The sequence below is a fragment of the Ahaetulla prasina genome, chromosome 4 (genome assembly GCF_028640845.1).
Source record: "Ahaetulla prasina isolate Xishuangbanna chromosome 4, ASM2864084v1, whole genome shotgun sequence".
NCBI classification, from domain to species: Eukaryota; Metazoa; Chordata; class Lepidosauria; order Squamata; family Colubridae; genus Ahaetulla; species Ahaetulla prasina.
The window spans coordinates 126,290,582-126,362,670 of record NC_080542.1 but is presented as its reverse complement, the minus strand read 5'-3'; the positions used below and the strand labels follow the sequence as shown (position 1 = coordinate 126,362,670).

The following is a 72,089-nucleotide window of genomic DNA, read 5'->3' as shown; positions in this document are numbered from 1 at the left end:
GTTACAAGAACCCCAGCAGCTGAGCTATTTTCTATTTAGAACCATTATTTTTTCTGTTTAGCTGCCATTTTGCAATCAGTCAATGAAGTGGGTCTCTTAAGCAATAATGTGAAGTCTGCACCTTGCATGTTTTCATATTGATCTTTAGAATTGCTATCAATCTGAAAGTTAATTTTTAAATTTTACCTCAGTTCTTTGTGGAGAAATCCTGCACGAAACGGAACACCCCCTCACCTTCATAGCGTGCAACAGCATGGCCAATCTGCACAAGGTTAAGAGTTACCTCTGTTCCGAGAAAATATTCATGCATATGCCCGAATGAAATCAAGATGATGGTTTTAATTAGTTGGGATCCCATTGCAAACATCTGAGGGATAATGGAAAAGGCAAAAGAGTTCCAAAAAGACATTTATTTTTACTTTATTGATTATACTAAGCCTTTTGACTGCATAGACCACAACAAATTATGAACAGCTCTTAAAAACATGGATGTACTGGACCACCTCAACTGAAGAATTTGTAAGCTGACCAGGAAACCACAATATGAACAGAGTATGAAACAACTAATTGGTTCAAAATTGAGAAAGAAGTATGCCAAGATTGTTACATATTGTCTCCTTATCTATTTAATTTATAAGCAGAAATGAGAAGTGCTGCATTAGGAAAAACAGAAATTGCAATTAACATTGCTGGAAGAAATATTAACAACCTCAGTTATGTTAATGGTATTGTTTTCCTGGTAAAATCTGAGAAGACTTAAGTGACTGCTTATTGAAGGTGAAGGAAAGGAGAGCAAAAGCAGATTCGCCACTAATATTAAACAAACTAACTAAAATTTATCAATTGCTAGTGCCAATTAATGTAAACAAGTGAAGAAGAAATGGAAGTAGACTTTATTATCCTGGGCTCAGAAAAAGTTATAGTGATTATGAAATAAAAAATAAGCTTTTTGCAATCATTTTTTATCTGCTAAAATATTAAAACAGACAAACACACTGCCAGGAAAGGTAGATATTATAAAGGTATACCTTATTGTGGTGTATAAGTATGAAAGCTGTATTATCAGAAAGGCTATGTATCTTGAAAAACAAGTCAGATTCCTCAGCAAGAACAAGAAATGTATACTAGATAAAAAAAAAAATGCTTCAATTTATTCATTACTCATTTTACATATAATTTGGAACAGTCTCTTGACAAAATCCTAATACTTGGGGGGAAAAATCAAATCCAATATGAAAAGAGGCTAACAAAAGACTACCGTATATACTCGAATATAAGCCGATCCGAGTATAAGCCGAGGTCCCCAATTTTACCCCAAAAAACTGGGGTAAACTGGGGACTCGAGTATAAGCCGAGGGAGGGAAATGAGGCAGCTACCGGTCAGGGAAAGCCTCCCTCCCTCAGCCGAGAAGGCTGGCGGCTCCCCGCCCGCCTCTCCCTGCCCCGGCAGGGCTCCCCCGCGCTAATGCAAAAGCCCCCCAAGTTTGCACCATCCGGTATAATGTGAAAAAAAGAAAAAAAAAAACTCGAGTATAAGCCGTATATACTCGAGTATAAGCCGAGGGGACGTTTTTCAGCACAAAAAACATGCTGAAAAACTCGGCTTATACTCGAGTATATACGGTATTTCTTATCATGAGCATGAGCTTACAAAAATGTCCATCATATCATTAAAAAGTTACAAGCAACCGAACAAGTGATCAACAAAAATCTGTCCCATTGTTTCCAAGATAAACCGGATCTGAGTTGCAGAATTCTGAACAAGTGTGAGATGGAAGGATAGAAACCCTAACTTTTTGCTTCCGTTTATTGTTTTATCTAGATTTTTGCAAGCTAGATTTAGTTGTTCTATTTGTTTTTTGAATAGCAAAATTAAAATATAATTATATTTAGAAATGCACAATTTATGAGAAAGTACAAAGTATTCTCAAGTATATACTTTGTGTTTGCATATTAAACAATGAATTTATTTATTTATTTTTAAAAAATGAAGATTGTAGGAAGAAGACAGAATTGACTAATGGAAACACTCGTGTAAAATTGACACTAAAATCCATTCACTGAGTCAGCAATGTTTTCATTTTGTCACACTATCAGCCAGATGTTCAGACTAGATTTGGGATTTTTGTTTGCCTATCAAATCTTTTTCAAGGATCTAGGTTAGGCAGATGTGGATGTTTGATGGTGTTACAGATATATATTATTATCATCATTATCATTGTATCATTCAGAAATTGAATGTAGTTGTCCTTGGAATATGTAACTCTATTTCCTTTGACTGCTATCATTGCTGGAAATAATAAATATTAAAATAAATGGGTTCCAAAAATGTTTATTATTCTATAATAATACTGTGAATAAAATCTCATTTAAAAACAAAAACTAACCTGAAGAAAATCAGAGAGCATGGTGGGGTGTTGCGTGTCTTCTTTTTCAAAATAAATGTTTGCGATTATTATTCTCCAGTCTGAAAATCTGGTATGCCTAGAAACTAACTTTTTGGATATGCATCCAGCTATGTGGTTAGTAGCTAATGACACATTTAGAGCACACCCTTCCTAATAAACATTCAAACCATGTCAACAAAATAACATAAATCATAACCGCAATTAGCCAATGCAAAAAATATTTGTGTAAATAAAAACAGATTTGAAAAGAAAAGCACCATTTCTGCTGTTCGTCTGAAACAAGCATTTATCCCTTTAACATTTATAGGCTGACAGAATGGGAAATGACTTGTTAATTAATGGGTTGTTGAATTGCATTCAAAAGTTTGGAATTTGTCTCTTTCTAAAGAGCTTTCTGAAGAGGACTGTTGTGAAAAAGTTGCCTAAGAATTCCTGGAAGGATGTTTGTGTTCCTGACGCTAAAGGTTGAGTTAGTGAAATTTGTCAGCTTTCAGCCTGTGAACTGGTTTTAGAGCCAGAAAGAGACAAGATCGTACATAACAATTCTGTTAACAGTTTCTATAAATAGAATATCATTTTTTGATCTTCAGAGAAGCAATGAAATTCTGAAATGGTCATTGTATGTACATATAGTTTTTTCCCTTCCTTTATTTAATGTTTTTCTGTCACCACGTATTACATGGTGAAAGAATTCTTGGAGTTTTTCCCCCCCAATCATCATAATTTTAAATGACACAAATTTTCTAAGTTCTGAATTCTATCACTTGCGTTGTTTAAAAAAAAAACTCAACTAAAATAATCACTTTTTAAAATGTGAAACAACATAGCATAAATGCAGTTGCAACATCTGACAGTGGATAATTGGGTGATGATCCAGACTCTCTAGAGCAATTTTTTTCCAAATTAGAAATTTCTTGTGTTTGAACTATACTTCTGAGGGCATATTCACATGGTACATTAAGCCAGATCTGGGGTTAATCACAGTATAAGCCCTGTACTTTAGGTAATATGCTAAATCATGGCTAGCCTCAATAGAACAAGAACTGGGACAAAATTGACCAGTAGTGCCATGAGTTGCCATGTCCTCCTTCATTGTATACCGAGGTTTGGTTTGGAATATCTCAGCTCTGAACCATTTACCTGCTATTAAGCAAGCAAATTGGACTGGGGTGTGGGTTTGTTTTTGTTTTTTTTCTTTCTTTCTTTTATTTTCTTTCTTTTTTTGGTATTGTAAGTTTGCACCATCCCAGTGGAATGTCCTCAGCCAAACTACAGGAAGTGCAGCTAGCCTGCGTGATAAATGGCACATTTGTCCAGGAACTGACCTGGGAGTTGTCTGTTATTTTAAGTCAATGTCAGGATATAATTTGTTGGATTTGTTGAATGTATCCATCCATTATATTCCTTGAGTAGTTGCATCACGTACTCAAATTTTCTTTTTAGGAAATTAAAAAGGTTATATCGGTTAGGTTTCTTGAATATTTATTGCAGTGATGTTTGGTTAAATGCAAATAGAAGTATGATTGGCCAACTAGCCCAGTTCGTATTAGTCCAGAGAAAGCTATTAAAGCTACCATCCCAATGAAATAAGATGTAATTAATATACCATGTTTCTCCAAAAAGAAGGCCAGGTCTTATTTTCTTGTGACCCCTGAAAAAACAAGTAGGCCTTCTTTTTGGAGCAGTGGCACCGAAGCCCCGCCCAGCAGGAATCTGCTGCTGGCCCACTTCTTCTGTGTCTGCTTGCCGCCACTCGCATGCATCTCCCCAGCCTCCGTTTCACCTTCAGATGCCTGCCAGAAGGCATCTGCATCCAATAACAGAAGCTCCAGATGCCTTCTGACAGGCATTTGAATGCAAAACCAGGTGTTCCATGTTATGTCTTTAAAGTTACATAAACTTTTTGGGCAGTTAATTTGTGCTTCATCCCTATAAAGAAAAAAAAATCTCATCATGGAGCAGAAAATAAAATAGATGCCATGCTGGAAACACTCACATTACTTCACACTACTTTTTCTCCCAGGTGAAATTTGGGAACCCAAAGCAACTGTCTTCAATTTCAAGTTAAGTTGAAGAGATTACCAACAATATGGGGGGAAAGCATAAACTATGAATAGAAAAAATGAATTTTTAAAAAAAGAAAATTTAGAAAATAAAAATAAGTGGTTGAGTGTAGCATCTTATGTTCTGCATTAAGAACTATAAAAAGGAAGTTGTGGCACCTTTGTTATGTTATACTGTGATACAAGGGAAGCAAACATTCATCTCTTCATGGTTTTCAACTCTTCTTTTCAAAAGTTCTCAGAGCAGCAAACAACACAATGGAAAATGAATATGAAAAAAATAAAGATGAAATTAAAGCCTAAAAAATAACAAACAATTATAAACGGAAAAACAGTAGATGTTCAGTTAATGTAAAAACATCCAGAGTCAAAAATTATTTAAAACACATATTAAAAGTGGTCCTTCTCTAAAGTTAGCTTGATCCAGAATATTATTTCAAGCATTCTACTGGCAGTGAAGAATTAGTTTTCACTATTCTTTCTATTCTAATATATTCTTCTGAGAATTTAGTTGAAGGGTTTATCAGATTTGAATGTACCTAGAACATAGTCAGTGCTAACTAGTGGTACGTTTCTACCGGTTCACCCTCGTTCGGGCGAACCAGAAGTGGTGGTGGCAGGAGGCTCCGCCCACTCGCCTGGACATTATCACAGACAGTCTGCACACGTGCAAAAGGTTCTGGACATGCACAGAAGTGCCATGCGCAAGCAAAGCAAGCATACGCGCCAGTGCTCATAGTTCCAAACCAGTAGCGAAGGTAAGTAGAACCCACTACTAGTACTAGCCTACCCATCCCCTCTTCAACTTCTTTGACTGGGGGAGTTGGGAGAAAGGAGAATGGTTGGGCTTTTTTGACCTTGATGTTGACTTAAGAGTTGGCAACAGTTGGGTCAGAAAATCCAATCAGTTCAGTGTTCAATTTGATAAATAATCAAGAGGTTCAAAATCCATGTATGTGGAGTGAGAATTATTTTATATGAATTGCATTCCTTATGTAGGTTTTAGGTGATGTAGTGGATGATAAGTGATAAATTCCAGATCAACTAAAAAACTAACGGATATACTAACTAACTGGTTAACTAGTTAATGATAATGGTAATGATAATTAGTAAGAGGGTTTTTTGCTTAGTTTTTTTTCTGAGGTCAATTAATTTGGCTAGTTTGTGATTTTAGGGTATCATGTGAATTAAAAACAATACAATACAATAAAACCCATATTTTCAATTTATTAAGACTGAACCCTCAATTTGAAGATTACTAAACCATGTTCCACTGTTTATTCTTTATAACCGCCCTGAGTCCTTTGGGAGAAGGGCGGTATACAAATTTAAATAATAAATAAATAAATCAATAAATAAATTCTTCCTCTAAATACAGTCCTGTAACAACTATAAAATTCTGAAAAGTTTAGCTACATGACATGAGTAAATTCTTGTTTCAAAAGTTATCATGTCTGACCACCAGTCCTGCAATGAAACATACCATATTTTGGGGGGTATAAGATGCAATGGAGTATAAGACGCAGCTTAGTTTTTTGGGAGGAAAATAGGGGGGGGGAGTCTGCCTTCCAGGTATTCATCTGGCTAGTATACTTAGTTTGGTCAGCTTCAGCACATTAGTTTGCTGGTTTTGAGCATGCTTGCTTTTTATCCGCTGCTTGAGGATTTCAAAAAGCTTCTAAAGCACAGCTGAGAATTGGAGGGAGCAGGCAAAGCACAGAAAATCACTTCACTCGCTAGCGCCTTGTTAGGGCTGAAAAATGCTACATTCAGAGTATAAGACACACCCAAATTTTCAGCCTCTTTTAGGGGGGAAAAGTGCATCTTATACTCCAAAAAATACTGTATATGTACCATCAGTAAGACAGAGAAAGGGTCCATTTCATATCAAGGACAGCTAGCATTTATCATGAAGAGGAAAACAAGGGCATTACCATTTATCATGAACACTGTTAGAATAGAAGAATAGAATAGAATAGAATAGAATAGAATAGAATAGAATAGAATAGAATAGAATAGAATAGAATAGAATAGAATAGAATAGAATAGAATAGAATAGAATTTTATTGGCCAAGTGTGATTGGACACACAAGGAATTTGTCTTGGTGCATATGCTCTCAGTGTACATAAAAGAAAAGATACGTTCATCAAGGTACAACATTTACAACACAATTGATGGTCAATATATCAATATAAATCATAAGGATTGCCAGCAACAAGTTATAGTCATACAGTCATAAGTGGAAAGAGATTGGTGATGGGAACTATGAGACGATTAATAGTAGTGCAGATTCAGTAAACAGTCTAACAGTGTTGAGGGAATTATTTGTTTAGCAGAGTGATGGCCTTCAGGAAAAAACTGTTCTTGTGTCTAGTTGTTCTGGTGTGCAGTGCTCTATAGCGTCGTTTTGAAAGTTGAAACAGTTTATGTCCAGGATGCGAGGGATCTGCAAATATTTTCACGGCCTTCTTCTTGATTCATGCAGTATACAGGTCCTCAATGGAAGGCAGGTTGGTAGCAATTATTTTTTCTGCAGTTCTAATTATCCTCTGAAGTCTGTGTTTTTCTTGTTGGGTTGCAGAACCAAACCAGACAGTTATAGAGGTGCAAATGACAGACTCAATAATTCCTCTGTAGAACTGAATCAGCAGCTCCTTGGGCAGTTTGAGCTTACTGAGTTGGCGCAGAAAGAACATTCTTTGTTGTCCTTTTTTAATGATGTTTTTGATGTTAGCTGTCCATTTGAGATCTTGCGATATGATAGAACCTAGAAATTTGAAGGTTTCTACTGTTGATACTGTGTTGTCAAATATTGTGAGAGGTGGAAGTATGGAAGGGTTTTTCCTAAAGTCTACCACCATTTCTACGGTTTTGAGTGTGTTCAGTTCCAGATTGTTTTGGTTGCACCACAAGGCTAGTCGTTCGACCTCTCGTCTATATGCGGATTCGTCATTGTCTCGAATGAGACCAATCACTGTTGTGTCATCTGTGAACCTCAGTAGCTTAACAGATGGATCATTGGAGATGCAGTCATTGGTATACAGAGAGAAGAGAAGTGGGAAGAGCACACAGCCCTGGGGGGCCACTGTGCTAATTGTACAGGTATTTGATGTGATCTTGCTTAGCTTCACCTGCTGCTTCCTGTTTGTTAGGAAGCTTGTGATCCACTTACAAGCCTGTTCCGGTACCTGTAGCTGGTTTAGCTTAGTTAGAAGAATGTCTGGAATGATGGTATTGAATGCTGAACTAAAGTCTACTAAAAGGACCCTTGCATAGGTCTTTGGACACTCAAGATGTTGTAGGATGTAATGCAGAGCCATATTAACAGCATCATCTGTTGATCTATTTGCTCGGTATGCAAATTGCAAGGGGTCTAACAGCGGATCCGTGATGGTTTTCAGGTAGGAAAGCACTAGCCTTTCAAAGATTTTCATGACTACAGATGTTAAAGCAACTGGTCTGTAATCATTCAGTTCCTTGATGGTGGGCTTCTTCGGCACTGGGATGATGGTAGAGCGTTTGAAGCAAGAAGGAACATAACACATCTCTAGTGATTTATTGAAAATATGGGTGAAGATGGGGGCCAATTGGTCAGCACAGACTTTTAAGCAAGAAGGAGTTATCTTGTCTGGGCCTGAAGCTTTTCCTGGCTTTTGTCTGTGAAATAGGTCCTGCACTTCCTTTTCTGTGATCACTAGGGGTTGTGAACCCAATGAAATGGGGTCAGTTGTAGGAGGCTTGGCTGTTGTTGGTGTGTCTGAGATGGGGGTTGTGGAGATAGGTGGCTGTAGTTTCCTTTCAAACCTGCAGTAAAACTCATTCAGGTCATCTGCCAGTTGTTAGTGATCACAACGTAATAAAATGAGGAGAAGAAAAAACAAGAGCCAAGGCGCAGGACTGGAGACATTGTCACATGGATCGTATTCATTCTTATAAACCAAAAGTGGAAACCTGAAATCTAACAGCTGCTGCATGCCATCCTTAACACCAGACCTGGGCATTTTTTTATTTATTTTTTTGTTTACATTTATACCCCGCCCTTCTCCGAAGACTCAGGGCGGTTTACAGTGTATAAGGCAATAGTCTCATTCTATTTTGTATATTTTTACAAAGTCAACTTATTGCCCCCCCAACAATCTGGGTCCTCATTTTACCTACCTTATAAAGGATGGAAGGCTGAGTCAACCTTGGGCCGGGCTTGAACCTGCAGTAATTGCAGGCTTTGTGTTCTTAATAACAGGCTTTACCAGCCTGAGCTATTCCGGCCCCCTATTTTATGGCCTTAGGACCATATCTGGTCCAAGACTGAGGCCTCAATTCAGTCTTTGGCTGTCCCTTTCTGGCCCATGTGAGGTCACTTGGAAATTAGGAATCAAATGTAAATAACATGCAACAGGGAATGGAAGAAGAAGCCAAGTTGGGTCTGGCTATGCGCAGTTACTGTGTGTTTCTTCAGTCGCCTGACAGCTGTGGATGGGCACCTGCACATCACTCACCCCTTGCCTGGAGCAGTCTGAGGAGGTGGCAGTAGCAGTCATTGCATGAAGGGGTCTGAGCTTAGCCACCCACTGCCACCTTGGTCAAAGCACAGCCTTGTGGGTGAGTGTGTAGAGCACAGCTAGGAGTTATTGGTTTGGCCCTCCACAAGAGTCCCAGTTCCTCACGTGGCCCCTTGGGAAAATTAATCCCCCACCCTTGCTCAAGATCTTTTCTTGTGCTTGGGCACCTCCTCCAAACATAGTTGCCAAAAATCACTGGCTATGATTTCGCATGATTGTAAAAATGGGAACCACATAAAACTTGCAGTCCTGGAATACTTATTTCCTTTGACAACCACATAAATAAAAGACTTGACACTGCAATCTTGAATTCTTTCATTCCTTTAGAAACACCATCAAAAACATTCACACTTCTGAATAAGCTCATTGAGTACCAGAGAGAAAGTAGTTCCTTTATATTCCTAACCACAAGATCCAGGGTAGAGTTGTATTTCGAGACACATACATTGTCAAAGAGCATTTTCATCTACCTAATATCTATTTATTTTATATAATCCACAACAGCTGACCAAGGGTTTTTTTTTTAATTCCATCAAAGAACACCATGGAGTTAAAATCGTGCTCTGAAACTAAAGAGATGCTGGCTACAATAACCATTTGCTAAATGTAAATGTTGTGTGATGGATTGAGAGAGTTCTGGTGGTTTTACTTTCAGCCGTAGCCTGAAGAAACAACCAAAAAAAAAAAAAGAATATATAATATATTTTTTCAACATTAACATATCCAAATGTCTCTTTTTTCTGCTCTTAACTTTAGAATATTGTTTGTGTCAGATATTTAGGCAAAAAGTGATTTATGTAATTGATGCATTATCTGCTTAGATCAAGGGACCAGACGCCCATTCATTCTCATATTTTTTTCTAAAACGTTTAAAGAGAAACAAAATGGGATTTACAGGTTACTGGAAACCTGTAGCAAGGCCATGTCACCATGTATTTTGGCAGTCAGCTGCACCTCTATTATCTGATAAAGTTGAACTGCAAACAGTAGGAAACAGACACACTGAGTGATACAGCTGGGTGTTTTTTTTTAAATACGTGCCCACTTTTAGAAGATTATGTGGAGAATTCTAAATAAAGCATAGCAGTGACATTTAATGTCACATGTGGCAGGCTATTATGGGCTCCTGACTGGTTTCATAAAAGTGACCTAGTCATTTTTCAAATAGTGAATTTGAAAGTGACTCTCCCCCTTCTATAAAATAACCGTCTCCAACAACCATTACCTTCAAATTGGATGTTTTTTCTGAACAAGCCTACATGTTACAAGATGTTGCAGCCACTACATTTTCAAGAATATTGCAGCCACTACATTTTCATGGATATTGTAAAAGTGTGGGGTGTTTCATCAAACTCAGAGGTGTGTTCCTGCCAGTTCAGACTGGTTTGGGGTGAGATTGCCTAGCAATGGGGACAGAGATGAAAAAGGGGGCAGCATTTCTGTGTGCTCTCATTTCTGTGTGGCACTCTCCCCTCAATGCCAGTGGCCACCGCTGCCCCCTTCTCCCTCTCCATCTCCACTGCTGGGCGATCCCATGCAAAGAAGGGGGCTAGCAAAGAGGGGAGACTGCGAGGTGGTTGTTTCTGGGATGAGGGGACCCGAGAAGTGTCTGGGTCTGGCTTACCCAATTTCTCTTCCTCTCTCAGACAACTTTTCCAGTCTAGCTTGATGGAGTCTCTCTCTCTCACACACAGATACACACATAGACACACACAAACAGGTTGGATCTTTCTTTCCTCCTACCCCCACCCCATCGGAGACCCCTGGATTCTCTCCCCAACCCTGCCTGCACCATACAGGTACCACCCACACAAGTGATGTAAAGCTGGCAACTCCCACTCAGTCACATGAGCCCCCTCCACCCAGCCACCCTCCACCCCCTCCACCCAGCCACGCTCACCCATCCAGTCATCAGGGCAGAGAACTGGTGGTTAAAAAAAATTGCAGCCCACCACTGATCGAACTATATGATTGAGATGTGACTTGTTTTGTGGAGGAAGGGGGCAAACAGCCCCTTTGTCAAAGGTGTAGATTGGTGTGAAGGATAGATCTGGCAATATAGAGAATGGGAAAGTTCAGAGAAGAAAGTACAACCAACCAAGTAGTATGGGATGTGATAGGTGGCAATTTTTATTAGAAAAGAAGAACCCGAGAAACTTTGGGATACATATACATGCGCACAAACACACATACACAGGATTTGATGGTCACCTTCATTGTAACTAAGTCTGCTTATATCTGCAATAAAGAATCAAGCTGAATCCATTACTTCTCACATGAACACCAAATTCCTAGAAACAAGGATTCCTGCAGCAATCTCTGAAATAGGGGGATTTTTTTAAAAAAAGACTTTGGAGGAGGACTTACTCATGGCAGCGGGCAGTAGAGTGGTTTGTTGTCTTTTAAGAAACACAACTATTTTTTTTTTTTGTTTACATTTATACCCCGCCCTTCTCCGAAGACTCAGGGCGGCTTACAGTGTATAAGGCAATAGTCTCATTCTATTTGTATATTTTTACAAAGTCAACTTATTGCCCCCCCAACAATCTGGGTCCTCATTTTACCTACCTTATAAAGGATGGAAGGCTGAGTCAACCTTGGGCCGGGCTCGAACCTGCAGTAATTGCAGGCTACTGTGTTCTTAATAACAGGCTTTTACCAGCATGAGCTAAACCGGCCCCTTTGAAATCATTTTAATGATTTCAAACCCACTGATTTGATACACTGATTAATCAACACTTCCCACTCTGGAGTGTGCCCAACATGAGCCTATGAGTACAACGAAGGATTATTAGAAGGGAGTTTTGAAGGGATTACGGAAAATCGCAGCCAATACATTGGTGATTGCCAGCACTGTTCTTCAAAAACATTTATGGGATGAGATGAAGATGGCATGATGACCAATTGGCAAGAATCCATCTGCAGCTGCCAAGAGCTTCATGGTTTTTTACATTGCCATAAGCAATAGGAAATGGTTATTTAAATTAAATGGTAATAGAGGAGAAGGAAAGGTTTTAGAAAATTTTGCTGTTCCTGGAAAAAAATTGATTAGCCTCTCAGCAAACAAGTCTTGCTTTACCTAATGGCACGCTTAAAAATTATGTATACATTTAATTTCCTTAAATATATTAGGCATCTATATTCTTTTATAAAAGTCAAAACAAAGAGAAATTTTAAATGTAACAGAAAATATAAATATTTTATATTTATATTACTATATAAATATGATAAAATACTAATATTCATTTAAAAGTATGTTTTAAAGTCAAAAATGTATTCCTTGATGATACTAGAATTCAGTTTCCAAGCCTTCTGTAAATTGTATTTCAAGAAAAGTTCCATTCAATGTCTTGAGTAATTTGGCTTTTCTTGAATAGATAGATGCAATTTAAAAAATAGATTTAAAAAAAACAATCTTAGGGAAGCACCCCCCCCCAAATGGACTACTTTCAAATATATTTCGGCCCAATTACTGTTTCTGTCTATAATTGAATAGTCTTCCTGTCAAACACCACACTACTAACACCACACTACTAAACCAGAGCATGTAAAACGTTTGCTACTAGTAAACTTTACTACTTTAAACTTTAAGTTTAAACTTTAAACTTTACTACTAAACCAGAGCATATAAAACATTTGCTAGACCAATTCTAGAATACAGCTCGCCTGTTTGGAACCCTCACCACATCTCTGACATCAATACAATTGAATGTGTCCACAAATATTTTACAAGAAGAGTTCTCCATTCCTCTGAAAACAATAAAATACCTTATCCCACCAGACTTGAAATCCTAGGCTTAGAAAACTTGGAACTCCGTCGCCTACGACAAGACCTAAGTTTAACTCACAGAATCATCTATTGTAATGTCCTTCCTGTTAAAGACTACTTCAGCTTTAATTGTAATAATACTAGAGCAACTAATAGATTTAAACTTAATGTCAACCGCTTTAATCTAGATTGCAGAAAATATGACTTCTGTAACAGAATCATCAGTGCTTGGAATACTTTACCTGACTCTGTGGTCTCTTCTCATAATCCTAAAAGCTTTAACCAAAAACTTTCTACTATTGACCTCACTCCATATATATATTTGTTTTCTGAGGTTTTCACGGGTGTTTGTATGTAGGTCTTTGGTTGTTCGGGTTTTCTCCCGTGTAAAATTGGAAGTGTCTTGGCGACGTTTCGACGAAGTCTCATTCGTCATCTATATATATATATATATATATATATATATATATATATATGCTTATACCTCCTTATATTTACTCATATATGTGTTTATATACTATATAATCTTTTTGTATGATACCTACATATATTGTTGTGACAAAATAAATAAATAAATAAAATAAATAAAAAGTTCCATAAAACTATCCATGCATCTACCCAAAGAAGCAATGATCCTCCAAAAAAAAAAAAGCTAAATAACAACTTTTAGCATTCCTCACTATTTGATGTTGCTCCAATCTCTAGAAACTGTGATATATAACAATATCAAAAAAACCTTCACATTGTTACTCCAACATAATGAAAAATCTTACAACAGCCCAGAACAAGTTGTACTCATGAGTGGTCCTTATAACTATGGCCATTGCAGCATCTCCAGAGTCATTGGGATAGAACCAGCTTGCAATTATGACATTGTAGCCTCAAACAATCTCATGATTACTATTTGCAACCCTCACTGCTGGCTTCCAACAAGCAAAGTGTCGACCCTGAAGATTACATATGTATAGCCATATTTTATTGTAGCCTTTTCTATTTCTTTTTAGTTTTTAGGTTTGCAAGTAAAGGAACTTAATGGTATTTCAGGCTTGCCACTCTCTAATTGTTGAAAGGGGGGTTACTTAGAAAAATAGGTCCCTAAGGGGGAGTGCATAAGTTCACCAGCATGCCTACCATCCCTGTCCTTCTGACCCCATTTATTATGTAATCATTTTATGTGTTTATGGCTATGTTTTGCCTAGTTATATCCTTACATTAGTGCCAATTTTTTTCATGTGTCCATGTCTATGTCTATACTGTTACTTGTTTCCTTGTACCTGTTGATTGGGAACATTATGTCCAGGTGGCATTCCTTCCCGTGGGAACAGAGAAGATGCCTGCAGCTGGAGGAAGGTGGAGTTTGGAGTCACCGGACTGATGGACTGAGAATTGATTGAAGATTGTGACTCGGGGGAAGTTTCAAACTTTTGCTTTTTATTGGGTGTAATTCCAGATCCTGGCCAGAGTTGGAATTTCACCAAGTCCTTGCCAATTTGATATGTTCCTAATAAACAGACTGATGGAAAATGGATGCCTTGGACTTTATTTCATGGGACATGTTACTTGGAAGCTTGACACAAAGTCAATGTGATGTCCTACTAAACAACAAAGTGGAATTTTCTTCACGATGGCAAGTGGAAGTGCCAGAACTTCTGTTATTAAGCAGTGAGGTCATCAATGTCACACTTTATTGCTACATTGCTTTGTGACAAAAATTCCAGTTCAACCAAGGGCTACAGTATATATAAATTCTTAATGGCAAATCCAGAACAATGCTGTTGGGCCAGTGATAATATCTGTTCTACATCTCATTATTTTAATCTCCACCAGAGTTTGGACCCTGAGCAAATGCACTCACACTTTACTGTGGCAGAGTTTTATCTTGATGATACTAGTCTTCCCCTTTGTTCACCAACATTGTCTTCATCTTTTCTCCAATCCATGAGTGAAATAAATTTAAGCTGCCATTAGATAAAATATTTCTAAAATTGGATTAACTCAACAGAATCTCACTGGTCTTTTTGTGTATACAATCTGTAACGTTTTATCACCCATTACCTTGGAAGTACTTTCTCCTATGTTTATTCTAGCTTTTTTTAAACTGGAGAGATGCTCATAAGAGTTAGTGGATGAGGGGCTGAAATGTTGGCCAGTTGTCAAGCACCAAAAATGTGATTATGTGATTATGGAAGAGGGCAGCTAGCAGAACATCAAGCTCAGGTTGTAAGTAGCTCTCAGTAGGCGCATCATAACTTCAGACTGCTGCTAAGTGACCAATTATGAATCAAGGACTTCCTCTATAGGGTCCATGAAATACTAACTTTAAAGATAGAAATAAATGCCTTGAGACGACTTCCGGTGTCCAGCGGCAACGGACGTCTGGAAGGCTTCTCCTGCCTCCAGCGCCCGAATCCGGCCGCCGCCGAGGCCCTCAGGGGCCAGGTGTTCCGAAAAGGACACCTGCCGCACGGACGGCCCGCCAGGGGTCTCCCAGCCGACATACAGGACTGTGGGGACCGATGCTGGCGCGTCCTAGGCTTGGCGGGGTTTGGAGGCCACAGGCCGCGGCCATTATTTTGGTCGTCGCCTGGGCCGCTGTGCCCGGTGACACCGGGGCATTGGATTTATAACTGCAGCAGCCTGGTGGTGAACAGGGAACGGAGAAGAATTGAGGAGGAGAAGGGAAGGAATATCGGTGGCGTGGTGGAGTGCTCCGGTGCGGGGGTTTTCTCCCCTGCGGTTGGAAGGAGCACGAGTTATTCTGGAGAGAGGAGAACTTAAAATAAGAAGATTACGGTTTTGTGGAGCTCTGGAGAAGAGGTGATGGAGAAATTTAGGAGGGAAGGTTTGAGGCCCCCTCCTTCTGGGGAACAGTGGTGGCGTCCAGCTTCCGCCTTCACTATGAGAATTTTGATGACATCACTTCCCTTGACTTCCTGGTTGACTAACTGTACTCTGGACTCGTTGCTCCTGTGAGTGCCCCTGGTGGATCCGGAGGAAATTACAAGGATACTGTGCCTGCCTGAGGATTTTGTATTTTTTTTTCCTTAATGGCAAGGTCAGAGACCAACTGCTGGAGAGATGGAAGAATTTTGGAAAAGTTATCTAATATGGACAAGAAATTGGATGAAATAAGAGCAGAAATTGTGACTATCCAAAAGGATTTAAAGGATACTCAACAAGTTTCAGCAGAAAACAAGCAGAAAGTGGAAGGTTTGGAGGGTGAGATGCGGCAGTGCAGAAAAGAGAGGAGGCGACAGGCAATGCTGTGCTTGGACTACAGATGGATAAAATGTCTTATTTCCTTAGGTTTCAAAATTTGGAAGAAGTGGACCAAGAAGACTTGAGAGATGTTGTGACTAAATTGTTGGGAGAATTTCTTGGGAGAGGTGTTGATTTCATGAATTGGGATGTGGATCGAGTTTATAGAGTTAATTCGCAATATGCACGCACGCATGCAGTTCCCAGAGAGGTTCATGTCAAATTTGTGAGAAGAGGCGAGATGAAATTCTTAGAAAACATAGGAGTGGGGCACTGATTTACAGGGGCAGGAGATAGCCATTCTGAGGCAGATTCCCAGACAGGTACGTGAAAAAGAAAGAAATATTATTTTTGTCAAGCAAATTGTACCAGAAGGAGTGGGCTTCAGATGGCTGATGCCAGAGGATTGATGATTTTCGGGAGGGCATTACGAAAAAATCAGTACAATTGCGGAGGCTACGGCCTATGTGGAGGAACACAAAGCCCTCCTGGAATCAGATGACCCAGGAATTGAAGAAGGGGAGGTTATAGATCATGGGGCGGAAGCGGCTGCCGCTGTTGCGGCCCTGGAGTTGGGTCAGGCTGAACCCAGAGTTCTGAGATCCAAAACTAGGAAGTGATAAAGATATTTGGGATTGTGTTGGTTTTCCTTATTCTCTTTTGTACGATATTCTGTTTATTCTTGACCCTTCTTTATTACGTATTTAAAATTTGTAAACTTAGCTACTTCGTGTCACCTGCTTGCCATATGGCTGTTGTATGTGTTAAAAAATTTGAGTAAAATTCTTATTTTAGATAAGAAAAATGAAAATTTACCATACCTGATATGTATTTGTATAAACCTTTTTTTGACTAATAAAAACTTTTTGAATGGAAAAGAAATAAATGCCTTGAGCTTTTGATGATGATGATTTGATTATTATGATGATGATTACTTCTAGACCTAAAAGAAATGTCTAACTACCACAGAAAGTTAAATGTGTATTGTTAATTCATGTTGAGATTTAAGAATGACTGAAAATAAAAATAAACTTGCACCTACCAAATCTCTGGATTAATTTTCATTATCTAATTATCACAGATAATAAGCAGATTGGACATCCTTTGATATAAATCATTTTTGTCTCTTATGTTTTGGCAGTTCCAAGTTTCACAACTCAGTGCTCCATGAAAGTATGCTTTGTTTGGAAAAATGCAGCACACTTTGAACAATAATTTTCCTTAGCATCACTAGAGAAAGGATTCCTTTGGTGTTAATTGGAAACAGGATTGATTGATTTTTTTCTATTACCCGATTCTTTTATTACCTGATAATTTATTTCAGAAAGTTAATTTATAGTTTAGTAAAATTCATGTGGGGTAAAATGAAGAATACTTTTTTATATAAAATCCCATTTGAAAAGTATCAATCCAAGATGATAAACTCTCTTTATTTACTTTTAAAAACTTAAAAGTATGTGAAACATTAAAAGATTTGTTTTAAACTTCTGAACAAGAAAAAAAAAGTTTTAAACATTATTTTTACAGATACTTTCAAAAGAGCAGCACAGATTTTTTAATTAAGAAACAGATTTTTCCTAGTTTCTTTTTTTTCCCCTCCTGTGTCTGTATTCCCTCCATCTAGAACCAAAAGAAAGCAATGATGAATAAAAAGTTGTTACAATATTAATTTTTGCACATTTTTGTTCTTACTGACATTTTATTGTACAATAGCATACTATATTTTTCATCGTTGACAAATCACATACTTTTTTTAAAAAAAAGTATTACAAGATTTTATACAGTAATAATAACATACAGATTTAAAGGAGGAGGAGGAAGAGGAGGAGGAGCAGAGGGAAGGAAGGAAGGAAGGAAGGAAGGAAGGAAGGAAGGAAGGAAGGAAGGAAGGAAAGAAAGAAAGAAAGAAAGAAAGAAAGAAAGAAAGAAAGAAAGAAAGAAAGAAAGAAAGAAATGGTTTCCAGTCTTCTTTACAGCAGCTACAAATAAGGTAAATACTATTTTGAAATATATTAATGCTTTTAATTTTAAAAAATGTTAAATCTTGCTCAATTATCTGGGTTCCACTGCAGTATTTTTTTTCCTAAAATGCTCCTATACTGTGATGATGTTATATAGTTATTAAACCTTGTACAAATATAAAGCATGAGAACTGAAATTCCTATTGGGACAATACAAGTTATTGTATCTACGATTTGAATATATGTCATTCTGAAATATATTAAGTATTGTATTTGAATATGCTATTTTAAAAAATGTTAGAAAATGAATGACCTTGCTTTATCTATATTTGGAAATGAGATTTTTATTGATGTTACTGTTTCCAAAAGAAATGGGTGTCCTGTGGTTCAAATTTACTCCTCTGATCCTCCTATAGAGAGGTTATTAATAAATATGGTTTTAATTTTCCAAAAGCGTGCCATCTGTCTTTATCAGGGATTAATTTATCCTTGAAAGGTATAGCAGATGCGCAGTGTAGCTTAAACTGAATATAAGCAATCTGCCAGCCTCCAGATGGTACTCATAAAGGGGTAGGCAAAACTACATTTTATTTTGCTATCAAAAGAAACAATGATTAAAATTGTGCCAAAACAATTTTGAGACTTATTGCAGGTTTTCCAATTATGTAATACAGTGTGTGTATTTGCTTTCAATACAAAAACAGGATTTTTATTGATTGGTCCCTTAAAGGATTCCCATATTTAATCATAATTGTTTTAAAGAAAACAGCAGCACTTTCTACCAGTATAAGTTCACAAACTCATGTATTTATTTATGTTTCATTTATTAATAACTAGATTATTATCAATGATATATACAATTGAGAATTTGTATATATGAAGACTTTTCAAAAGGTTGAAGTATTTTAAAATGTAATGGCCTGTAATATATAAACTACAAAAATATTTTGCCATTAAACACAAATAATCCATTTACAGCATTTATTCCACATAATGTTTATTCTTTCTATTCATCGTTTCAGTAGAGCTTAATCAATATAAGACAACGTAATAAAACCATATTCCTAAAAACTGAATTTACTATACACACTTACTAAATTATATTCCATAAGTAGGCATGAAGACAATTTCATATTATTTCTTATTAGATGTGCATACATCAGTAGTTTATCCCTGATTAATTTGACCTTTGATCATACATGCTTAAATCTCCCGGTTGTATAATGCAATGCATGAATTCCTGACAACTTTTTTTCTATTTTAAATACCATTTTAAAATGTACTTAATACAACAGAAAAATCTATTTCTGATTGATTGCATAATTCTGATTAAAAATAGTTGCCCAGAAACATTCTGATTCTAGAAGTGAAATTTGAAAATTGTATCATTTATTCACATCTAAAACTCGTTCTATCTAAAATATAAAACATTTCCCACAAAGTTTAACTGTTCATTCAAAATTCAGACTTAGGCCTATAGTATCTTAAATCCTCTTCCTTCTGACCCCATTTCCAAACTCAATAAGGGGAACAGTACACCTGCAATGTGCATTTCTTGTACAAATACTGTAACCTTTCCTTTAAAAATGGCTTTTTATTGACTTCCTTTGCATGTGCCTGCTGGGTTTTCTTTTCTCTTTCTGTTTAAGAATATTACATCAATCAAACTTTTGTGGCAGTGAAAAAATATATTCAGGTAATGAATATAAATATAAGAACTAAGGATTTTCTCCATAAAAGTTTTGCACGAAGTAGCACAGCACTGCTGTGGGTGGCATCTTTTACCAAGGTTCTATATTTATGATTCCATTGAATCACAAATTATTTCCATAGCCTGCTCTTTCCTTCTTCCTCCTCTGTTTTTTAATCTCTCTCTCTCTCTCTCTTTCTCTCTCTCTCTCTCTCTCCATCCCTCCCTCCCTCCCTCTCCCTCTCCCTCTCCCTCTCTCTCTCTGTTATATTCAGGCTTTCAGTTCCACTCATCACTTTGGACAAGGAATAATTTATATCTGAAACAGGCACATATGCAGCTTTGGTCTCTTGAAGTTTGTCATCAGTATTAAGTCATTATCAAAGCAAAAATGATTTCAGGGTCCAATAACCCACACATCAAATTTGTAATGACTTTGATTAATGTATAAGGAACATTTTCTTTGAATAAAGAAAATAAAAAAACACTGTGTAACATGTCCCATCTAGATAGGAACAAGAACTATTACTTTCTAGAATATCTCTATTATTATCCATCCTCACAGCCCTCGTTCTTACCAAACTGGTTAAGGAGTTTAACAGTAAAAAATAAAATAAAACTAATTAGACTCTGATAAAAACTGATTAAATTTATATACATGCATAATATACCTAGAGCACAATAGGGTCACACATCATGCTACTTATGGCTTGTTTAATCATTTCATTAAATCAATATGTTTCATTTTATTAAAGCAAGTACCAATGCCTCTGTTCATACAATATGCTAATAATGAACTAGAATTCATTCATTGGTATGCTTTGCAGTCATACTACACACGAAGTCAAAACTAAATAAATCACATTATGATTTAATAGAAGTTGTGACTCCAATCCATGCTTCAGATGTTCCGGTTCAGGGCTTACTCTGTTAATGGTTTGAGATATGAAATATTTTGAGCATTTTGGTCAATTCTTTTGATGATGATTACTCTGTTGCTTTGCATGTACACTGAGAGATTTCGCATCGGAGACAAATTCCTTGTGTAGCCAAATAAAGTATTTTATTCTATTTCTTTGCCTCTAAATTTCCAATATACTAATGGATTATCATCAATATGTAGAATCAATATTAAGTAAAGCACATTATAAACATTGACATAGGTCATAGCTAAAGGTTCCAATCATATGACTACACACATAACCTATTTGTCTACAGATTTATTTACTTCAAATATTACTCAGATAACTAAATGGGAAAAATCCACCCCATGGTGGCTTATTTTAAAAACTTACTAAACTCAATAAATGCTAACCACTTATTATTTTTAACATTTATTTTTATTAATTATTAGGTATTACTTTTCATTTTATTCAAATTGCAAAATTTCCATTTACACATTCAAAATACATTATTAATATAATAGCACAAAATAAAAACTCACCAAAAAGATTACATTTATAGTAGAACTTGCTAACTTTTAGGGCTAGCTGATGGAAAAGCTAGTCAGAGCAGAACATGTTGCCAAATAACACTTGAATCATTGGCAAAAATATTATTCACTGGGGGCCATTTTAATAATGTGTTAGTGGCAAATTAACCAATCATAATAATGTGTTAGTGGCAAATTAACTAACCATTTATTGCTCTCTGAATGAGTGTTAGTTCTCTGATGTTTGAGCCTTATTTTTATAAATAGGACTACTATTTGATTCACTATACTTGCCGAAATTATTTTGGTAGAGTTGTTTATTAGTAAATGTTCTCAGTTTGGGGTTTTCCTGTAAATGTAATGAAAAGATTCCAGTCCTGAATCTGATGAAGTTCATGTTTCTCTAAGATAAGTACCCAATGATATATGTATATGGCAATATGTATACTGATTCTGTTTTGGTTCCCCTAATTAGGTGTGATCATAGCAAACGGGGTTAGATTTAAATTTAGGCTGTTCACACATTGCTCAGATATTTTTTATCTGATTTGTGTATCATACGAATCCAACCATTGTGACTTATAAACTTAGATTATAGTATTACATGTACCGCTATCCTAATCAGTTTTGGTTTATTCAATAAACCACAGTTAAAATTGGCATAGTAAAATATGTGAATTAAATGCTAGAGAAGATGCATTGAAATGGGAACTATATTAATCATTACTTACTTGACATTGATTATGATAATTTAATCCATGGTATGGATTAAATTTAATCCATGGCCTTATATGTTTTGAAAGTAATTAGTTAAGTAAAATACCACAAATACTCAGTTACCTCTTTTAGCTGGCTAAATTATAATAAAATAGTATTCTGACTTTTTTAAAAAAAACAAAACCCACAAAACTAATGAGTCCCACATCAGGAGAAATGCCCTTGATCAGTGATATACAGGCCTATTTTCACTGGAGACTAAAATATTTTTAGCTGTCCTATTTGTGTCCCACAAATATCCAATGGATCAATCCTAAATAGAGTAATTCTGAATATTCTTCCATTCATAGCATTTTGTGGGCTAGGTCCTCTTTTCAAAGGAATTAACAATTGTTAGCTGCAGAACAAATTTTAAATGCACTCTCATCAACAAATCCAGAATTATTTTCTAAAATTAATACCAACCAATATAACACAAATATTCAGGAGATTGGTCAATGGCTTTCATTTCCCTCTAGTGTTAGAACTGAGGTAACTGTACCCAAGATTAAAATTCAAGGAATTAGATAGCACCTTCAATAAATTAATGCTTATCCACTGCATATATTTTAAAATACAAGGTTGTTCTCACATTCACCAAGATTTATTTTTCTGCTTTTTCAGAGAAACACATAATTCATTTAAAGAGAACTATAGTTATACAAATAAATGCTAAACTATTGAAACTACTTAAAAAAAATAAAAACTGAATGTAGCGCAGAACATAATTTTAGACTACCAACCCTTATACACATAAGTGAAGGTCAATTCTTTTAAGCTTAGTGGGGTTTATTCTCAAATTTCAGAGCTGAAAGATTGGGCTGTAAAAATTCTCAACTCTAAATTTTGAGGCTCAGCATATTGTATTACGTTGGTGACCATGGAAAAGGAGACATTTGATTATTGCTTTGGAGATTTATTGTGTAGATTATATTTTTTTTTTAACTTTATGTTATTCAATATTTTGAAATAATTGATCCCTTGCTCCTATAGCAGCACCCAACTGTCTAACCAGCCCAAAAGAAGAGGGAGCGTTTGTGAAAGAAATTTAGGGAGAGAAATAATTGGAAGGAAGAGGCAGAAGGTAAAATACCTGCTTGATGGAAATCAGAAAAGTCACAGAACAAATGAAAATAAAACTTCTGTTGAGGTGCTTTTGAAAATGACTTCCATAAGCCTTCTTTCTCTCTGTATATTGTCTGGCTCTTGGATTCACCTAAAGAATTGCTGCCATCTTATGGAAGAGCATTTGAAAAACACTTTCCCCCCAAATCCCATTTGCAAGCAAGTCTAAAACTGCAGAAAAAATAATTAACATTGTGGTATAACTCCTTTGCCTCTAATTTTCTGGAAGACTGATTTCTATTCATTAGACCTGAGTTTAGGATTTAAAAAAAAACTACTTCTGATGGATTAATTAATTTTAAAACTAAATAAGTCACAGTAATTTCATTTTTATAGCCTTCTGAAGAGATTTTAGAGTGGTACAGATTCTCTTCAGCAATGCTCAGATATTTACACTTTATCATCTTGATTCATAATAATTGTCTACATATTTTAGCCTAAGGAACTGCATCTGAGCTGGAGATGTAGTTCCATGGACTAAAATATCGGATTTGATATTATATTTTCCACAAGGCATCTAGATAAATTTTATAGCATATCTGTAGGTGCCAGAATTTTATGACAGCATTCTTTTTTCAAGCAAAGAATTCTGGTATACCAGGTTTTATATTAAAAGATAAAATAAAGAAACTACTTTTCATTTCAAAATTTTCATAAGAAAAGTTTTACAAATTATGGTTTTTAAAAATGTAAAAGTGGCAGCCATCTCTCTCTCTCTCAATCTATCTTTCGACCTATAAAATGTGTGTTCATAAAATTAATAAAATATGGGCAAATTTTTGATTATATACTACTTTCAAATACCATTTTACTTTTTATACTTTATTCCATGTGGATACTAAGATTTTCCTCCTTTGCATTTGTTCTGTTTAAAAGGGGCCGGAATAGCTCAGGCTGTAAGGAGCCTGTTATTAAAACACAGCAGCCTGCAATTACTGCAGACTCGAATCCCACCAGGCCCAAGGTTGACTCAGCCTTCCATCCTTTATAAGGTAGGTAAAATGAGGACCCAGATTGTTGGGGGGGCAATAAGTTGACTTTGTAAATATACAAATAGAATGAGACTATTGCCTTATACACTGTAAGCCGCCCTGAGTAGTCAACTTTTATCTTTTTGAACTTTGCTATCTTAATTAGACATTGGTGACACCATCAAAGAGTCAAACAAACTCTTCATTCAGCCTTTCTGATGATCCAGCTAGGACTAGGAAAACCATAGCTTTAACAATATATATCCTTATCATCAGTGTGATGTTTTTGCATCTGAATATTTTCTTTAAATCTGCATAATCTTTCTTCAAGTGGGAACTGTGGCTGTCTGCTCTTTATTCCATGGTTAGTTCATGTTTAGTCATACCTCAGAAGATACTATTTCAAATATTCTCTCCCATTTGATTGGATTGGCATAACCTGTTGACAAAATCCACATTGTCTGGAGGCCGTACGGGTCTGGATGGGGAGAAACAGACTCAGACTCAATCCATCCAAGACGGAGTGGCTGTGGATGCCAGCATCTCGGTACAGTCAGCTGCAACCGCAGCTGACTGTTGGGGGTGAGTCATTGGCCCCGACGGAAAGGGTGCGCAACTTGGGCGTTCTCCTGGATGGACGGCTGTCGTTTGAAGACCATGTGGCGGCCGTCTCCAGGAGAGCTTTTTACCAGGTTCGCCTGGTTCGCCAGTTGCGCCCCTTTCTGGACCGGGATGCCTTATGCACGGTCACTCATGCTCTCGTCACTTCTTGCCTGGATTATTGCAATGCTCTCTACATGGGGCTACCCCTGAGGTGCACCCGGAGACTTCAGCTAGTCCAGAATGCAGCTGCACGGGTGATTGAGGGAGCACCACGTTGCTCCCGGGTAACACCACTCCTGCGCAGTCTGCACTGGCTACCTGTGGTCTTTCGGGTGCGCTTCAAGGTTCTGGTTACTACCTTTAAAGCGCTCCATGGCTTAGGGCCCGGGTACTTACGGGACCGCCTGCTGTTACCTTATGCCTCCCATCGACCCGTACGCTCTCACAGAGAGGGTCTTCTCAGGGTGCCGTCCGCCAAGCAATGCCGGCTGGTGGCCCCCAGGGGAAGGGCCTTCTCTGTTGGAGCACCTACTTTCTGGAACGACCTTCCCCCCGGTTTGCACCAAATATCTGACCTTCGGACCTTTCGTCGGGAATTAAAAACTCATTTATTCATTCAAGCGGGACTGGACTGATTTTTTAGATTTTTAAATTTCTAAATTTAAAATTTTTAAATCGTCTGTAATTTTATATGGGGTATTTTAGGTTGGTCAATTTGACGGTTTTAATTCGACCACTATTGAATAGGTATTTTAAATTGATTTTTAACTTTGTATACTTATTGCTTTTTATCTTGGCTGTACACCGCCCTGAGTCCTTCGGGAGAAGGGCGGTATAAAAGTTTAATAAATAAATAAATAAATAAATAAATAAGTGTTTCAACAGTGAATTACCAGCCCCCCTATTTATTCCTTGCATTTGAAGAAATAAGTCCGTTTTAAGAATCCAAGACTAGCTTCAGAAAAATGTAGAAAAGGCAATACTTAACATACTTGTAATTTCAAAAGCTCAAAAAGAATTGAATCCTATAAAAAGAAGTCATTAGTTATGTGTTATAAAATCACATCTCTAAAACCCAATCAATTAACTCTAGTCTGTGTCCATACACTCAATGTACAGTATAGCGGATAGCCTCAACTTCTATAATTAAATGAGATTCCTAATCCTTTCTAAGTAGTACCTTCTAAATCTAATTTTTTGAATCTTCTCTGCAACAATTACAAGAATAAATTAATGAAGAGCCATGGTGGCCATGGTTAGAATGCAATATTGAAGAATAACTCACTGCTCACAGCTAGGAATTTTATCCTGACTGACTCAAGGTTGACTTGGCCTCCCATCTTTTTGAGGTCAGTAAAATAAGGACCCAATTGTTGGGGGCAATTTGATGATTCTGTAAACCACTTGGAGAGCCAAAAAGCATTATGAAGCGGTAGTCTATGTGCTATTGCTAATAGTGTGTTCCTTTTAATAGGGTACCCTCCAGTAGTCAATGTTTTAAAAGTATTGAGCAGTGGGGGGGGGGGGAGGATCTGAATCACATGTCATGAGGCAAGGAGTCCTGGTTCAACAGCTTCTAAAAGGGTAGATCTTTCAGAAAGTTATGTACAACTAATATGAGTGGTCTTCTCCCATTGCTGAAGGTGGAGTCCAAGTTTTTTTCTTCCTCTTGGTGAGAAATGCTTTTGGTGAGCTGCTTCTTCTGATAAAAGGAGCTGTGATCTTCCATAAATATAAGATTACACAAGTCGACCCCGATCAAAGGATAGTACACAATGTACTAAATGCCATTCCCAGGAGCTTCAGTTCTCTCAATTAAAAGAAAATATTGTCTATTTCATTTCACACTGCTTATTGGCCATCTTTTTAACATTTACAAACGTACATGTAAAGAAATAAGGTGATGTGGAGATAGGAACACAAACCCACATAAATGGGGGTTGAAGAGAAATACTTAAAAGACTAAAGATTCAGTTGACTTCTGTTTAGCATTGTGTACACATTGAAGCAAGAAATTTGCCATTACTTTAATGTTAATTTTGAAAAATGTTAACGTTTTGGGTTTGTACAAGCCTATTCTTCAGTGAGCATCTTGTCAAAACCAAATCTTGCATTACACGAACTTGTTCATATGTTGTGCTGGATTGCATTTGTGCACCTCCTCACAGATGTCTACCCAGCAAAAGCTTTATTATATTTTTCTGCTTATTGTATACCTATACTTTCTCTGATTTGCCTCCTGCTGTTGTGCAGTCAGTTTTATCTACCTTCACAGGTAAGAAACAATTACCAACGACGATTTTACTGCTTATGGCTGTTAAGTCAAAAATGTTATTTTGCAGTTATACATCAGTTTATTGTCAAGGGAGTAGATGCAGTATTCCTGGGAATGTGGATTTTGGTTCAAAAAGTGGGTTCAGATGAACACTGGTAAGAAAAAAACTCTGCAAAACCAAATATTTAGAAGCTTTCTATGAGAAAGCAATTTTAATATTTCAAGATGTTAATTACGTCCAGAAAAGCTACCTTACACATGTCAGTGTTAAATCATGCCATTATTTCAAACAGATTAACAATATAATAGACTGAATCCAGTTTAGGGAAATACCTGAATCAGTATCAGGTATTTGTAGCTCAGTTGCAAAAAATACATACCAAAGACCATTAAGGACTGAAAAACTTTGTGAAGTGATTTTTATAACATAGCCACCCATTTAGTTGTACCCTGTTTTCCTTACCAACTAATCTAATTTAAATAGCTGCTTCTCCATATTTTTCAAAAAGGTGTTGATCTAAGCAATGAATATGCTTAACAGGCCAGTCATCCTTCAAAGAGCAAACTTTTAAAGTGATCAATAGGGGTTCAATTTTAACCTTCTTTCAAAGATGCCCCATTAAGGCTTAATGAACTGAAATGAATACAACTTTATGCAGCAATGCATGAATTCTCTTTGCTCAAGGGTTACATCAGCCTCTGAATGGCACATTGACAGTAAAATGGGCAAGCTTTGGAGTCATTTTCAGATGTAGCCTCTAGAGATCAACAGATAAAATTAGTGCTTTAAACAAGTATAAAACTTCAACCATAATTTTATTACCTCAGCTCCCATTTCCCTGAATGTATACCTTCTAGAAAAAGTTCTGGTATGGGGTTTCCTTATGAATTTTAAGATGTTGCTGAAATTGGATTCTCTCATTTAATAGGAAACTAAGGAAGATAAGTGTGACAATCAGACATGATTGATCAGAAGAAGAAAAAAATATCCTGGGACACATTCATTTGCCTTCATTCATGAAAAAAGAAAGAGATAAAATGATAAATTAATATGGTCTACCTTTCTTTTTATCTCAAAAACCGTGCTTACCCCCCTCCAATCAAATATATAGAGGCAATTTGCTGGAAGGAACAGAACATTTTCAACTTTGTATTAGGCACAATTATAGATGGTATCAAACCATTTATTCTTAATTTCCAGAGAGGTTCGTGAGACTTTGCAATTCTTGTGTGTGTATCATCCCACCAAAAATTAGTTTTGTCCATTTATATAGGTAGTGTCTAAGACAATTTTCAATTAACTGGGGATTGGTTTTGTGTATTCACTGATTAGAGTATGCAGTTTGGTGCTTTAAAAGATTTTGCATCTTTTTCCAGACAAAGCATAAAAAAGTATAAAGTATAAAAAAGTTTTATTCATTCTATAATTCAAAGGGTTTCACTTCTTTGGACACACGATTTTAGTTATCTTGGGGTAGAAAATGGGGATTTTGAAAAAAAAATGCCTATTACTCAAATTAATCCAAAACTTCAAGTGGGTCAGAACAATATCAGGGGAAAATTTAAGCAAATAATCTGACTTTTTTTAATGAGATGAGTTTCTGCTGCATAAATCTTTATTATAATGTTAAAAACTCACTTTTCTACAATAAAATTTCATTCTGCCCTTACGTAAGGGCATTACAAAGAAACATGCCCATTTGCTGATCTCTAATTTACTAAGCAAACGAGATGAAAATTAAGTTGCATATATAATGTGTAGTGCAATGCATTTGAAACTTTCAGAGTTATTTTAAATGTAATTTTTCATTAGAGTAACTTCCATGTTTTTCTAAAAATGTAAAAATTGAAATATTATAAATGAACTGCATTCAAATCGGAACAGCAGTCTGCTCTTTGAAAAATCAACAGTAGTTTGCAGCACCTAAAGTATACAAAAAAGTATAAACATATGTCTATTCTGTATTTACAGGAAATTGCACAGTATTTTAAATTGCTTACTTGGATTAATTTTTAATAAGAAAGGGATGCCAGTATTGCATATTATGGAAAGTGTCCTTGCATTATGATTTAAAAACCCATCCATACATGAGCAAGATATTAGAGGGTAAAAAAAGAATACTGTCAAAAATTTTTTATTAACAATACAAGTTCTCTGAAACAAGCCAGCCACAGGCTGTTTGTTACAGCAAAACCTCAACAAAATAGCATATTCCTTACACAGACATACACATCCAGGAGATATTTTCAACAATTAAGGTTCAGAACCAATAGCTGCAAATGCAGCAGCCATTTAATTCAAAGCTTTCAAACATCAAGGCTCAATAGTTTTGGGGTTACTGAGTCCAAATCACACTAATAACACACAGAAATGTTTAAAACTTGGCAAGATGATTTATACAATACCACTCTGTGAAACCCTTAACCAAAAAGCATTCTCCTACAGATGTGCACCATGAACTTCGTAATGCAAAGTACCGTTTCATGCTTTTCAGAGTTAAAACTCCAATGGATACTTACTGCAGTAATCATTTAAAGAGTGATCCTTTTCCTTTCCTTGCAGTTCACAATCACCCAGGACAAGTTACAAGCTAAAAAAGGTGTTGCTTACAACTGAAAAAAGATTGTATCATCATGCTATTAAACAGGTAAGAAAAGCAACTGCCAGTAAGAAGTGCAAGTTTTACTTCTATCTGCTTGCATTATTTGAGATATACCTCAAACAATCCTGTGATTTGGGTTAGAGACAAGTTAGAGTACACAGTCAACATAATAAATTTTTCCAAATATTCCATGATAAAGTTATGAAATATGAATGTGCCTAGCAAAATGGGATGCTATGTATATATTTAAAAAAAACCAGAACGTTGCAATTTTGGCATGCTTATCACAGCATTTCTCCATTGGACAAGCTGCAGGATACATTTTCCCAGGAAAATGTTCCCTGCCATACTACACAAATATGTGCAAATTGCAAGGTCCCTAAAATAGCAGATATGAGTTTATGTACAGAGGATAATTCTACCTCTTAAATAAGTAAATAATCCTAATAGAGTTTATAACACAGAACAATAGCCACCACAGGCACCCCGATAACCCTCTTCATTGTTCGATAATTTTACACCTCTGTTTTGGCTTTCACTTTCCCACAGTCCAGGAGTCTGAATTATTTTCTCAACAAGTTCTTCAAAAGCGCATTGTACACCATCACATGTTTTTGCACTTGCCTCTAAAAGGGAGAGAAGGTAGAGAAGAGAGAAGAAATTGTGGTAATGTTAAAAAAGACTTCACTGTACATGTACATTATTGCAGCTTCCAGAACATAAAAAAGTCACGCTATAAATTTGCAGCATTAAATAAAATGCATCAGTATTGGAGGAATGTATATACTTTTTGGGTACACCTATGGAGGGGTTTTTTTTAATGTATTTTTCCAAACTATGGAACTTAACAAACCCTGATCATAAAACAATGAAATATAATGCAACCATTTTAGTCTTTATTTTAAAAAGCAAGCAGAATGATTGACTGAAAACTAGAAGTTTGCTATTCAATTTCAATGCCACAATTTCATTGGTTGCCAGGCATAAAGTCTACAGATTACCCAACTCTATTTGTTTGATAGAGAAGAGACTGTATGAAAAGTCAATCAAATACAAACCTATCTGGGGGACAAACCAAACCAAAAATCTGTACTTTCTCTCCTCTAATGCCCCCCAAGTTGGATTTTATGAAAATTAGTGAAGTATTTAATTACTTCTATACACTAGTGGGTTTCAAATCCCGTCACTACTGGTTTGCTCAAGGATTGCATGTGTGCTCACATGCACGCAATGCTTCGCATGGATGTCCGGGCGGGTGGGCAGAGCCTCCCACTGCTGCTACCAGTTTGCCCTTTCTGAGACGAACTGGTAGTAACCCACTACTGGGTGGGTTATCACTGTTTCTGTTTTCAGTGGCCATAGCTTAATTTGCTATGTTGCTGAACATATTTAGGTTAGACTACTTGACTACATTGGAAGCAATTTAATATTATCGCTCCAGTGAAAATGCACTGCAGAGGAAAATATTTGAGGACAAGCTAGAAGGCAAGTTTCTTCCTTAGTAATGCCTTCCAGTCATTTCCTGATTATTTGTGAAACTCTTCTAGTTTGCAAGACACTTGAAAAGAAATAAGCAAGACTCTGCCCTGGGGAGTTTAATTTACAACTTAAGGAGAGTTCTAAGTAGGTATCAGTGAAACTAAAAGTCAGAAACTGCAGACAAGTGAAACTATGAACAAAAATGCATTCAGTAGAATGTATTTAGATTTTGTTCCAATTCATCATGAGAGCCCATTTCCAGGCTATTGGAAAATACTCATGAATTAGGCAGACAAAAAAATAATTCAAACGTTTGCTATAGAAAAGAACATAAAAGTCATGAAAAGTGTTAATACTTCAAAGACTGAACCTTTCTGTCATTTCACTGGGATTACCTTTTATTACTTTAAGACCAAGATGATCAGAGCTGAACACTGCATGAAACCAGGAGACTGCTATAGATATAGGTAGTCCTCCACTAACAACAGTGCATTTAGTGACCGTTCAGTTACAATGGCATCCAAAAAATTGATTTAACGACCATTTATCCCACTTATGACCACTGCAGCATCTCTATGGTTGTGTGATCAAAATGCTTGACAACTGACTCATATTTATGATTGTTGTAATGTCCCAGGGTCACCCTTTTGTGAACTTCTGACAAGCAAAGTCAATGGGGAAACCAGTTTCATTTAAATAACCAAATTATTATTAACTTATCAACAGCAGTGATTCACTTAACAACTGTTGGAAGAAAACTCGTAAAATGGGGTGAAACTCATTTAACAAATGTCTCACTTAACAACAGAAATTTTGGACTCAACTGAAGTTGAGGACTACCTGTAATTCTCAACTTATGACCAACCATTCGAAGTTATAACAGACCTAGCCGAGGGCTATTTAAAGTTCTAGTGGTCAAAAGAGCCCCGTCAGAGTTACATGACCAAATTTTGATTTGACAACTCAATCGCATTTATAATCATTTACAGCATCTGGTAATCATGTGACCATATTTTTATGATGGTTATATCAAAAAAACTCCCCCCCCCCGCCTCCAGTTTTCAGCAAGACTCCAACCCTAACAAACCACTGGTTCACTGGGACATTTCATTAGAGGCCAGAACCATAGTGGCCGCTTTATGATCGCTGCACTCACTTAATGACTGCCGCAAAAAATATATGTAATATATTTTATGACCATGGTGACTTACCTGTACTGTTATCACTACATGAAGCATCCTGCTACAAATATGCACTATAGGATAGCTTTGTAATAACTATCAACTTTAGCCAAAAAATTCCCACAGCAAGTCATGATTAAAGAAGCTTTATATTCTTCTACCGTGTTTTATCATTTAATACTTTTGTTTTCCATCCAATTTCAACCTTATGAAAATTATCCATCTCATGTAATCAGGCTATAACCAACATGGTCTAATTCCTTTGGGATAGAAACAGATTACTTATTGTTTTGTCAGAAGAAAAGAGAATGTGTGTGCCTGGAAGAGACAGCAGGATCATGCATCCTGCTATAAGGATATTGAAAATACATCTTGATCTTTCCCGAGTACCTTGGGGCTTGTATATGTTTCATCTATTAATTTACATAGTTCATTATATGTTATTGCTATTATATTATTTTTTTGCATAAAATGATAATAAAATATCAGCCATGATAGCAGTATAAAAATTGGATTCTGATGACAAATTGCTTTACCATAATTCATTTCAAGAACTCACCTATAAATAACATGGAATGTTTTCGGGCAAACTTAAGACCTTCATTTCTGTCAACTTCTCTATTTTCCTATAAAAAAAGTAGAACAATTAAATTTTCTCTCTCTCTCTCTCACACACACACACACACACATAAACAGTTTATTTGCTACCAGTACTTTTTAAATCGATTTACCTTATCTATTTTGTTTCCAACTAGCATTTTAACTATGTCATATCTTGTGCAGTATGTTTCCAATTCAGTTAACCAATTGTCGAGTTTAGTAAATGTGTCTCTTCTTGTGACATCATAAACTGAAATGAAAATTTGCATGGTTATTACCATAACAATTCAAATCTGTGAACATTTAGTCAATCATGTTCTCAATCATTTTCAAATTCAAACTACATTACTCCCTTTTTCTGTTTAAGATCGTTTAAATTATTACATTACCAACATCTAAATTACTCAAAGCTATATAAATCTAACTAAGCAGTTACACTAAAGGGTTTTATTTGATATTAGTACTCAAAATTCTACTAAAATCAGTTTTGTTATGAGTTTGTTATGAGCAAATCTAAGCTCCTGTGAACTGCTAGGTCTCAGTGAAGAAAGATAAAATGTGGTTAACAACCAAATATCTGGATAAGCCATATGTAGATACCGTCTTAAACAAATCTACTGTTGCTTATAGGGAGACATTCTATCCCTATTTCATTATTGCAGTTTTAAAATATCAGCAAATCTGAACATAGCAAATCAAAAAGTCAGAAAATGAAAGGAGATGGATAATTCTTTTACGATAATTTTTTCATACCAAACTAACATTTTCTTCCCAAAAGAATTATTCCTAGAGGAACACAAATCTCCCAAATATCAATTCTAAAGAAATTACGGTACAGATGGCATGCAATTCCAGCAATTCTTTTTTTACTACATAAAGTATCTATATAGTACGTAGCTTCAGATTGAAACATATAGCAATTGGGCAAGCAATTATTTCATCACCCTTCTGGTGATTTGCCAGTTGCACTTTCTCTTCTTTAGATATGCAAATTAAAAAGGAATTCTGAGCAAGGAATTTGCTGAGAAGAAATAATACCACCCCCATGTCAAACTTAAACCAACACCAGCTACTTTGCTGTTAAAAAGGAAATGTCTTTCTTGAGTTTGCAGGGAAAGAACCATCTCAGGATGAGGACAAAGAACAGAATCAGGAACAATGCATCATGGTTTACAAGTAGTCTTTACTTAACCACTGGTATCTTAGCAACTGTTGAAAGTTAAGAAGGACTTCCCCAGAGCAACTTATAACCCAATTCCAAAGTTCCAACGCCCCCGCCACACACAAACACACACACACACACAAACAGGGATGTGGGGGAGAGGGGGGAGTCACATGATCATATTTTGGACGCTTGACAACCGGCTCAAATTTACAGCCGTTTGTAGCATCCCATGGTCATACACTGTAGTTTTTGGTGGTTTTTGCCAATCTCCAGTTTACTTCCAGTTTCCTGCAAAAAGTATCAATTAATGGAAATGGGTTCCTCTTAGCGATTGCTATAAAAAGTGTGTTGACTAATTCTGGTCTCAAATATAGACATAAGACTACAAATATCGCCTTCTAGCAATTCTCATAGGACTGGTTTACTACTCTTAGTAACTTGATTTACTTCATAACTCGACAGTGTTAAGAACTAAATATCATAAAATTGATGGATTGCTAGAATTTCATCAAGGCAAAAGAGTTAAAATCTTAAGTCTAAATACAAATTAGAGTATTTTTAGCTAAGCAGTGAGTAGTCACATGTTTACCCAATATAACTCCTTGTGCTCCTCTGTAATAGCTGGGTGTTAGTGTTCTGAATCGCTCTTGGCCTGCAGTGTCCTAAAAAAATTCAGAAAAATTTCAAAAAAATTCACCTCCTTAAAAAAGCTGGTTCATATAACATTTGAACTACAAACTAGTCAACTACGTGTTAATCTAATATGAGAATCCAGCTTGTGTCATAAGCTTGTAACACTGGTTATGACTTTATTCAACCAGTTTATCTATGCCTCTTCAGGAGCAATTTTCCAGACAGTTTCATAAACAATCGAAACACCTGATAACCATACTTGTCTCACCAAGGCTAAGTTGTATGTGTGGAAGAAGAGTTATTCTGAGCGAACCAGATTCGTTTCAGAAAAAAAAGTCAGTCCATGCCATAGAGGTCATATCAATTTCTAATAATAGAACTATAAATCTGCCAAATTATTAAAATAATCCTTTAGGGTAGAAGTTTCAGATTTGTGACCTACAGGCCACATGCATGTTCAAGATAATTTTCTGCCATTACTTATGCAGCAGGAGAATGATATCCAGAAGTAAGCCAGCAGATTGCTGACTATGGCTAGGCAGTACAGATTGTCTGACTAAAAACGAAGGAAGTGAAACTCTGAACGTGGAGGGTGAACAATGAGTGGTAGCTGCGCATTTAATTGCTCATCCAACTGTTGTTACAGCCCAAGTCAGGGCTTGTCGACTTCCAGGCCGAGAAAGATGCTGCTAGTACAGATCTGCTCTGGCTGAAGCAGGCATCCTTACTTGCCTTTAAATTTTCTTCCCAGCAACTTCATTCGTTCCAGGTGGACAGGAGGACATAGACCCTTTATGCTCCTTTGCTACTAGTTGGGTGGGAAGAGAATGGCCCTTCTTGTAGGAGCACAGAGGTTGGCAGCAATAGCAATGATAAACATTTTTCAGCATGTGCTGGGAAACTAAGTTAGGAAAGGATGTGAATGTGAAGGAAGGCGCAACACATTCCTACCCAAACGCAAGGAACAAGAAGACAGCCTTGGGGTGGGCTTTGCCAACCCAAACTTTGACACATGGGGCTGAGGTGAAGAAGCTGCTGCATTCTCCACTGAATTCTCTCTTCAGGGTACTTCCTTGTCCTCTTCCTAGCAGCTGTGCCACATGGCATCCTAGCATTAAACTAACCCCATACACATATTTCACAGCAATTCAAAGTTTCTGGCGATTTATTTTTCTCCAACAGCCCTATTAAATAGATGAGGCTTATGGTCAAATCTTAAATATGATTCAATCTGCCCTTCCAATAAACTTCTGTTTTCCTATTAATTAATTAGAAAGCACCAAATGGCAAATACTTTTTGTATGTGTAATATGAGACTTTTAAAATCTGCTTTCCTCGTGCTATCATTACTACATGGATATGGAAAAATAAAAAGTATCCCAAGAACATGAAAGAATGTATTTTGAATTATTCATATTACAATCTTCCTTGCAATTACATTCAAATTCTGAAAAGCAATATAACTGTAAGTATACAAACCTTTTAAAGATTAAATATTTCTGTTTTGTTTAAATCGTAACAAAACTTCATATTTATTCACCAATATTATGAAATCTCATTTACCAAAATAAGACAAACTATTACTTACAGGTATTACTATTAAGTGACAACATAATCAGTAATTTTGATATAAGCTAATGGAGTCTTATATTTTGTTACTAAGTCTTACCCAGATTGCAAGCTTAGCCTTATTTCCATCTACTGAGATTGTTTTCACTTTGAAGTCAACACCTAAAACACAAGAGCACAATGTTGTTTCAAATACAATATTGAGAGATAGGAAAAATGCTGAATGAAAGACAGAGTCTTATGCACCGATTCTGACAGTATCACATGTTCTTATTACTCTATTATTGTGGAATAATTTGGAATAATAGACTAGAGCAGTGATGGTGAACCTTTTCGGCATGGAGTGCCAAAAAGGGAGCGTACGTGCTCACACACGCAGCACCAAGGGCCAGAAAGGGAGATATGGTACTTCCGGGTTCCGACGCGCACATGCACGCCAGCACACAAGTCTTCCAGTTACTGCTGGGTATGTGCAAAGCACTGATCAGCTGGCTGGCGTGCATGCTCATGCCAGAAAACGGAAGATCAGCTCTTCTGGTTTCCAGCGCTGCCACCAGCACTGCCGCAGGCGCAAAGGCCAGCTGACTGTCGCATACACATGCACGCCAGAAACCCAGAAGAGGAACGGGCAACACCGTGCATGCCAGGCGACATGGCTCTGCGTGCCACTTCAGGCATGCGTGCCATAGCTTCGCCATCACAGGACTAGAGTTTTAGTGGTACTTTAACACATATTACAAATAATACTCAATACTAAACACAACTTCTTAAGGAAATTCAGCACTAAATAGCAAACCATAGAGGCGCAGCATTTTTAAACATTAATTCCACATGGGAAAAATCTTTTTTTCCATGTGCAAGCAACACAGAGGGAGCATGAGGAAGGCAAGTAACATGAGATACAATCTATGGTTTGCAGGATTCATGATGTTTCTAACTACTACTTCTTTTGTAATTTTGTAAGAAGCTGCTTGATGACTGAACTTATAGCTCAGGTATAAAATAACCAACTCAGTAGCCGCATAATTCATTCATTAAAAAGTATCTAACAAAGCAAGGCCATTCATTTTATGAACTCTGCAAAAATGACTGAGAATATAAATTGTAGGGGGCAAATCATCCCTTTATATACCATTTGTCTCATGCAAAATATAGGCCTGCATTCAAGTAAATAGTCTTTTTATAAATGTGTATTACTTACTGTGGATGGTCAGGCGTGTGTGTTAACCACTTTTACCAGAGGCATTATAGTGTAAGGTAACAGAACATTAGTACATATAAAACAGAAGGGGAGGGAGAACGGAGACAGATGCCTTGCAATCTCCAAACCCCTTTCCCCTTAATATTTGGACTCCTCAATCTTTTCCAAATTTGTAGCGTTCCAATGCCAAAGCTTCCACAAACACAAATCTTTTCCTACACTCAATCTTAATGGGTAGCTCTTTCTGACATTACTCCCTGACCTAATTCATCCCTGGATCTCCTGACCCTGTCCTGAGACAGAGCCCTCTGGGCCAGAGCACCTGCAAAGAAAGCCTTGGGGCCACAGATGGGGAGGTCCCACCAGTTTCTCTCTTCAAGCCCACTCCTCAGCTTGTACTTTGCCTGCCTCCCTGTGGCATCTTCCTGTCAAGGTTCTGCAGGCTAACCAATATTAAGAGGTTGTAAGCTTTTTGTTTGGTCTCTACTTTTCTTTAAATAAATCAATATCTCCCAGGGAACCTCAAGTGGCCTATAGGCAAAATATGGTGGTGCATTACACATTATATGTCCTGGAGTTATGATTAATTTATCCATTCTTAGTTCCAAATCCTTCTTCTAACAGTTACGTCACTCTCTTCTGCTATAGGATTGTGATGAAATTCCTCCACCAACTGGTGACTTACATCACTCTCCTACCCGGTTTCAAGTTTAAATATTGCAGACTCTTGGGACTCACCTTTGTTTCTGACATCTTTAAACCCTTAACTTATTTTATGTTGTTTTACTTGGCTCCTTTTATTGAAGTATATTTTATAAATTTATATTTTATGCTTTTAACTGTACAATACGCAGTCATTCTGAGTTAAATGGGCAGGGATAAATGTGATAAACAACTCCACTCAAAATGTTAAATTTACTATAAGCTCTGTATTGTTAAGTGATATGCAGGTAAATTTTAAAGGATCTGTTTACATTGTTTCAGAAATATTTACTTTAATACTTAAAAATGTAGAAAATCAAATTGACTTTACAAAAATGTTTTCCCTCCTGATTAATATCATCTTTAGATATTAAGATTACAGTGCTCCTTTACACAATTAATCTAATTACAGTGGCAAACCCACTAGGAAAAAAACCCTTCAAAATATAATAACCATTTCCCTGATCAGAATCAGATCTCCTCTTCCTCCTTTTGTACTTATTCATCATGCATATCTTTGCATCTAAAAAACTGCAACCTAATTTGGAACCATGTATTTTCAGTAAACATGAATACTGTAAAACTGAATTATAAGAGATATTTATTTATTTATTTATTTTATTAGATTTCTAGACCGCCCTTCTCCCGAAGGACTCAGGGTGGTGTACAGCCAAGGTAAAAAGAAACAATGTACAATTAAAAGTAAATTAAAAAACTTATTATACAATTTGGCCGAAAGATTAAAATATTTAAAAATCTAAAAACCCCAATTTAAAACTTAAATAGAATTTAAATTCGAAATCTAGACAATTTAAGAAAGCACCACGCGAACAAACAAATATGTTTTCAATTCGCGGCGAAAGGTCCGAAGGTTAGGTATTTGGCGTAAACCAGGGGGAAGTTCATTCCAAAGAGTAGGAACCCCCACAGAGAAGGATCTTCCCCTGGGGGCCTCCAGCCGACACTGCCTGGCGGACGACACCCTGAGAAGTCCCACTCTGTGTGAGCGTACGGGTCGGTGGGAGGCATGAGGTAACAGCAGGCGGTCCCGTAAGTATGTTTTGTTAAATATGAAAAGGTTCCAATCTATTCTAAAATCAATAGCACAATTTTCATTTGTTAACTATATTCAGATATTAACCAAACTATAACTTTAATAAAAAAGCATTTTTAGGGGGGGCAATTTAGTGTAGAGATTAAAGTACCAGGCTGGAAATCAGGAGACTGTGAGTTCTAGTCTCATTTTAAGCATGAAATTGTGAACTTGGGCCCACACTAGGAAGAAGGCAAGGGAAAATCACTTTTGAAATATTATCAAGGAAACTGCAGGGACAATTGCTAGGAGTCAACATTAATTTGAAGGCATCAAATAAAATAAAATTACAGTAAAAATATTTAATATCTTAAAATTATGGAACTAGGCAAGAAAGCTCATCCTGTAAAGAAGACTTTAGTTAATGATAACATTTTTTTTTCAAGATTACAGCAAGAATAGAAAAAAATTGGTCTGTCTTGTATATTAATGTATTCATCATCAAGAAAGGGTAAATATTGAAGTCCCAATAACATACAAACTCTTTTATACTATGTAAATAATTAAGATAAAAGGGCAAAAAATAGAAGAGTTAGATATCATTCAAAAGAGGTGCTTTTTATATATGGGAGTGCAAGTGAAACAGCTCTCTCCAAATTATTAAAGTAGATACAGTTTTTACATAATTGCCCTGCTGATTTGCTCTGGGCTTTTTTTGCATGCATGTACATGTAAGTCACTCTGTAGCTTAATAATACAAAAGAAAGTGCTTTATTTTTTCTCCAATACTTTTGAAGAATTTATACAAATTGTGAAATCTTTCAACGTATTAGTTGAATTTAAATAATCATAGAAACAGGTTGAAAGCCAAACAGTTATAAAGTCTTTTTTATTTATATACTCCAAATTTAGGAGGATTCTTTAATTAGTACATAATTCACCAAATTCTTACCATGCTTCATTATGCCAGCTTTCTGTGAAGCAATTTTTAAGATATCCCTTCCAACTTTCCACAGCATCTGAGTATATACTAAAAACCCTCTTAAAAGACAAATAGGCACAGCTGGTTCATGTAAACAAATCAAGAATTAGATTTTGTCTTTATTTTGGGGTTGCCGAATTTTTGCTTTCTTTGGGAGGCAAAAAGTTTACAACACAACATAAATCAATATATTAAATGTATATACACATAATATACCATAAAAAATAATGCAAAAGAAAAAACAAGCAATATTCAACCAACATATGCAAAGTGAAGGCTTGAGTACAATTATAGCATGACACTTTGGTATCAAGATTAAGGGTTTAAGAATTGACACATTAAAGAATAGACACATCGAGATTAATTGAACTTGTTTTAGATCATCTGGTTTTTTCTTTTGTGGGTCTATTTAAGGTACAATTAAAATTGGATACAATCATATATCCAGATATTTCAAATAATATGGATATACTCAAGGTCCAACAATCACCATAAACAGAGAAATTTATAAGATTAATAACTACATGGTAGAGCAAAAGCTCCATGTTTAATTTCTTTATTCTGTTAGAAGAGTTAAATTTTGTAAGATGTCTATACTTAATGAAGTTTGTAATCCAACGGGGCTAATCAGTATTCTGTTGCAATTATACTTGGATTAGGATATGCTTTTTCAATTACAAAGATTCCATTTTTATCAAGCAACAAAATAACGTTAGCACTGCTTCATATTCTATATTTGATCAAACTAATACAATCAATACAAACTTACCAATCGTTGCTGCAAGTTCTGGATCAAATGTGTTATCTGTAAACCGTAACAAAAGACTGTATAAAGGAAAAGAGAGGAGGAGAAACAAATTAGGTTTTACAAATTCTGCTGGAAACATTCATTACTAATTCAAAACTCTATTAAGCACGTAGTTTTAACGAAAAAACCTTCTCCTTCAATGTGGTTATCTTCAAATATTAGGGTCCAGCATTCTTACAAAACAGTTCCCTTGCATACTTCTACATCTGGAGCCAGGTCATCCTGATTTGTATTACAGCTTTGAAAAATTAAAAGGAAATAGTAAATTAGTACATTGTAAATAATATTTCCTTTCCATAATGGGCTCCCCATTGCCATCACTTGAAAAAATGTATCAGATGACTATAGCCAGTATTCTGTTTGGAAGTACATCCACCAAAAAAAAGGGGGAGGGAGGTCAAACATATAAAAAAATGGAGGCAAATATGTCCTATTACAATCTCATCAGCCTGCCCTCTTGTGATCTTTTTATGATTAGCCACAGGTATCAAAAACAGTCCTTTTGTAATTGTACACACAGTACATTCTCAGCATTTAAGATGTGTTTATCAATCTAAAAAGGAGGTATGATTTCTAAGACATCAACCTTATGTATTATTTAAGTAGAGGAGGAGATTTTCTTCCTTTCAGTAACTGTACTACTACTATGGTCTGTTTCAGCTTAAAGTTATGATAAAGTTAAAGTTATGATAAAGTTATGATTATCAGATAATTTTTTCTCATTAGACTGTAATATTTATGATTTAAAAACCCACTTATATTAAAACAACTTCATTGCCTATTTATCAGACAGTAGCTACAGCAATTCTTGAATGTTAAGATTTAAGATCTCAAAGGTATATTTATAGATACCCATGGGAACACAATATCTGCAGATACTCATGGAATAGAAATCATACATTCCCAGTGATCTGGGAAGTTCATCTTGCTGATCCAAGCTGTAAACTCTTTCAACAGCCTTAAAAACTCTACAACCTCACTATACCAAAGGATGTGCAGATTATGTGAATCAATCTTAAAGGACAGCTGCACAAAGAAGTGTTGAATAATAGGAATTTACATGTCTGGCCAAAGTTTGTTCCAGGGATAGGCAATCCAGTGTTCGCTATATCTTTTAGACTAGAAAATCCCCATAAATCAGCATGTCTAACAAGTAAGGATTACATGAGTTGTTGCTTAAGATTTCTTAGAAACACCATGTTGCCTATTTCATCCCACTGGGAATCTGCTGTAGTAAAATATCCAGGTTTCAGCCACTGGAGAACAAAAAAAGAGATCATGTTCTACTTGTTCAATTATACTCAGCACACCATCTCGTGTTTAAGTAAATACACTCTGTATTAAAAAAAACCATCCCTTCCAGTCTCTTATCCTTTGTGCCAAGGAAATTAAATATTCCACAAACCATCTTAACTTTACCCATAGTACAGTCTCAGCTTACTTTCCTAGAGGCCCTGAAGCTTGCAGTATGTCTTGCATTATTTATTTACAGATAAACAATACCTTGCAAAATGTAAACTTTTAACGTCATATACTTGAGGCTGATCTAATGCAAAAGGTATTTTGAAACTCTGCCTGCTAGCAAAGCACTTACAACATATCAAGACAATTCAGACTGGAGGGGGTTTGTATGTGTATGTACACAAGGATGCATGTATTCCTCCACTTTCTTTCACTTGTGTAATTTCTGAATTGCAGGTTTAGGTATTAGAAATTATTTTATCACATAGACAACGCTATACCTAACATATAGCACTTCCACAGGCCTAGCAAATAGTGACAGTCAATCAAACAATTCAACTTAATACAAACAATGGATAAATTAGTTATGGAGTTTACCACTGTTTCCCGAACAAGCCTTTCTGAAGAACTTTTAAAAACTGGTTGTCACCAAGCCTGAGGGTCAGGAGGTTGAGCTAATGCATTGCCTGTTAATTATTATGGGTGGATCTGTTTACATTCTAGGTTCTCTCTCTCTCTCTCTTTTATATTTTTAACATTGTTAGCACAAAATAACAAAAAATAATCTTTAACTGCTTGAATTCATACCCCTTACAGACCACCCTTGTTATTATGGCATCTTGTTTTTCATTCCTAGCCGATATTTTCCTTAAAAAAATTGGATCCACACCCTGGTCATAGCAGTAAAGCTAAGTCATGTCATACCACTACCAGATTCCACTCCACCACAAGTCATAACACAAGGGGATTGAAAGAGACACATCACAAGCAAGGCAAAGGTTACTACTGTAAGCAATCCAAGAATCACCAGTCACGTGCAAGTACTATGGACTGAGCCAGGCAGCCAGGAACAAACGGCCAACCCTCCCTCTTCCCCCCTCCCCCAAAAGACAAGACCACTCCTCTATGAAGTCAGGCAAGGGCAACCTTACAGGAAACGCTCCCCACCCAAAAAAATCGTGAGCGTTCATCCTACCCCCAACTACACTAACTTCAGCCTTCTCGCCCAGGCGTCTCCAATCTTGGCAACTTTACGACTTGTGGACTCCAACTCCCAGAATTGTGCTGGCTGAGGAATTCTGGGAGTTGAAGTCCAACAAGTGGTAAAGTTGCCAAGGTTGGAGATGCCTGTAATAAATCTAGCCGGCTCTCAAGCAGAGTGAAAGGGCGCCGAAAAGCACAGGGCATCTGAGCATTCGCAGAGTGCGACACACTCCTGTCTGAGCCACAGTTGACAAAGAGAGTCGCAAAGGGAAGACAATTCCCCCCAATTTCCACGCGGAGCCCCGCCCCTCCCCCCTCCCCCACCGAAGGACCCTTTTAGTGAAGAGCCGAGTCCCACCAAGCTTGGAGGACTTCCTGCCGAGTCAATATAAATGGTCGCCGGGGAAGAATCTCCCCACGACCGCCCAGAGAAAACGCCCTTTTGGCTCGAAAGGGCGCCCGGACTGGGCCCAGGCGGGGCGGGGCAAGGAAAGGCCGTCATTGGGAGAAATGGACGAAACTGAACCGAGTGAAGAAGGGAAGGGAACGGAAGGGCTCACCTGGACTTGCCCACGCCGCTTTCGCCGATTATGAGGATCTTCAGCGTGGTCAAAATATCCTCGTCCATCCTGACACCCAACGACAACCAACCAGTACAGGCTGCGCCTCAACCTCTACGCCAGCTGCCACGTCTTCTGCGCATGCGCCCCTCGGGATACGCCCCTTCGGCGATGCCAGTCTTGCGATGTGCGCACGCGTCGACGGCGCCTTCCGCATCTCGGTCATGACCCCGCCCCCTCTCTTGTGCCTTGGGCTTCGCCTGCCAGTCTGGGGCTCCCATAGCGCAGGCGCACATCGCGTCTGAGGTGGTGGCAGCCGGGGTGGGGTTACTTTGCTTGTCGAGACAGGCACCAAGAGGAGGCGGAGGAGGAGGAGTGGTAAGCGAGGTGTCATGGAGTGGCGTGCTTAAAGGAGGGCTTGTCTGCAGTTTAGCATGAGTCATCAGGCTGCTGTAGCAAGACCTGCTATTACGTACATAATCTGAGTTGCTGCCTGACGATTTCGTCACCTGTTAGTTAGGGTTGTAGATCTAATAGAGATTCTCAGTCATCCAGGTCAGCAGTGTGCAGTGGCAGCCAAAAAAGCCAATGCAATCCTAAATTGCATTAATAGAGGGATACAATCAAGATCAAGTGAGGTACTAATACCACTCTGTAAAGCCCTAGTAAAACCACACCTAGAGTACTGCATCCAGGTTTGGTCACCACACTATAAAAAAGATGTTGAGACTCTAGAAAGAGTGCAGAGAAGAACAACCAGGATGATTAGGGGACTGGAGGCTAAAACATACAATGAATGGTTGCAGGAACTGGGCATGACTAGTCTAGTGAAGAGAAGGACCAGGGGAGACATGATAGCTGTCTTCCAATATTTGAGGGGCTGCCATAGAGAGGAGGCAGTCAAGCTGTTTTCCAAAGCATCTGAAGGCCAGACAAGGAATAATGGATGGAAACTGACCAAGGAGAGATTCAACCTAGAAATAATGAGGAACTTTCTGACAATGAGAACAATAAACAGCTTGCCTTCGGAACAGCTTCATCACTTGAGACTTTCAAGAAAAGATTGGACTGTCATTTGTCAGAAATGGTGTACTGCTTGAGCAGGGGGTTGGATTAGATGACCTATAAAGTCCCTTCTAACTCTGTTACTGTTAAAAAAAGCCCATGGTTGTCCCAAAGGTGCTTTGTTTCAAAAGGCAACTGGATTTTCTTTATTTTTGCTTGAAGACATTTCCCTCCTTATTCAAGAAGCTTCATCAGATCTGATGAAGCTTCTTGGATGAGAAGTGAAGCGTCTTCAAGCAAAAACAAAGAAAATCTCGTTGCCTTTTGAAACAAAGCATGTTTGGGGTTAGCTAGGCTAGGGTTAATTTGTTGCATTTAATCTATGTTCTAGGGAATGTTAAATGCTTGTTCTGGACGTAGAAGTTTCCCCCTTTATTGAACCTCACTTGCATTGGACTTTTTAGTTTCCAGATTTGTCTGTCATCATGGAATGTATTACTAATATATTTGAAGGATACAGAAGATTTGAATAACCATATTTTAAGAAATTGGCTTGTGTCATACTAACGTTGCACTTTTTCTGTAGGAGTGCAGAGCTGTTTTTTCATCTTTGGGGGAAAATTATTTGAAGGTATACAATTAGGCAGGAGAAAATACAAACATACTTTTTTATTGGCTTTCTTTGCATTACAGCATCCTGTACTGTCTTCTAGATGTGTTGGATGTTCAGTTCCTAACCTGCTTCACCAAAATGTTGGCTGGAAGTCCCAAGGTTTTCAATTTGGAACTAATTATGCTTGGAAAAGGTGTTAGATGTCATGATGTGTCTGCACATAAAAAAAATGGAATCATAAAGGCATTGATTTTCCTTTGATATTCAATGGAAGCAAAAGACAGACTTTGAAGAATAAGATAGATAGGATATTGGCACTTTTGAACTTGGTGTTAGAAAACAAAAGGATCATAGAACGTTTCATTCTAAAGTTCTCACTTGAGTCATGTTGAGTCAGATTCAGATTATCATATTTTGAATACATTATTTGAAGACCAAGCTCTCTTTAGAAATCTATAATGCTTTGAAGGAAAAAGGACAACCAGCAAAATGAATAGACGTAATAATGGGCGTGCCTAGGAAAACTGTTAGGGACAGATAATCCTGGAGATAGTATATTTATGTGATTGCTAAGAAACCACCTGACCACACATGTTCAGCTAACTATGGAAGATAAAAGTATTTCTGAGTTGAAGTAGACTCATGGTGCTTATATCTATGCCATTTTCTTGGCAACATTATCAATGTGGTTTGCATTGGCCTCATTAAAAATGTATTTCTATCCAGTAAATAGTCTATCCAATAAACTGACATTTGCAGGTAATTCCTCATCCAAGTGCTAACCACAGCTGACACTGGTTAGCTTCTATATCAGCCAAGATCATTTAAATGATATCACCCCAAAGGCAATGTAGCAGTTATTCCAAATCCTACAATGGAAGACAGATGTCTCTGGTACTTTCATGATACTTTTGCACATAACCAGCCTGTTTCAAGCATCATAACAAAAGATAAACAAACAAAAAATACTATGTGGAACTGTCCCTCACTTGGAGAACCATATTTTGCTTTGGAAATGAATAAAAAAAATTAATCTAGAAACATCTAGCCATACTGCCATCTTTTAAGATTTTTCTTTATATAGGGGACCCCAAAATAACCAAAACTAGACATCCAGTTGTCAAATATGGCTCACTTCTCCATTGCAGAGCTCAGGTAGCCAGATAACCACAACTGGAAGATGTTCCAGAATAGGATAATGTGGGTAAAACTCTTCCTAATTTTATAGAGGTAATCTTCGATTTACAACCATAATTGAGTCCAGAATTATGGTCATAAATCATGCCAGTCATTAAGAGAGTCACCTCATGACTGTATCCAGTTTTGCAACTTCTTTTGCCGCAATGATTAACGAATCGTGGTCATTAAGTGAATGCTGTGGTCATTATGTGAATCATTAATCATTTGTAGCCATTTCTTGCTGGAAACCAGAGGTAAACATTGATTTTGGCAAAAAATATAATAAATCAGAGTTATGTAACTATGAGGTACTGCAAACAAATGTAAGTGCGAGCCAATTGCTGAGTGCCCCAGATACAATCACATCATCACAGGGGATCAGACATCTTAACTTTGAATTGTGTTGTAAGTAATTCAAAGGAGATCCATTGTAAATTTGAATGGTTGCTATGTTCCCTATTATAAGATGAAGAGCAGTTGGAGAGAGTTGGGTTTGATCTGCAATTACACTAGTTGTTCTACAAGGGAGTTTAGGTAATGGAGAACCTAACCATTGTGAAATGTGGAAATTACCAAAGCACAATAAGATTAATTTCAGTTAATTGAGGTGTTATTTTACATTAGGTTTTTGTTGGAAGAAAAAAGGATTGAAAAGTGAAGGGTAAAATATTCATTCGCTAAAATGGTTACTTTATTCTTGTAGATAGAATATTGATTTGAGTTTTTGAAAAATATTTTATGTTATAGAACCAATGGGTAAGTATAGAGGGGGAAAAACCTAACATATTGAGTTGAAATATGATAGCTGAATGTACTGATTTGTAACACGTTCTGAAGCATTTTTTCTTCCAATGTTAACCTTAGTCTTGTTTTCTTCAAGGAGTATAATTACCAATTAATTGCTCCACATGAGCACAATAACAATAATTATGTTGTCTGAAATAATGGACACATATACATTGCTGAAACATTTAGTAATACCAAATTGTGAAAGAGACAATAAGGCAATAATAATGTTGTCTCTCAAGCCCCTGTTGGAGCCTGAATCTGCAGAGGAAGACGAGCAGGAACTGGAGCTGATGGAGATCGAGGAGGCGGTTTTCTTGGCTTTGGAGGAATATGGAGAGGAACAGGCTGAGTCAGACTAGGGCCTTTCAGGATTGGGACAGTTTGTAGGCAGAGAGGAACAGTAGTAGGATGAGGCTAAGCGATGAACATGAGAGACAGAGCTCAGGCGATGAGCAAGGACCACGCCCTCCTGATCCTTGACCACGGAGAGTGGAGAGAAGGTGGAAACAGCGCAGGATGACCTGACTACTAGGGAGGAGAGTGGCCTGGCCAGAGGTGGGCTGCTGCCGGTTTAGACCAGTTCACCAAACCAGTTGTTCCTATTCTGTAGAACTGGCAAATTGAAACACTGGCTGGCCCCATCCCTGCCTGTTTTTCAGGCCATTTTCAGGCCAAAATCAGCCCTAAAAATGGCCTGAAAAACACCCAAAAAGCAGGCCATTTTTCAGGTCATTTTCCAGCCATTTTTCCAGCAAAAATTGGCCCAAAAATGGCTTGAAAATGGCATAAAAAACGCCCCCCAAACAGGGTGTTTTTTGGGCCATTTTCAGGCCGTTTTTCGGGCTGATTTTGGCCTGGAAAACAGCCCAAAAATGGCTTGTTTTTTGGGCCATTTTTCAGGCTGTTTTTTTTACTGTTTTCATGCCATTTTCCCAGCCAAAATTGGCTTGAAGAACAGTTTGAAAATGCCTCCCCCAAAAAGCCCATTTTTGGGCCGTTTTCAGCCATTCAGGCAAAAATTGGCCCCAGAAACAACTTAAAAACAGCCCAAAAAGCTTGAAATTGCCCCAAAAATCAGCCTGAAAACAGTCTGGAAAAATGCCCAAAAAACAGGCCATTTTGGGGGCTATATTCAGGCCGTTTTCCCAGCTGTTTTCAGCCATTTTTCAGATGAAAATCAGTCTGAAAATGGCCCCGAAAAGCTCATGATGGGAAGAAAAGATTTGAGCTGGACCCAGATGTGTCCTGATTCCCTTGTTCCAGAAGCAGCAACCTCACACTCTTCCCCTCTCTGTTAGCCCCCTTCTTCTCATGGACCGTCCAGCTATGGAGAGGGAGAAGGGGGCAGCGTTTTTGTGTGCTCCTGTTTCTGTCTGGCACAGGGGTGAAATCTAAAAATTTTCCCTACCAGTTCTGTGGGTGTGACTTAATTGGTGGTCATGGCTTGGTGGTCAGATGAATAGGTGGGTGTGGCCAATAACAATAAATAATAAAAATAATAAACAAAGTATAAAAAACAATAAGAGGTACCAAAAACCAACTTTTACATTTTACACACACACACCACAACACAACTGACTCACACACAATGTAAAAGCAGCTGCACTTCACACTTCACACAGCCACAAAAAGCTCAAAAACCAACTTTCACACTTTACACACACACAACACAACACAACTGACACACACACACACACACACAATACCACATACAGCTTTCTGAGATTTTGTATGTTTGTGTAGTTAGAGTGAAACACTACAGAAACACACCAAATCTCAGAAAGCTGCACAAATATTTTATTTTATTATTAAGGTTTGTGGACTTCAATTCCCAGAGTTCCTCAGCCAGCAAAGCCAGCCAGCATTAGTAGCTCAGTGATGAAATAGATTAGCTAATTCTCCTGTACGCTGCTAAGAGAGTCCAAAGCAATGGGTTGTTAACTTCATCTGATTGGCCTGAGACTGAGTTGAATTTGTTTAAACACACCTCCTCTTCCTGTTTAGCTCCAATTTATTAACTCAGTCGGTCATAGAGAGACTACCTCCTTTAGCTCCATTGCTTTTGACTCTTTTAGGACTTCAATAAATTAGGAAAAATTCTCAAAAAAAGTTTTAAAGTGCCCAATTGTTTTTCTTTGACTGCTGGGAGTCGGAGCGGCAAGGAAAGAGGCTTGCGCTTTGCGCGCAGCCCAGCGCCGCTCAGCTCAGCCGCCCGAACGCCGGCGGCCATTTTTTTTTACATTCCAAGCCTCTCAAGCCTTGTAGAATCGCCAGATTGAGGAACGGACATCGCTGGACCTCACCAAACTGTAAGTGGAGGCCAGCGGAATGCAGGAGAAGCCGTGGTGTCGGCTTCGCGCTTGCAGGGGTGGAGAAAAAGATCCGTCGTGTCGGAGGCTAGCTCCCCCTGCCAACACTGCAGTAAAAAGGGCGCTTAGGAGCAGTGGTGCCTGCTTCGCGACATTTGGGGGAAACCCCCCCCCACAACCCCCCAGGCAGCCATTGAATGCATTTTCCAGCTGTGGTGTCAGCTTGGTGCTAATTAGCCCTTATTGTTTGATCTTATTCCAGGATTCTCAGATCAGGGCCACAATATTATTTGGGCATATAATCCAAGGTCTCTGATAACTACTAGGCCTCATTTCCAAGATGGCGGATCGCTGCAGATCTCCTTCCCGGGCTTCTGCCTCGCCCTCCCAAGGACACCTCACTAGCGTGGCTCCTCCCTCTTACAAGAGCAGATCCAAATCAAGGGCTTCTGCCACCAAATCTAAGTCTTCTACTTCTCTCCAAACCTCTGCTGCTGCAGAGAGAGATGCCTCAAGAAGACAACGAGCCTTGGATAGGCAATTTGATAAAGCAAAACAAAAATTAGCAGAGGAAGGCAGGGAAACTTCTGTCCCTCCAGAGAGTCTCAGAGTTTCTTCCTCACCTCCACTAACTGAGGATTCTCCTCTATTAAATCACCCTGGATGGTCTCCCATTATCCCTAGTGGTTCAGGAGAAAACCAGGAAACAATTTGTACAATTTTTGGTGATTCTTCTAGAGCCATGCCTGAGCCTCCACATCAGGCACCTTCTGCCACCTTCACTCCCACAGCAGCGGGAATCTCCCACAGAGAGGACAGTAATCCTGCCATTCCTCAGGATATACGTCATCTTATCATGCAAACCATTTCTCAAGGCATTGACAATGCTTTCACTCAGAGAGGTTTCCCAGCTCCATCTCCTTCAGGCAGCTCTGACCAAAGACTCCATTCTGAAAGCCACCCACCCAGACTACGTGCGCTGCGCACACGCTCTCCAACCCCTTCACACCATAGTGAGGATTCCTTTTTTGGGGAGGAAGACATAGCAGAGTATAATCTGTCTGAAGACGAAGACTCTGCCCCAGACAAACCTGCTCCCACCGGCCTTTTTCGCCATGAGCTTTTCTACACATTACTACACAAGGCAAAAATTACAGCCAACATGGGGGTTGCCTTATGCCAATCTGAGGGAGCTTCAGATCCGTCAGATCCCAACAAATTCCTCTTTACTGAACCAGTCTCAGAGCAACGGGTAATTCCATCACCCAAGCTCTTCTTGGACATCATCCAACGTCAATGGGGTCACCCTGGTGCCATTCCCACTCCTAGTGGTTCAGACAAAAAGATGTACACGACGGATCAAGATCTTGAGGACCTCCTCAAGGTTCCTACCGTAGACACTCCAAATGCCATCATACCTTCAGATGCAGCAGAGGGTCTCCGAACTGAGGACCGCAGAGCGGAACTCTCCACCCGCAAAACCCATCAAGCGGCTGCATGGGCTATCATATCTGCCACAGCAGCCTCATTCTTTGCTAGAACCTCTTTGATATGGCTCAGACAAATGCAGGAGAGGATTCCTCAGGATGATTCCAGATTACATCAGGACATAAATAAATTGGTAGCGGCTGCTGTATTCACTGCGGATGCCACCCTTCTGCAAAATTTGCATCCCGAGCCCTAGCCTCCAGCATCACCTCCAGGAGGCTGTTATGGCTCAGACAATGGCAAGCCGACATGAAGACCAAATGGCAGTTGGCGGCTGCCCCATTTAAGGGTGGATCTCTCTTTGGCGAAGCCTTAGACCCTATTTTAGTTGAGGGAAAGGATAAACGTAAGATCCTTCCCTACGTCTCTAGACGTTCAGACAGACGTCCTTCTCTTCCTTACCACAGACAGCCTTTTCATACCCAGGATCCCGAGTTCCAATCCCCGGCCTATCAACGTTCCTTCCAGCCTCCTCCTGACAGGTTCAGGACAGACAGTACTTTCGTGACAGGACCAGGCAATCCCAGACCAGACGTCTCTCCCGTGGACCCGGCTTTCGACCTTATTGCAGAAACAAATGACTATCCCGACCAGGATCCCATCGACGGTCATCTTACCAAGTTCGTCCCTACCTGGTCCCACACGACAACCGACGCCTGGGTACTGCAAACCATCACCCTTGGTCTCTCCCTCGAATTCAATTTAGAACCTCCGAGGAGATTCATCCAATGCCAAATTCCCAAGGAATCTACCAAGAGGGCTCAAATGGAAGCCGAGATTCAACACCTGCTGTCCATCAATGCCATAGAACTGGTTCCCACGCCTCACCAGGGGACCGGCTTCTATTCAATTCTTTTCTTAGTGGACAAAAAATCAGGCGGCACCAGAGCCATCTTAGACCTGAAGCAACTGAACCTTCACATCAAATATCGCAGATTCAAGATGCACTCCCTCAATTCAATCTTAGGAAGCATCAGAAGAGGGGACTATCTAACATCCATCGACCTCAAGGAGGCCTATCTACATGTACCCATCAGATCAGCCCACAGACGCTTCCTCAGGTTCAGTTATGCCGGGGCCCACTTTCAATACAGGGCCCTGCCCTTCGGTCTACCTTCCGCTCCTCGTACCTTCACCAAGATTCTGGATGCTGTGGCGGCCCACCTTCGCACAATTCCAGTAAGAATGCAATGTTACCTGGCCGATATATTGATTCTGTCATCTTCCGCCCAGCAGGCGTTACGGGACTTACAGGTAACAATTCAATCCCTACAGGATCACGGCTTTTCGGTCAACAGAGCAAAGAGCCATCTAGTGCCTACAACTGAAATTGTTCATCTGGGAGGAAGAATCAACACCAGATCCTGCCAGGTGTTTCTTTCCCGAGACCGTCTTCTCAACATAAGAGACACGAAAAAAAAAGTAAAGGCACTCAAGAGGGTTCCACTTTCGCTGCTCTCACAGTTATTGGGAAAGATGGTCTCTTGTCTGTCGATTGTGCCCTGGGCACGTCTTCACTCACAACCCCTACAATGGTTACTTCTCCCACACCAAAGAACAGGCAACGGCCATACCAAAATCAGAATTCCTCTGCCCCCAAAGGTCAGAAAGTCTCTACAGTGGTGGTTGTCTCCAGCCCTGACAAAGGGCTGCTCATTCCAGGAACATTGCCGACTTGTCCTCACCACGGATGCAAGCCTCTACGGCTGGGGTGCCCACCTATTAGACCAGGTGACTCAGGGTCATTGGTCCCCCAATGACCTCAAGAACGACATCAACTGGTTGGAAATGAGAGCTGCTCACCTAGCTCTCAGGTACTTCCAAGCGCAGCTATCAAACCATCATGTGCTACAACTGACGGACAACACTACCACGAAGGCCCATGTGAACCGTCAAGGAGGCACCCGATCCCGCATATTGATGAAAGAGGCTGCAGCCATAGGCCTGTGGGCAGAAAAACATCTTCTCTCACTACAGGCAGCCCACATATCCGGAGTCGCCAACACACAAGCGGATTGGCTGAGCAGGACGACCATCAATCAATCAGAGTGGCAACTGCATCCAGATCTGTTTCTCACAATCACGATCAAATTCAGGCAACCCATAGTAGTCCTCTTTGCCAGCCCGACCAACAAACAACTTCCAAGGTTCTTCTCCAGGTTCCAAACCCCAGGAGCAGAAGGAGCAGATGCCCTACGATGTCAGTGGCCCTGGGGCCTTCTTTATGCCTTCCTCCCAACTCCCCTTCTGCCAAGGGTCATTCGAAAAATCTTGGAACAGAAGGCAGAAGTTCTCCTCATAGCCCCTTACTGGCCTCGACGGAGTTGGTTTGCGGATCTGGTGAGCCTATCCGTCAATCCACCTTGGCGAATTCCACTGGATCAGATTTCTCTACGCCAAGGAGCCATTCTCCACCCAGAACCTCAATGTTACCAACTAGCCGTCTGGCACTTGAACGGGAGATACTAAGGAAAGAAAAGCATTTCATGGGGGTCATCTCCACCCTTCTGGCTTCTAGACGCTCATCCACAACGCGTATTTACGAGGCCACATGGTCATCATTCCATCGCTGGTGTCTTAGACATCGAATAGAACCTACTTCTGCCTCCATTAGACATATCCTGCAATTCCTCCAGGACGGATTGGACAAAGGTTTGGCCACCAACACCATCCGCCGGCAGGTTGCAGCTCTTGCCACTGTTTTATTCTATGACGGGACCTCCACACTTTCTCAACACCCCCGTATCCGACGTTTTCTAAGGGGAGCTTACAATCTGCGACCGTCTCCGGTACACAGATACCCTACCTGGGACCTAACCCTTGTCTTTCAGAAGCTTACGTCTTCCCCTTTTACTTTTTTTCCTTCCCCCCATTCCCCCACCCAAGACCCCTGGATTCCCTCTCCAACCCGTCTGTCTTATACAGGTACCACCCACGCAAGTGACGTAGAGTTGGCCACACCCAGTCAGTCACATGACCAATCCAGCCACGCCCACCAGCCAGTCATTAGGGCAGAGAACCAGTTAAAAAGAAGTTGTTAAGAAATTTGGAGCCGACCACTGGACCCGCCAGTCTCCATAAGCACACCTAGGGACTGAGATTTAAAGAGACGCTATGGGGAGCGTCATTTCTTGAGAACACTGAATTCATGGAGGGTTGTGTGTTGTTGCCGACATTGGATGTTTCCTGGACTTCTTGCTTTATTTTGTGTTTCCTGGATTAATTGCCTTGTTTCTTTACTTCTTGGACTAATTGACTAATTCCCACTCCCTGTTGGTTTCTTGTTTTGCAGCCGTTGTGCTCACAGAGGTGTGCTGGACTACTTGCAGCCAGAGGCATTTGGAGCAATAAAGGGGCGGTTTGAAATGTTCGCTGACTGTGTTGCCTCTGTGCTGTGCCCCAGGTCATCCTAGTTGTCCATCCAGGATGCAAAATCCCATAATAATTCATTGAGTTGGTACTTGGGGGGGAAATCAGCAGAAAATCCTGAACTTTTAGATAGACATGAAAATTGATAAAATCTCCTGAACTAAGATAATAGCAGAATTCTACTATATTACTACCATGAAGAAGAACATCATGGCTTCAAAAGCTAAGGAACTGATTTGGACAAAACTCAGCAGCACTTTTTCACGCGGCTATTAATAAAAATAGGATCGCCAACATGATCGCCAAAGTCCAATGACAGATATGGCATAAAAAGATTACTGCCAAGAGGACTGCATAAAAACGCCAAACAAAGTCACCAAGAATCAAGTTTGATTCAAGTGAGACTGTCAACTCTCGAAACGATTCTAGCTGAAACAGTGGTAAAATCTGAACTGGTTCACTACCGGTTCGCTGGCCACACCAAATGCGAGGTACGCGTGCGCACAGTGCACGCCAAAAGGAGGCATGGGGTAAGTAGAACAGTGAGCAGGAGTGTGATCAGTTGTGGTGTGCGATCTTTTTTTTTAACTGCTAAAAGCATTTTTTACAACCTATTCGGCCAAATAGGTTGTAAAAAAATGCTTTTAAAAGTAAAAAAAAAGGCTCTGGTGCGGCTCAGCTGTGATCATCAAGAGCCTTTTTTACCTTTTAAAAGCCTTTTTTTACAACCTATTTGACTGAATAGGTTGTAAAAAATGCTTTTAAAAGTTAAAAAAAGGCTCTGATGATCAGGCAACTCAGCTGGGATCGTCAGAGCCTTTTTTTACAACCTATTCAGCCGAATATGTTGTAAAAAAAATGCCTTTAAAAGTAAAAAAAAGGCTCTGATGATTGTGCGGCTTAGCTGTGATCGTCAGAGCCTCTTTTTTTACCTTTTAAAAGCATTTTTTAAAAGAAGCAGGCAAGCGGGTGACCAGGCAATTGGGTGGGCATGGGCGGGGGGGCAAGGATTTTTGCTACCAGTTCTCCGAACCACCCGCCACCATCGCTACCAGATCGGCCGATCCGGTCCGAACTGGGAGCATTTCACCCCTGAGCTGAAGCCATACTTTGGAGCATTACTCAGAACCATGACAGAGGCATTGCCACTTTTGTCTACTTTTGCAGAATGTAAACAACTCTTTGGAAATTTTCACATTAAAAATATTTGAATTGAGGGGTCCTTAGTGCTCTCTGAGCTTGGTTGTTTATTTTCTTGCAGACATTTCATTATCCAAATTAGGTAACATCATCTGTGCTATATTTCATCAATTCACTATTTGAATTGAAAATGTTCTTAACATAGAAATGTCACTGAAAATTCATGCAGTGTGGAATGCAGGCTTCACCACCATGATAAAGACAGATACATTCTGTCTTTAAAACATCAAGATTGAATCCTTCAGTACCAAATGGTGACAAGTATGCAAGAATTCTCCCTTCTATTCAACAAACAGTCTATTTATTTGGACCCATCAAAGGACCAACATTTATAAAAGCTTTAGCATTCTCCATTGTAAAAAGACAACACTCCATGCTGGAATTATACTTCTTGGGATAATCTTGAGATATCTTCTCTCAAGCTCTCCAGAAGCTGGATGGCTGCTTCAAAAAATAGTGCTTCTAATCAAGCATAACCAAAACAGAAGTAGTCAAATTCCACCTCAGCAATAGATATGGAAATTACCAGCTTTCCGTGAATTTCTGAACTTTACAATGTAGTAACTTGCTGAAGTACTTGAGGGTAATACTGGATAGATCACTAACTTTCTGGCACTAACTGGAAAAAAACAGCTGAAAAATTGAAGAGCTGCAACAGTTTTCTGAACAGATTGGCTGGAACGTCCTCAGGCGCTGATGTTAACACCCTACAAAAACAGCCTTGGCTTCGGTTTATTCCACAGCTGAATATTATGCCAGCATATGGCTTAACACCGCTCACAACCAAAAGGCTAATGTCCAACTCCACCAGACAATGTGTATCATCTCGGCACATTGCATCCCACTCCTGTTCCCTGGTTACCAGAATTTAGCAATATCATACCAAGTCATATTAGAAGATAACAAGTTCTCACTCGACTATAGTCAAGGATGAACAACAAGGCCCTCCCTATTTACCAGGACAATGCACAGTGTATCACAAAATTGAAATCCCTCAGGCCAGCTTGGAAAACAGCTACTCACGTAACATTTAGTAAATTTAATCCCTACCTTCTTGTGGCCTGACTATTAATGATCCCTCTGTCAAACCACCTGATTTTGACCTGCCTCGCTTTGTCTGATCAAAATGGAACAGAATTAAGAATGATACTGGAAGAAATGCCTCTCCCCTGTTCACTGTGGGAATGGAAAGATTTCCCCTTTTGATTGTGGTGGTTGATATGCAAACTATTAAACATATTGTGTAAGATTGCCCAGGACATGTGTTCTCTGGTTCCTTAGAAGATCTGCATGAAGCAATGTTAGTAGCGATCCCCTAGATAACTGAATTGGACATCTAGTTATGAGGCCACTGCCATACCCCCATAGATATTTTACTTATAATTACATGGATTGTGTATATATATTGACTTCTCTTCTGTCAGGTTCTCAACATATGCTAAATAAATAATAACTTCTTAAGATTCTTATTTTTGGCCACCAAGGGCTATAGAAGGACTTCAATGAGGTGATATCACCAGAAGCTGGGAAAGAGTTGGAAAATAAATAGGTGTATTTCAGTCCAATAAAAGTTTTTGCTACATGCTTAAAAGACGTTATGATCCAATTTATCTAGCAGATACCAGGTTGTGGAATATTGTATCACACAATACCATTTTCTAAACTAAATGAGATTAATTCAGGATGGATGAAAAGGATTTTATACCTACTATTTACACCCCTCTCTTGAAAAAATATATAGATTACTATCATATGGATCTTATGTTTTCAAAAGGTTTAGACCATGTGGTCGAAGTATTATTAGGGCACCCAAATCATGATCTCAATATCAGACCTCAAAACTAAAGATTATATTATCAGATTTCAATACAAAATCCCAAGTCTATTCGTAGCAGGATTCAAGAAAGATGTTTTAACAGAGAAGACTTCTTATAGATATTTTTAAAAATATCCAGCCTCCAGATCTATATTGGTTTTAAAAGTAGTTCATAAATGAAAAATTCACTTTTTTGTCATGTAGTTTATGTGTTAGGAATTCTAGTTCAAACTCTGGGACTTGGCCTTTGTAAACAAAGTGCTGTGGTTAAATAATTTCCCAGTCTGTTGTTTTTTCATCTCAGCAAGCCTTCTGTTTAGTGCATTGCCTTTCAGCTCAGCAAGAGGGATGTTGAAGTGGGTGAAATAAGAGATTTGTCCAGACAGCTCCACTTCATTTTTTGTTAAGATGAGAAATGTTATAGGTTCATAAATTGTTTCTTACATATTGAATTGGTCTAGCTGTAGACTGCCTTTGGGCAGAAGAGGGAGGAGGAGATATGATTTTTCTCCCTCTTCTCAATAATTCTTTCCTTTTTGCTCCATCTCATACTGATTGCAAGCCCAGACTAAGACTTGTCTCTTGTCAAGTTGAGAAAGGGAGAGAAATTCCCCCTAGCACTCATAAACAGAATTTTCAACTTTTAGGTAAGGACATCACTGCAGACAGAATTAGAGCCATTTCCTGACATAGAAGTTTTGTTTTGTTTCTTTGAAAGTCAGCTACACTGATTTAGTGTGTCCAAAGCCTACAGCCTACACAGGAAATATGAAATCTGAGATAGGATAAAGTCTGCTCGGTCACATATTTTGTAACATTCCTCAGATTAAAACAAACTTGGAAATATTTGTTGTTCTATCATCACTCACTATTATATATATGTGGAAACTGGATTTCTGCACACAATATGAAGTCAGTTTGCAATATAAGGAATTTCTATGTTTTGGTGCTTATCTAGTACTACTCTGTGTGACATTTCTTGAATTGGCTACTTGATCTGTTTTTGACAAACCCATGTTGGCTTTTGGTTATTACTTTGTTTGCTTATGATTTGTTGCTTGATTATCTTTTCCAGAATCTTCTCTGGTATTGAGGTCAGGCTTGATTTGTTGCTTGATTCACTGATTTGTTGCTTGATTATCTTTTCCAGAATCTTCCCTGGAATTGAGGTCAGGCTGATAGGTCTGTAGTTTCCTGGGTCTATTTTTTTTCCTTTTTTGAAGATGGAAACTACATCAGTTCTTTTCCAGTACTCTGGCAGATCCCCAGTGCTCCAGGATCTTTGAAAGATATAGTTCAGTGGTTCTGAGATCTCCTCTGCCAGTTCCTTCAGAACCTTGGGGTGTAATACATCCAGTCCTGGTGATTTGAACTCATCTAGGGTAGACAGGTGCTCACTTACCATTTTCTTCTCTATTTTACTTTGTGTTCCTAATTTGTTTTTTGTGGCACTGTTTTTTATAGGGTTTGATAGGACTGTTTTTTCTATTTGCGTAAAGACATGCAAAAAATGAGTTAAGTAATTCTGCTTTCTCCCTGTTGCTTGTCACCTTCTTGCCACTTTCTTCCAGCAATGGACCAATTGTTTCCTTGACTTTTTTCTTGTTTTTAACATGTTAAAAGAAGCTTTTTTGGTTATTTTTTAATTTTGTCGTAAGCCTTTGTTCATTGTGAGCCTTAGTATACCTCACTTCATCTTTGAAGGCTCGGGCTATTTGCTGATATTCTGTCTTATGTGCCCCTCTTTCCACTTTTTATAGTTGTCCTTTTTGTCTTTCAATTTGTCAGAGTTCTTTATGCAGCTATGCTGATTTCTTTTGAGAGCTGTTATTTTTCTTCTTCATTGATATTGTGCTAGACTGGGCTTTTATAATCGTATTTTTCAAAAATTTCCCAAACTTCTTGAGTTGTTTTCCCTAGAGGATTCTCATCCATGGAATCCTTCCCAAGCTCTCTCAAAGTTTATTGAAATTAGCTCTCTTAAAGTCCAAAACTCTAGTTTGACTTTGTTCTACCACTTGTGCTTACATAATGTTGAATTCCAATATTGCATGATCACTTGCCCCCAAGGTTCCTGTAGCTTCAACATCTTCTACCATTTCATCTCTGTTAGTGAGAATTAAGTCCAATACGGTTGATCAGCTTGTTCTCTTCTCTACTTTTTGAGAAACAAAGTTGTCTGCTAGGTTTGTTAGGAATCCGTTGGATCTTCCACTTGGTGCAGAGTTTGTCTCCCAGTTGATGTCAGGGTAGTTAAAATCCCCCATTACTATTGTGATGTGCTTCCTACATACCTTAGTTAGCTGACTAGCAAAATGTTCATCTATTTCCTCTATTTGGTTGGGTGGCCTGTAGTATAGACCTATGGCAATGACTTTTTTTCCCCTTTAATACGACCCAAATGGATTCAAGATAATTTTCATCATTGTGCTCTATTTTTCCTGGTGTCCATATGGCTGAGCAGCCTAATCTACTAAAGTCAAATCTTGTCATATCTGGGAAGTAGTTGACCAGCATATAAATTCTTATAAATGAATGAATATGTAATAAATGCCTGTTTCTTCTAGTGCAATAATTCTGAGTATTGACATATTCTATGTATAAAAGCCATACTTTTTTATTTCTATATGATATCTATATTGTATTTGCAATTGAGGCCACCATGATAGTATAATACCCTGGTCTTCAAGCTCTTGCTTTGATTTTAATTTCTTTCAGTGTCCAAAATCTTCATATATCACGGTTTTTTTCAAATTTCACCAAATTTGGGTATGTAAAGGCTGAGAGCCATTCTGAGATTTTCAAATATATTTTAGGTTTTCTTTTTTCCTATACAGATATTAGTGAGTTTCTTATATAGTGACTTTGAAAGTATCTATGGATTTTATTCTTATACCATAGGAATGCCATCCTACTTGTAAATCATGTCCTTCTAAGTAAAATAATCCCTTGTGCCTGAGGGTTATCCATTCTTTTACCGATGTTATCATACATGCTTGGTAATATAAAAACCAATCTGGTAGTCCAAACCATCCATTTTCTTTAGATTCTTGTAGCATTTTCAATTTTATTCTCACTTTTTTTTCCTTGCCAATAAATTTCAGAGTCAATTTGTTCAAATTGTCAAAGACTTTCTTTTCAATTTTTATAGGTACTGTTTGGAGCAGGAAAAGCAGTTTTGGTAGGATATTCATTTTTATCATGGCAATCATTCCTAACATTGATAAATGTAGACTTTTCCATTTTTCCAAATCTAATTTTTATTTGCTTAAATAATTTTATATAATTGTCTTCTTTTATTGTTGCATATCTTGCTGTTAAGTATATTCCCAAATATTTAACTTTCTTAAATCTGAAGGGAAGATACTGTGTACTAATGTCCCTTAAGAGTATTTACAGATCTTTCTCTTCTTCTCTTCCACCCACCATCCACACTTTTCAGCTCCTCCTCTGCATTTGTATATTAAATGTCTCCAAAAACTAATTATTCGCATACAACTTTGTCTCGGTTGAGCATGCATGTAAAAGCACATTGATTAATGAAAAGATGCCATAGAAAGTACAATTCGAATAATCCACATGAAAGTACAATTTGAATAATCCATTTCGGGCTTAGTTTGCCCAAGATGGTGAAAGCAATGATGTCAGTGAATTGCTCAGCCAGGGCCCACATGAAGTCAGAGACACTGATATGAATTTGTAGTATTATGTAAATAAATATATTTTATATTTGTATTTACATCAAACAAGATAGTCAGGCAAACAGGAGCATCATGGACACAGAACATTCAAGGTGCGGGGCGGGGGGAAGTAAACTCTTTCCACCCCCCCACCCCCAGCAACCAATCACAGTACAGATTGCCTCATACAGGAGCCAGCACTCACCAATCAACTACATTTGTGTGTTCTGGCTCATTATACAACCCCACTGTTCTAGCCACTAAATTTAAATATCTTAACAAATGACATGCTATTATGCTACAAACTCAGGTCTTTTTGTGCATGTGTCATGTTAGACATACAAAAGAGGAGGAGCTTGTGAAGTAACGCTGCTTTAGTCACTTACTGAATATGCATCTGCTTTGAATAGTAAATAATGTGGGGGAAATGATTTAGTATGGAGTATATTGGCAGGTACCAAAGCACTGATGAGATTAGTGAGCAAAGGGCAGTGGTGAGATTCAGCCAGTTCGCACCACTTCAGGAGAATCAGTTTTTAACTTTCTGAGCAGTTTGGCAAACTGGTTGTTGGAAGAAATCATTAGGGCAGAGAACCGGTTGTTAAATTACTTGAATCCCACTACTGGCCAAGGGCAATTAAGTTGATTCCAAAACTAGGAGCCATGGAACTAATTCTGATAGAGATTCGGAGCATCAGCCAGAACCAAAGGACAAAAACCGAAAGGAACAAGCTGGGGGCAAACAAGGACAAAAGGCACACCAAGTGATAACATGAGGTCCACCTTACTGTCGCTCCTTCAAGATAGACCAGATTAAGGAACCAATGCCATGCAGCTCAGTATTACTTTATTTTGTAAAACTGGTAACACACTTGTTTCCCCTTCCAATCATTTTACTGTATTTCCGGTGAATTGGGAGGAGCTTTATAAGAAATATATTCAAAATGTCTTGCGTAAATTACTATATTTTTCAGAGTTTAAGATGTACCTTTTTCCCCCAAAAAAGAGGCTGAAAATCTGGGTGCATCTTATACTCCGAATGTAGGCCCACCCAACTTCTCAAACGGAGGTTTCAGAGGCTGAATAAAGCATCAGGAGCTTCAGAAAAAAAGCCAATTAGAGCTTCAGAAAAAAAAACCCCGAACAGAGCTTCAGAGGCTTTTTTTCTGAAGATCTGTTTTGGAGGCTTTCAGAGGCAGAAAAAAGTTTTTTCTGAGTTTTAGAGGCAGAAAGAAAAGCAAAAAAAAAAGCAAGGCACACAACCAAGAAACCTTTTGCTAAGATTCACCTCTGGGAACAGTTGATTGGGGGTATTTCAGGAGGCCAATCCACCTGCCAATCAGCTTTTTTCTTATTTTCCTCCCCAAAAACTAAGGTGCGTCTTATACTCTGATGCATCTTAAACTCTGAAAAATACAGTACCTTACCTTCTCGGCCTGCATTCAGGCCTCTTTTATCTGACTAGGCCTTGATAGCAGCTCTTCCTCCTATCCTTGAAAGCCATTTTCTATGGTGTATGTATGTGTCCTTAATGAGTAAACTGTGTATGTAGCACTTGTCACATACAGGTAGCTCTCAAGTTATAACAATTCACTTAGTGACCATTCGAAGTATCTTCAAATGGTCACTAAGTGAACTATTGTGACTCAAAGACTGTATGTGACAAGCGCTACATACACAATGTACTGAAAGAAGTGACTTGTGACCATATCTCAGACTTACAACCAGCATCTCCATGTTTCTGTGATCCAAATTCAGACATTTGGCAATTGACTCATGTTTATGACGGTTGCAGTGCCCTGAAATCATGCGATCACCTTTTGTAACCTGACAAAGCAAAGTCAATGGGGAAGCCAGATTCATTTAGCAATCATGTTACTAACGACTGATTCACTTAACCACTGTGGCAAGAAAGGTCAAAATGGGGAAAAACTCACTTAACAATTTAAATTTTGGACTCAGTTGTGGTTGTATGTCCAGGACTGTGTGTACTGTTCAATAGTCCATTTTTGGAGTGCCTATTCAGTGTAAATACCTAACAGTCCATGTTCAAATTCAAATAGTTCTTGGCAATAGCAGAGAAAATAAATACAAATTGCAGGAAGAATAGAAGCTTCACATTTTTGGAGTTGAAGAAGTTGCTATTTCTAGATAAATAATTAGCACAAGAATTCTCCCACCCTGAAGATTTCCTTTCGTTATATCCAATTAATATAGTTATTACATATTCATACTTATATATATGCTTATATATTGTATAGTTAATTCATGATTATGCTTATATATATTGTGTGACAAAATAAATAAATAAATAAATAAATAAATAAATAAATAAATAAATAAATAAATAAATATAAAATAAAATAAATTTCAGACGTTATCCCGAAGATCAGCTGATAAATCTGTGCCAAGAATGGGCTGATCAAAGCACTTCTCTCACTTCTACAAAAAAGCTTTTCAGTGCACCCACAATCTGATTGTCATGATGAACAGAATGTCATTTTCTGAAAATTTGCTACCAAAATTGTGAAGTTTCGTTTTTCTCTGACCCTGATTTTAACATTTTCTTACTCGGCATGGTCCATTTCATATTTGTTTTGTTTTAAAATCTGGAATATTTTGTATTTCACCTTAATAGTTCCACTCTGTCTGAAATGTTTATACAGTGTGATTTACTACAATATGGATGTGTGATTATGTGATGATTAGACAAAACATTTCTGACAAGAAAGGAAAACAGTAGTTAATAATGTTTTCCATCTGTCTGGTAGAACTTTGCTGAAAAAGCAGCACTTTGCATGGATCAGAATCCAAGGTTACACCTAGATGAGACACTGGAGATGTTGTACCACTTCCATAAATTCATTCTGATCACTGCTCACTAGTTTTTGGAAAACATTACCATCTGTTTTGCAGATAAATATTACAATAATTAATGTCAGCATGTGTTTACTTTATAAAATTTTAGAAAAGTCCCTCCCTTTCCTTTGCAGAAATAATGATGCCTTTTAAATGACTAAAATGAAACACACTGTCATTATTAGGTAAAATGAGTCTGTCAATAATGTCTTCTTTTATGGCACTACTATGAGACATTTAGAAGTTTCTGTTCTCCATTTAGGCCAGAATTTTTGGCTATCATTCTTGTAGATAGACAAAAAAACGAGCCGAAAATTTGCAGACCTAGCAACTCATGCTGCACCATCTGTGGTCCCCTGACCCCACATTTGCAAATCGTTTACATTTTTATTTCTCCACAGAAAAGTATCCTGAAGGTGAGGAAGGGAGAGTGTGCACCTCCTTCTGGCAGGATTACATTCTTTCTCCAAATGAAGAAAGACACTTAGGAGACTTAAGAGGACCTTGTTCAACCTAGTACCTGTCTGCCTACAATGCTGGCCAGAATTTGAAAGTCCAATCTTCTAGGGGTGGTATTCACTTCCTTTCCCTACTGGGAAATGTGAGTGCGGGCCCCGTCCACGCATGCGCCTGGCCTTCTGTTCCTGCGCTTTACTGTCACACATGCCTTTTGCGCATGTGCCCGGTCTCAAATACATGCCAAAATAGGATAGCATGGAGCTGAGGTGAGTGGGAGAGTGGGCGGGCCCACCTGCGATTTCCGCTACTAGTTCAGGCGAACCATTCCAAACCGGCTAAATACCATCTCTGCAATCTCCTTTAAAAAGCACCAGGTTGCAAAAGGTTCTCTAGGCTATTTGGATGATTCCCTCTCTGCTACCATTACCTTTTTAACCAAATGAGGAATATTAAGCTTTGTGAATTAGGTACCAGAGTTCTGTCTTTCGAAGGAAGGAACTATAGGCAACAGGCACTGTTGTGACTCCCGCTCCCGAACCTGGCCCCATGCCCGAAAGTGCCTTGGAGCCGGGCCTGCTGCCAGAAAGTGATTTGGATAGTGAGGGAGAAGGGCCGTCAGGACTTACCTCGGAAGCACCGGCCTCCCTGGATCAGCTCCAGGAGCCAGAAGCAGGCCAAGTGAAAGAGATAACGAGGCCTCCTTCTCCTGACTCTTCCCCCCCCCCCGCCAAGCCTGCAGACCCAGCTGACAGCAATCAGGCTTGGCTCAATCCCAGGTTTCGTAGGCAGGAGAGAAGGGAACGACAGAAATGGGAGGGGCAGGTCTAGGAAGTGCTGAGTCATGGAGCCACACCCCACAGGATATAAAAGGCAGCAAGAGCTGGTGTGTCTCTTTGTATCAGGCAAATCCACGGATTGACTAGAGCTGAAGGTTGTGACTCACCAGTGTCTTGGCAACTATCGAGAGCTCTTGGCAGACGCTGATTCTTTTGCTGCCAGAGCTGATAAGAGCCAGCTAATTAAGCCATCATTTGGACGGAGGCGAGGAGGACACAACAGGCACTGAGTAATTCACTGAACGGTGCATCGTTCTCTTGACTTGTGGGTGGGCAGGAGTGGGGCCAGCCAGAGGTGGTATTTGCTGGTTCGGCAAACCAGTTAAAATTTCTACTACCGGTTTGCCCGAACCAGTCTGAACCTCTGGTTTCCTCCTATATCAGTGATCATACACTAAAATAGTCCTTCTGAAAACCAAAGCAAAGCCTATCTGAATGTTTCCTTTTTAACAGTTTCTTAATGCAACAAATAATAAGCAAACTTTTGCTTATGTTTAGTGGGGAGAGAGGGCTTGATAGGAGCACGATTGACAAAAATTCCCTTTATTGTTTACACATAACAAGGTAGTTATCTTCCTTCTTTTTAAAAAAAATATTCTTAATGGAAAAGTGTGATTTCTAAGAACGGCAATTTGACCACCCAAAACTGTCATAATTTGAGAACTGTTCCTGGACATTTATAGTCAGAAATGGTGTCCTAATATACTAATCTTTAAAAGTGGCTGTATCCTATAGATATGAAGAAGCACTTACAAATCCTACAACTATTAGGACAGAGAAAGAAGAGTAAGCGGATTACCATTTTATGTAAGGGCAAGGGAAGGAGGAATTAATTATTTTTATAAGTTCCTCTTTTATTATTTTTCCAAGAAGGTGTGTGTGTTTATATGTGTGTCTATGCATTTCTTTTGCCCCATTTTCATATTTATAATTAAGGTTTTCCATTGAATACATGAGGCAAATTTATAAATGAATATTTTTCATCTGGAACATCCTGTTCCAGCTGCAAACATTCGTGTCTTGACAGTCTTGAAACAACTTCTTATACTGAGTTCTTAATAGCCTCTTTGTCCTGGGCAAAAATAAATGTCATCTTTGATTTTCTTTTCTTTCTTTGCTCTTGAACTTTTATGCACCTGTTGAGGAAGTGAGATAAATTTTGCATCTAAATAAGTTATTCTTACATCCCACACCCTGTGAGTAAATTGCCAATTTAGTCAAACCTTTCATACCAGACATATAAATATTTGAGATCTTAATATGCTTTATTAGCATCTCAACTCTTTCCAACCAAGTTTTTTTTTTAAATTTTTAAGAGTAACACAGTCTTTTGCTGAATCAAGTCTAGAATTAGGCCTCTCGAGAGAGAGTTAAATCTATTAATGTTACAACTTGGTACAAAAAAAGCAGCCAAAATCTATTAATGCTACAAGTTGATACAAAAACAGCAGCCAATATATTTTTCCTGGAGAGTTTCCACTATGGATTCAGCAGACAAAGGCTGTAAGTAGCCATCTGATTTTCCATTAAGGTAATTGCTGATGTGATTGTTTGCAGGGAAAGGATGCGTCGTACATGTTTCCATTGGAAAAATGATAGTTTTGGAGAGATTAGGCAAAAGAACTTCACAGCAAACTCTTCTTGCAGTCAGTACCAAGTTTACTGTCAGTCTGATAAAACACAGGAGCAATATAGATATGTCTAATGATTCTTCACTGCCCCCTACTGGCTTCTATCAAAAAAGGCATTCAGACAGAGAGAAACATTTTTCAAATCAAGAATTCTCAGAGCTAAAATAGACTCATGTCTTGAAATGGTACCCATTGCAGGAGTGATATCCACTGGATATAGTTAAAAGAATATCAGTTGGGTGACTGCAACAGTTCAGTCAAAACTCTACTCATTTTTAATCTGCTTTGATTGCACCATTGAAGCTAACCTTGTCTTTTTTTTTTGACCATGTCTGTGGACTTCCCTAAATTGCATTAAATGTACTTCCATATGCCTTGCAAATCCAGAAAAGTCATCCATGGATATTATGATATCCGTAGAATCCTATCATTGTTTATAATCATACCTAAAGTTGCTCACTGGGTTATTTTTCTCCTTAATCTGATTCTTTTCTGACATAGTCAAGGTGTCGGGCTTCCAAGTAACACCCACAACAAAAGAAGACTCCAAGGCTTGAAGTTCCTCAAAGTTCCATTTTATTAGAGCTATCATATTGGCACATCTGAGAAAATCTGAATCTGAAAGCTTCCAGGTTTTCCCCACCCAACAGAAAGTCCACGTCCCTGCCCAGCACCCACAAGTTCATCACAAGGTCCAATCACAAAACCGTTCCAACTGGAGATGCCTCCTGGTTCCAGCCCTCCAGGTGCAGGGCAAGATGTCCTTGACTCTCTGAGAAAAGAATGTTATTATGACTATATATCACCCATGATCCATACAATCTCCCCTCCCAATTTCTTACAGTAGGAAATGTGGCAGGCCTGAAGGCCCAATGAAAAAGATGGCTTCCAGGCCTGACACAAGGTGTTTAAATTGTATAAGGCTTTGTCCGCTGGTTACCTTGGAAACAAGGTCTGGGAATTTTGGGAGGTGTGTGGGAATACCACCTCACTCATTTTTGGACATACTACTGTGGCCATTTCACTCCCAGGATTTGACTTCTCAATTTTATGTATGAGCAGGTTTTCATGTTCAATATATGTCTAGTCCTACAGTTGGTCTATGAGTTGTTTTGGTGGGAATGAGGGAGTTATGTCATCATTACTATCTTGTAATGGATAAGTAATATGAATTCATGATGCAAAGGGATAGCTAGAATGTTCTTTCCCCAAACAACCATTGGTACCATCAAGTCTTCCATTGGTTCTCCATGTTTTTTCAGAGAGAAGACAAGATTTATTCAAGTTACTATAATGTTCTAAAATAACACGGAAAAATAACAGGGAAGGGCCTTTTTATAGCTTTTAGATGACAACAATAAAGCTGGATTACTTGAAAAACCTATAATTCTCCTGAAAAGAGCTAATACTGTACCTTTAATTTTATAATGACATATGACAGTGATGGCTAACCTTCTTGTTGTTGCGTGCCAAAAGCATGCGCATGTGCTGGCGCACATAATGCAATGCATGCACGAAGCCCCCCGCACACCCACCCCCTGCACATGTGCGTTACCCCCTGCACGCCCCCCCGCGCATGCACACATGACCCCCCCTTGTGCCCCGTTTTGGGCCTAGCAGGCCTCCCTGCAGCCTCCTTAGATCAAAAATGCACTGTTGGGGGGGCGCTGCACCCCTCACGTTCCCCCCACCCCTGCACATGCTCATATGACTCCCCACTCCACCCCGCACATGCATGCATGTCTCCCACATGTGCCCACCCCCAGCGCATACACAATAGAGACCCGAAAATCAGCTGGCCGGTGGGAGGTGCAAGCAGATGCACAGTGGAGCTGAGCTGGGGCGACGGCTCGTGAGCCTACAGAGAGGACTCTGCATGCCACCAGTGGCACGCATGCCATAGGTTCACCATCACAGCCATATGACATTGAAACAATTGGATTGATATTCAACATAATATCTGCCTGCCCAATATACAAGAAATGGTATCACCCTGCAGTATAGTTTTAGAATTCCTTACACAATTCCTTTACACAATTCCTTAAACAATATAGTTTTACAGTTTCTTACAAAAGAAGAGCACGAAGTAATCATTGTAGGATGTACTTAAGAAATTGCCTACATAGAACTTTTCTAAATGCTGTGATGGAAAATAAGTTAGGGTCCCAGTGTGAACTCCCATTCTTGCCCCAGCTCTTCAACCACCTAGCAGTTCAAAAGCATGCAAATGTGAGTAGATAAATAGGTATCCCTGCGGTAGGAAGGTAACAATGCTACAGATACACCTCAGCATATAGTCATGCTGGTTATGGAACCATCTTAGGGCAATGCTGATTCCCTCGGCTAGGAAATGGAAATGAGCATCCACCCCCTAGAATCAGACATGACTGAGCAAGGGAAACTCTTAACTTTTTTTTAAAATTACACCTACGGATAATATTACTACTGCCTATTGTTTTCTTGCACGTCTTCAACTAAGATTTAGAGACTATTGTTAACATCTGTATGAGAGAGATGACTAAGGAAGGTCCAACAATAATTGTGGGAAGGGCAGGGGGGGAGAGGGATTCCAACTAAGTAAATTTATAGTTTAAGGATAAAAACATTTACATTTTAAACTAGGTTCAGAAGGTTTCATGCTAAAATGTTGTTTGATTAATAAGCTGTTAAAAAGAACCCAATAGCTATATTCACAAAGCCGAGAAGTCAGAAAATATAGTTTACAAGCTTTACACAACACAGTCCTGAACAAAAAAAAATATCACAATACATGACCTGTGTGAAGTACAAAATATTGTATAACATCATCTTGCATGTGGTGTGGCTTGCCTAATCCCTCCCCCAAAATCATTCTAAACTGGATATGTAGGACTGTTTTTTGGGTAGCCACATTCCCCTGGCATTCAATCAAAGCACAAAGATTTCTTTACAATGTCAGTTTTCATGTCTCACCTGTCTCTCAACATTGGTTTCTTCTCACTCCCAGCCCCTTAAGGCTTAATCGCTATTTCCCTTTATTCCAAGAATAATGCATTATGCTTGACAGAGAATGTTGAGCCTTTGAACTTTTGTGTATGCTACATCTATCAAGTCCTCACAGAAGGGCCCACAACCATTTATACTGAAGATGTTCCTACTTGTATCAGTGGAGGCTTTCTTTCCTGTAATAGCCCTTGAAATTTGCTGATCAGAATTGCAATGGAAAGCAAAGAGTTAAAGCTTCCATTCTCACCTCTGCTATCTCCCAACTTCAAAATCCTGAACTGGATTGGATCCGATATGGAGAATCTTTTAATTGGCTTGGCCTTCAACAATAATTCATTCAAAGGAAGAGTCATATAATTTTGAGGTAGTTTATCTTTTTCCTTTCATGTATCTCTTCCAAGAGGTTAACCATTGTCATATATAATTACCATATCAGAACCTGGCCATAATTTTGAACATGACTGACTTATTTTTCATGCACATTCTGGATATTTTCCTTAGCTAATCTTCTCTGATTTGAATCCCTACCCTGAAATTTAAACAAGTATGGTAGCTACTGCCAAATACATACTCGCACATGCAATTTCCATTAACTCCAATCAGAGTTCCAGGAAGAAAATGCATTTTTTCTAATGTCATGAAATATTTCCATAACATTTACAGTTGAGATAAAATATTTGAGTGATGCTATAAAGAAACGATGTATACTGTAAAATGTTACAACAAGCAAAATTTACTAAGTAAGAGTTCAGAGGAAAGAATTTATCTACATATATATTTAAACTAAAAGCATAGTTTCCAAACACAGAGATCATCTTAGGTATTTAATTATTTAATTCTTATTTTTGTACTCCAAATTTTAGCTTATTTAACTCTACTTTTAACTGGCCCCTTAAAGACTGTGCTAATTAAAAATTAGAAATTGACAAATAAATGTAATATGGTATTAAATATCTACAGTACAATCCATCATTTTTATTTTTATTTTTGAAAAGTAAAAAGCTATACTACAAAAAATGGAAAAAATAATCTAATATCAAAAATCAAAGCAAATAGACAAAAAAATTGAGCATGCCATCCATATATGTATATTTATACAGATAGTCTTTAACTTAAAACCATTCATTTAGTGACAGTTTTAAAACATTATTTTTCTTTAAAAAATGGCCCTGATAATTATTTCTTTAAAAAATAATAATCAGGAACATTCATAGTGGAAATGTTGAGGTGTATTCACCAACAATAAAAGTGCCACAGCTGCCATTTTGTAGATCAGGAGTTCTAGGGATTTTAAAAAAATTAATGCTTAAAGTTTGTAAACATGTGTCCTAAAATAGAAATCTTAAAAATACTTAAATAAATCAGGTGAGATGGATATATTGGGGGGGGGGGGGAATTACAATACATACAAAGTTAAATAAATAAATAAATAATGAACTTGTTTAACATTGCAGTTTCAAATCTGTTGTTGTTTTTTTTGCCAGTCACGTTGGCTAAGCTTTCTCTAGTTTACAGCAATATTTCCTACAGCAAAGTGTATGAACAGCAATCCCTGATACAGTCACACCAGGAAACTATCACTTGCTAGCTTTTATATGTATCTGTTATCATTTAAAAAACATATTTCAGCCATTCACAGGTGTATATATTTATTAGAATGGTATATACAGCCCAATCCCTCTTAATTTTTCAGAGAAAGAGGCAGAGAGATGGATGTTATTTTATGTTGTGCCCCACGTTTGATGCTTTCCATAACTTCCAAGTTCCTTTGACCCTTGAAGTAGATGGGGAAAGATTTCTTTATCTTTATATAGTGTATATTATTCTGTGCAGTATTTTTAGCTACATAGAACACCAGAAGGATGAAACCGGTCATTTCTGCCTCCTGGTGGTCTATATAAGTAAATTCAGAGATTTGGAGGATTAACAGTGTGACAACAGCTCAAAATACAGGTACTGCTCCACAAAATATCTTCTGTGTTCATCCTCTGTGTGTTCGCATGGAACTATAAAGGATTCCAGACCAACCAGAATACTCA

At 38.3% G+C, this 72,089-nt stretch overlaps 1 protein-coding gene across 7 annotated transcripts; it reads right to left on the bottom strand.

Annotated features, from left to right (window-relative positions):
- Positions 1 to 28,990: 28,990 nt before the first annotated feature.
- Positions 28,991 to 43,990, bottom strand: RAB18 (RAB18, member RAS oncogene family). Of its 7 annotated transcripts, XM_058182216.1 has the most exons (9): positions 43,833 to 43,968; positions 40,956 to 41,065; positions 40,789 to 40,844; positions 39,990 to 40,167; positions 36,202 to 36,263; positions 34,489 to 34,561; positions 32,866 to 32,984; positions 32,694 to 32,760; positions 28,991 to 30,100 (listed from the first exon to the last, which is right to left on the bottom strand). In XM_058182216.1, the coding sequence occupies exons 4-9, from the start codon at positions 40,054 to 40,056 to the stop codon at positions 29,928 to 29,930; spliced, it is 561 nt and encodes a 186-aa protein (XP_058038199.1). In that variant the 5' UTR covers positions 40,057 to 40,167; positions 40,789 to 40,844; positions 40,956 to 41,065; positions 43,833 to 43,968; the 3' UTR covers positions 28,991 to 29,927. The 7 variants fall into 7 exon arrangements, with proteins under 7 accessions (XP_058038199.1, XP_058038196.1, XP_058038200.1 ...); XM_058182213.1 differs by lacking the exon at positions 40,956 to 41,065 and having other exon boundaries at positions 39,990 to 40,100; positions 43,833 to 43,990; XM_058182217.1 differs by lacking the exon at positions 40,956 to 41,065 and having other exon boundaries at positions 43,833 to 43,906.
- Positions 43,991 to 72,089: the final 28,099 nt, after the last annotated feature.

Bases quoted from the DNA above. Each gene is read 5' to 3' on its own strand.
- RAB18 (XM_058182212.1), bottom strand. From the start codon at position 42,107: ATGATCTCTTTTTTTGTTCTCCAGTGGCTGAAACCTGGATATTTTACT. The intron at 40,845-41,991 runs GTAATCCTTACT...TCCTTTATACAG, and splicing joins AATCTTAAGCAACAACTCAT to TCTTTTGTTACGGTTTACAG. The intron at 34,562-36,201 runs GTAAGACTTAGT...GAATTTTTTTAG, and splicing joins AGGCTAAGCTTGCAATCTGG to GACACTGCAGGCCAAGAGCG.